The 72,089-nt window shown below is 38.0% G+C and overlaps 1 protein-coding gene, 1 non-coding gene and 1 pseudogene across 2 annotated transcripts; 1 reads left to right on the top strand and 2 right to left on the bottom strand.

Moving 5' to 3' along the window:
- Positions 1-25,359: 25,359 nt before the first annotated feature.
- LOC133737121 (sister chromatid cohesion 1 protein 2-like) lies at positions 25,360-41,273 on the bottom strand (annotated as a pseudogene).
- On the top strand, positions 36,565-36,638 carry TRNAF-GAA (transfer RNA phenylalanine (anticodon GAA)). Its single transcript has one exon. It is a non-coding gene; the product is annotated as a tRNA-Phe (tRNA).
- A 7,018-nt stretch (positions 41,274-48,291) lies between the features above and the next one.
- Positions 48,292-50,673, bottom strand: LOC133737120 (receptor-like protein 3). The gene has a single exon (XM_062164742.1). It carries the CDS (start codon positions 50,671-50,673, stop codon positions 48,433-48,435), a length of 2,241 nt encoding a protein of 746 aa, XP_062020726.1. The 3' UTR covers positions 48,292-48,432.
- Between the last annotated feature and the right edge of the window lie 21,416 nt (positions 50,674-72,089).

The raw sequence follows: 72,089 nt of genomic DNA, 5'->3' as shown, positions 1-72,089 counted from the left end.
ATTTATATCCGAAATTCACAACTGGAATAAATCATAATCACTTCATGAAAATCATCATTGAAAGTAATTCCACGAGATAAATCGAAACCAAAATCCGGAAACAATCATATGCTCGAAAAGTAATATGATAATTAAATAAAGCACTAGTTTAAGAATTAAATGCATGCATCATTCTTTAAGAAATAAAAGTCCACTCACAATAAACGGCTAATCTTGCCGTCGGTCGGAATCCTCCTCAAATGGGGCCTCCTCTCATCATGTACAAAATAATCGTTCGTGAATAATCAACGACGGAAAAATAATTTTCTGATAATTGAAATCGAATTTCTAATTGTTTCCTTAATTTCAACTCCTTAAATCTTCTCCGATAACCATCCAAACTTCACCAAACTTCATATATAAACTCTACAACATTTATAGGATTTTATGGGCTAAAAATCAGAGTCGGAAGGCAGCCCCACGCGCCTCCGCGCGTCACCAACAGTGGCGGCGCGTGGGGTTCACGCACCACTTGCCACCACCTCCGATGGCCACCAAATTTTGGCAGCAACATCTACTCATCAAGCTAGCCCAACACTTATCTCAACTACAACAAATTCCAATTTTACCTTGAAGTGCTTGATTGACTTCCCGTTACCGTTCAAAAGTTTTGGATTTCGGTGTTTACTATTTATGTGCTTAAACCCGTACCGACTTTGAAATGTGTTTTGTCGGAAAGACGCTATTTTCCGAAAAATGGAAGTTTTAGCAGAAAATGTTGTTTAACTTTATCATGGGTTTTTACATTTGAGGTTTTTGAACCAAAACCTTACACTGATTTAAACAGTTTTTCGAAGTTCATCTAGAGTCTTGATTTCCCATTACGTGGAAGATTTTAGGAATTTCTTTACCATGAAATTCTGGTTCACTCCTTGGTTGTGAGAGTTTACTTGAAAGGACTGTTGCTAGTATGTGTTCATATAGTTACAACTCTTCACACGGTTTAGGGCCGACTGGCCACCGGATCCCCCTAATGTATACCGAGGTTGAAAGTTGTTAATTACTGAATACAACTTGCGACAAATAAATGACTCTAAAGTTATTCTCTGAAACTTCGACTTCTTGTTAGTCGAAACTATTGTTTTTTTCCCTTTGGATTCCTTAATCTGAAAATCGTTATCCCTTCTTCGAAAGGTTGACTTATGTTCCAACTTGTCTTTGTAATTGCACTTGTGTTTGCGTGATTTTCTATCCTTTTGAATGTTGATATATTTGTGGATTCACTTACCGATTCGGTTGTTTGCTATCGCTCTATTCAGTGAATCCAGTTTGTTAAATGTTGGACTTGGTAATTGATTCTTCTTTGGATACCTTGTCGAGTCTAGTTCACTTGATTGCGTCCACAGACTCGATTGTTGTGATTTGTCTTAAATTCTTTTCAGGTCCAACTGTTATATGTTTATACATTATGTTGAATTGGTTTATGGATTCACTTCCAAATTGTGCATATTCACTTGAATCCTGTTCATTGAAATATTGTTGGTGGGACTCGATGTTGCATCTGTCTTATAATCTTTATCGTGTCCAGTTATTGTTCATCCTTTTATTTGTTTTTTTTTTTTTTTTGAATTTGAATGAGTATCGCCACCCAAAGCTCCTCCACAGTGCACAGACGACGGCAAAGATGTGGGCCCAGTATGAGGTAAAAATAAAAGGAGCAAGGTATGTGAACGACAAACTTGGGTTTATGTAAATGTGATTAATGTGGGAACTTGTAGAAGTGATACTGTGAATTTGGTTGGTTGTTTGAGTGGTGATGTTTATTTTGGAAATGAAATCAAATCTCGGATAGTTCGAATCGTTATTCCGGGAAGATCTTGTCGAGCACAACTTGTTGACATTACCCGTGCCTTGGGTATGAGTCACGGAAAAGTGGATCTTCAGCTATTTAATCCACTGAATAACGGAATGAAATTCCTCGCTTGGACGTGTTGACTTCAAAATGAAGTTAGAGGAGTTTACTGTGCTTTAGTGCTCGCCAATCGACGTTGCTTGTGGAATCTTAGGATGTAAAATCTGAAGGCACGGAGAAGAGAGCAAATCTCTACTTGATCGGCCTCCGTCCCAACATTTAATCTTGGATTCGACGAGTGGTACCATAAGAAGGCATTGCTCTGGGGAAGCCGAGGAAGCTACGTGATTAGCAAATTTATAGGTTTGACTAAAGTCACCTTATGATACACCAGGCAGTGCGTGGACCTCCTCGAGAATGCATTAGCAAGTTAATGCGTGTTCAGCATAGGCCAAAAGTTTATCATAAGGGAAGAAGGAGAAGAGGTGTGCGTCCGCCTTGCGACCTCTATGGCGGCTTCATGAATTATGTTTCTTCAACTCACACCTATGTGAAGTGGGAACTCTGTGTCAGTTATGGCTATAACTGACTCGAGTTTCTAGATGTCGGGATTCGCGTACGTATGAGGAAACAAGGCTACTTTGTTTCGTGGACCAAACGGCTCAATTCTGGGTGAAAGGTCATCAAGTAAAACATATTTCAAGGAAGGGCATGTGACTCTCTGGGATTCTGGCCATTTACAACAACACGTGTTACCGGTAAGGATCCTAAAAGTACTGCGAGTATTTCTGTAAGACCTCGGAAATTTGTTATTAATTCCTAAATGTTTCCTGGGATTAATAAAGTGTTCGTTTGTACGATTTCGTGGTTCGAGGGTGGAGTGGAATTATTTTCGGACGAATAATTATTCGAAGTGCACGTTTTAGGGGGTTACGAAGTTTGACTTTTTATATGTTAGGATTCTGTAAAAACTGCCTTCACCGATATTGTAGAGCGCATCGATACGAGTTCGTGGACATGTGGAACGCAAAAATCGGAGTTCGTATGAAGAAGTTATGGCCGTTGGAAAAAGTTTCCATTTTGGTTAAAGAGGAAAAAAATCCGAAAATATCAGAAAATGCCTACTTTCCATTTTCGGAAAGTATTCTCTCTCCTCTCTCCCGACCTCAGTTCCGCCCAGCCAACTTCGGCGGCTTCGTTCTTCGCCATCCGGCCACCATCAGCCGTGATTTTTGTCCCTAGCTATCTCTTCGCCTCACTCCCATGCATCTAGCACCCTGTGAAGTTTCACTGTGTGGGTAGACCTGTGCATGACGCAGCAACTCCGGGAAGTTTGGCACCCGAACTGCAAATCGCCCAGATCGGAACTTCTGATTCCGGCCACCTCAGGCGGTGATTCTTGGGGTCTTTTGAAGCCCAGAGGACGTAGATGCTTCCCTACAAGCGGCTTGCAACGATTCAACCTGTGGAGCTCGAATTTGGAAGATTGGGAATCTAGGGTTCATCGGTTTTCAAAACTTGCGAGGTAAATTCCGGCCAAATGGCTTTGATTCTGACTTTGTGCTACTCATGAAAGTTTCAATTGGAGTTGAGATGAAGAACTTTGGTGTTGGAAGTTTTGTCAAATTTTGACTTTGGGTGGGCGGCGGTGCCGCCACTGTGGTGGTGTTTTCCGGCGGCTTCCGGCCACCCCAGGGACAGTTTCTGTTCCTGATTTCGATCTACTCGTCGATACGAGCATTTCGATATATAGTTTGTAATTTTTGGAAATCGTATGAGCATGTTATGAATTTTCCAAGTTTTAGGATTTTCGGTTCGATCGGTTTTCTATCCGTGAGGATTCGGCTGTCCGATCGACTTGTAGTTTTGATATAGTGATCGTAGAAGTGTTCCAAAGGCGTTGGATGGTCTCGGATGAGGATCCGACTGTTGGATCGTCGTATAATTGTGTGTTGTGAATTGTGTGCTTTGTGTTGTATTGAGTGTGACCTTGATGTGATTAGGTGATTGACGGAATTGTGTGAGCGGAGTATGGATGATTTTGTGCTTGTCTTGGTTTTATGTGAAGACGCAGCAGGATTTGGAGGTGAGTAAATCTCACGTGGTTCATTTACGAACGGATTTATTTATTACTCGGAATTACTTATTTAATTGTTAAATCATTTTCGAAGCAAATTATTTGTTTTAAAATATATGAACTTGATCGACAACGGTTCACGGGTAGGTTAAAACAATGTTTTGATATAAAATGATTTTCGAGAAGTATAAATTATAAAACTATAGTTAGTATTAGTGGTCATTCCTGCGTGAATGATTACGTGTGTGTGTGTATATATATATATATATATATATATATATATATTTATTTATTTACGTGAAATATATATATATATATATATATGGATGGCGTGACATTGGGATATGTGTATGATTTGGGAATTATTCGCATTATTAATTGTGCATTTACTCTTTTCGGGAATGCAGTATATCATGTGATTGATTGATGTGATTGTGTTAAAGAGTATCTTGTGTTGAGTATGATGTGTTGAGTTGTGTGGGACTTTATAAATATTTTCGGATCTACGGATCTGGTGTCACAGTGGTGACTGAGGCAAGTATATCGAGAACCACACCTTTGGCCGGGTTAGTGGTTACGATCAGTTAGAGCTCTAGTTTGTCTGCCTTTGTACTACATGGGAGTGATGCGTTGGGTCACTTGAGGCCCATGAGTACACATGTTTTTAAAAGAGAGTTCGGATGGGTTCTTTCTTTTATTGTCCAAGAGGGACTTGATTTTCATATTATGAGTGAGTAGGGATAGTATGATTTTTTTTATCACTTTTGTGATGTATGTTACCTAGAGGGGGTAAGGATGTCGAATTTTGAAAACGAGTCATGTTGTGAGATGATTTATTTGAAGTTGATGGGTGATCATCGACTTTAGTGTTAATGGGTGATCATCGACTCTAGTGTGAGTTGTTAACCTGTGTGGTGACCTGTGTGGTGATTTGTGTGATGACTGTGTGATGACCTGTGTGGTGACCTGTGTGGTGATCTGTGTGATGAGCTGTGTGGTGGTTGACGTTATTATATAATGGATGTTTTTAGTAAATGTTTCTATTTATTTCTATTATTGAATTGTTTGTTTTCTTGGTAATCTCCTGAACTAAGTTATATGCAGGGATTACTGCCTTTTGTATTGTTTGTTTTAAATGTAATTTCCTGAACTAAGTTATATGCAGGGATTACTGCCTTTTGTATTGTTTGTTTTAATGTAATCTCCTGAACTAAACTATATGCAGGGATTACTATGAATTCTTTTGTTTGTTTTCATGTGATCTCCTGAACTAAGTTTCTATGCAGGGATTACTGATTTTGCTTAATTATTATTGTGGGTACAGTTGTGGGTTGTGATCTGTAGTGATTGGAAAATGAGTTGGATGGCATGATTTTGGCAACCGCGTTATGTTGTGGGAAATGAGTATGATTTCCTGGTTGTGCCGTTGAAGCAAAGGAATAGTGATCTGATAGATTGTGGGGATGTAAAATGTTTAAAATATTGGGAATTATTTGTATGATTGGAGATTGTGGGAAATAAGATAAAATGAATTGAGAGACAGAGCATGTGGGTTTTTAGTTGGGTTGAAATTATTGAGCATGTTATTGTTTAATTTGAACTTGACGTTTTTGTTGTGATAATTGCATATTGTTTTGTTAGGCTAAGACGGTGAAAACATGTATTTTGTGGAATTAAATATTGTTTTGTTAGGCTAAGATGGTGAAAACATGTATTTTGTGGAATTAAATATTGTTGTTTTAATTCTTCTCACGAGTTGAGAAATTATAAGCATGCGTGACGTGAGTCACTTTAATTGAGTTTACTCATAAGGGCTTAAAAAACTTACCGAGTTTGTTTTGTTCAATCCCGGTGCACTATTCTATGGTGTAGGGTTTATTGTGCAGGTTTGAATATCGAGTGATCATTATCAAAGCTGAGGTGTACGTTCGATGGCGTGGACGTGGAAGGGTGCTCTTAGTTTTAAGTCTTCCGCTGGGTAGTGAGTTGTGGTGGGTGTGTTTACTTATTGAATTGTCATTCAGTTTGATTTGTAAACTATCTGTAATGTAATATGTGACTCTAAAGATCGAGTCGGTATTGACATTGTGAGCTCAGTTTGTTTGTTGCTTAGTTTAAATGAAAAAATTTCTATGTGTGTTTTCTTGTGTTTGTTCTCGCGTTTCGAATTTGAATTTTCTTTATTCAAAATTCGGGGCGTGACAATTTCTTCCTTGTTAATAGCTACGTTGACTTTTATTTTCTTCCTTTGGTTGATTTTGTTTTTCAATTCTCTGACATCATTAAAATTCTAGTTGTAGTTGAAATCATTCTAGTTCAACGTTGAAACCTCTCCATTTGAGTTGTTTCCAAGTTTTAGAAAATCTTGTGTTTTGAAAAGGCTTTTCGGGTTGCAAAAGTATTTTGAGTAAAATGATTTCAAAGTAATTTTAGAAATTGTTTTCAATTCCAACAAATTTTACCCAAAGGTGAGAAATTTTAACCCTCCAAATCAGTCTCAAAGCTGAGATTTTTAATCTCAAAGTTTTGCTAATTTTCCGTTGCAGCAACTTTGGAATCAATTTCTAATGACCTCCAGAGCTTCGAAATTTTGAAATTTTAACACAACAATGTTCGGCATCTTGGTCAATGATCTGGAAAATTTCACTTCGTTTCGACTGGACATGAAATCGTGGCAATTTTTTTTCCAAATCTGCTTTACGAGAAAGGAAAATTTGAAAACTTCTCTACAAGTTGTTTTGGAAAAAAATTTCACTTCCTTTCTCTTCCCTTCTTGGAAGTTTACGGATTTGGTATTGAAAATCATTTGAAATTTTCTAGAGCTCAAATTCCTCTTCTTAGGAAATTTGCAAAGCAAAGTTTTGGCATTGTTTTCGGTTGCTTATCCATATAAGTCAAGTTCAACGTAAACTGTAGTAAGGGAGGATATTCTCTACACTACTAGACGATTGGCAACCGAAGGTCGAGAAAGAGATGTGCGAAGAACGAATGGCAGAAAGCTTGCATCGTCACCATCAGGAACGCGACTTGCGACTTCAGCCACTTGGCTTGACATGGTCTGAACGATGTGTAACCTGAAAAAGTGTTTTGACGTCAAGGACGTTACGAATGTTGTTCATGGTTGCTTTAACCATCAGCTCCTCTAGTTTTGGTGAAGCTTTCAAGATTGACGCTCTGCTATATTGGGAAGCGTGTGGGTCTTTAGTCTTTAAGAGGTACATCTTAAACGGTGATCCTCGAATTTCATCGAATCGTGACAGAAGCGCTTGTTGAAGCTTGTTATCAAGATTGATCGTCGGATCGACCGAACTAGTGTTCTAAGAAACTCGTTGGCACGTAGTTGTTGCTGGAAGGGCAGCATGATTAGATGTTGCTAACATGGCGTATATCGTCCGTGTGGTTGGTTGGAAGGAGTACTTCGCCCTCGAGTTCGTGGAGTGGATGCATTAGCCAAGATGGCGGTCATTAACGAATACGTAACGAACTCAGGTGCACCACCAGAAAATTCGTAAAGTGTCGTCACGTGGGAAATCTGTGGACTAACCTTTAGAAATCAGTAACTTGGCCCCATCGTGTATTCTCCGTAAAGCGTGACTAGGGGAGACGGATACTCGGCCAGTTTCGCGTATGCTTGTCCTTCTGAGGACCGATATGTCTTCCACTATGAATTGCAAATTTCTTGTTAGTGACGACAACGTCTACTTGTTGTTCATAGTCGATGGGAGTTCCACTAGGGGAACATAATTATACCTACAGGTAGTTGCGTATGCCTCTAGTCAAGTTCAAATTCCCGGGTAATGTTGTACTTGCAATAAGCGGGAATTGGATGGAGATGTGAATCGTCTACAAGTTGCCAGCTGTGGCAGTATTGTGTTGGGGTAACATGGTTAGTAGTTACCCAGTCTTATTTGGATTAGACACTAATTGTCAATGAAAATGACTAGTATGGTATTGTTATGAGGAGAGTAATGAGATTGTTAATTACTCAGTCCGGTTGTTCTAACAAAAGTCCTGTGGTTACAGAAAAGTGAAAACTAGCAGAGCAAAGTGTATCCTGTTGGTAATAAATAAGGAACACTTGGTAAAGAGAAATGCTCGCTCCGGTCCGGTGTTGATATGTATGACTAGAAATAGTCGCGTTGTACCACAAGAAGTCAAAAATTAGAAATGCTATGGGTACTGGAGTCGGACATGAGAAGTGAAGTATTGTTGACCGTTTGACCAATCATGAAATTTCGAGGACGAAATTTATTTAAGGGGGGTGGAACTGTGAGCCCCGGAAAAGCTTATCGAGCTTAAGTGAAATAGTTCGATAATTTACTTATCGATCGATCTCGATCAACGTTGAAGTACTAGAGAATATTTTCAGAAATTCTCATGAAGTGAAATCCTCGATTTGAGAGTTCGATGATAAAGTACACGAAACAACGAGTTCGTGAAAATTTTCGGAGAATTTTCCGGACACCTGAGCTATTTATAGTGATTTTTCGAAGTTATGGGATCTTAGAAAATAATTTAGAGAAATAGAATTTTCTGCTGTGCGATCGTGGCCGTCCATCCAACCACCGCTTCATCTCAGCCATCCATAATTCCACCGATTGATCACAACCATTAGATATTAAGAAGAGAGAGAGAGAGAGAGAGAGCTGGGACGTCGTCTGGCCACCCCACGACGGCGAGAGGCCACCAACAGCTTCGTCTCGTCGTCGTCGTCACGCCTGTGGCCTTTGATCGCCCATGCACCGGACGAGGAGGGAGACTCGAAGGTGAGAAGCAGCGACTGCTCCGGCGAGTTTCTGCAATTTCCTGCCACCGCTTGGGCCGCATTCGGTATGGAAATTCCTCATCTCACCTTCCTCTACACGTTTATGTAACTAGTTTTCAAATTGGATCACGTTTTGACGATTTCGTTTCTGGGTTCATCTCGGTTCTGCCGTGTTTTTCGTTACCGGCGACTTTTCCGACTCTTCTTGGCTTCGTCCTGGTTTCCTTGCATCGGTAGAAGAAAGCTGACCACGAGTTGTTGGGTTGATTGCGTCGAAACCATCAGCTTCTCACTAGTCGAGTTCCGGCAGTGAGTTTGGCTCGATTTATAGTCGATTTCCGAAGGTATAATTCAACCTTTGAATCGAGTATTTGCTTGTGTTATGATTGGAAGCTATGCTCCTGAGATTGGTCTGATTTTTCTTGAAATTTAAATCCTGTTTTCCTGCACACTCCGTTAGTTTGAGTGATTGTGGTGTTGTGATGAATCGAAATTCCCGGGTACTTGTTTGATTTTACTAAGTGTTACAATGGTTGATTAAGGGTATAATTGAGTTCGTGAAGTTTTGGAAAAGGTCACGTTGATATTTGTCAGTGTTGCTTTGGCTGTTGGTTGAACGGAAAGGTTGATGCATTTTTGTTCAAGACTAGTATTTGGTAATAGTTGAATTGAAATTATGTGGTGGAAGTGGCCTAAAGTAATATATGGTTGCCCAGAATTAGGTACACCCATTGTGATTTTGAATTGAGTATATGGGATATGTGAAAATGGCTTGATTTAAGGATGGGTGTAATTTGAGAGGAATTACTATGAGATGTGATTATTAAGTGAATTGGAAATGTTTGTGAAAAGTTGAAAATTTGGTGTTCTGTCAGATTTCCGGAATGGTATAGATATGTGTAAATCGAGCAAATGGTATATGAGGTTTATGAGGTTAGTCGTGATTGGTCAACATCGGTCAATCCTGGTCGAACCATTCGTCGAGATAATCGTCGAGATTTTAGATAAGTGGTTAACGAATTATTAACGATCATTATGTCGGAATCTAGGACTCCAGTTACCCGAGGAACAGAAGGTTTGTGACTCTCGAAGTAAGTGAGAGAAAGCATCAGAATCCAGGTAGGGATTTAGGACTCTCCTCGGTTAGTGATTTTCTTCTTATATATTGTTATTAGAATAATGCATGTTATGTGGTATGGTTTGGTTACGTTAAAATGCAATGCATACTAACCAAATCATGAGAGATGTGATGGCTTGAGAGCGAAAGGGGCACTGACTTCCTTGGGTTCGATTCCCTAAACCTCCAGAGGGTTAGCTACACCGGTCGGACAGTGAGCGATCGTAAAGACGACCTGATTCCGTGTGTGTAGCTAGGTAGCGGACGCACTCGCTACGCTTACCTGGTGATGAAGTAAATTGAGGTAAGGTCATGTAGTGGGTCTATGGGACCGGCCATCGGGTAAGATTCAACGCGCGTATTCAATTGAGAAACATGCATCGATTCTAGAAAACATTTTAAGAAAAGTTTGTCGTTCTTTTAAATACTTGGTTTAAACATGTTTTCATACTGGAGCTCCAAATATTTATCTGTTGGTTTTCAAACCTAGTCGAGGTAGAGTTTCTGTTGAGCAGCGAAGACGAAAGCTCACCCCTACAACAGTATGGATTGAGGTATTGTGCACTGGTGACGGGACAGTAGCGGACGGAGCTGGGTGTGCGGGACAAGTTCGGTAAATCCTCTTTTGCAGTTTGTTTTGAATTCTACTTCTCAAAATTCATGTTCCGGAACTTGTTGATATCTAGCCTCGTGCCAAATTTAGTTGAATTCCCTTTCATTGAAATTCATGCCTCGTGTGAGCCTTTGTCCAAGTTATGGACGAACAAAATAGTTTCTAGTGATTTAAAGAGTTACATCTCAAAAGTATTTGTAGTTCCGTTGTGTTTTAACAAAAGGTTTTCAAACGAATTGCCTAGCGATCCTCTAGGATGTAAACCGAGTTTCCGGTTTATGTTTTAGAGCCTCGCGGCACTGTGACGTGCTCAAACTGGTGAGGTGCAGTTTGGGGCGTTACAGAAAACAAAAGAAGAGGCATTGACATTACTTTTCAAAGTCTTCATACTTTTTGGTGTCACAAAAATCTTAGGGGATTTTTTGTAACAAAAGTGTTGCCCATGACGTTTGTGAGAATTTTGAAGTAAAGGTGCCTCATTAGTGCTACCTTCAGACTTTTTTGGATCTTGGCTTGTTGGTGTGAAAAGGATTAGTGGAGAGTTATTCTTTAAAAATGGTTGGATGAAATTTGTAGATGGAAGTTTTTTGAAACTAGGTGAATATGTGGTCTTGCAGCATATTGGACTTGCAAAGTTCAATGTTGAAATGTACAGATTTAAAGGCAAGGAAAAATGACATGTTTTTTGATTGATTCAACTTTTAAAACAAAAGAAGAGGCATTGACATTACTTTTCAAAGTTTTCATACTTTTTGGTGTCACAAAAATACAAAGTTTTCAAAGTTTTTATGTGCTTGATTCAATATGTTTTCCACCAGATATTCTATGGGATATATGGTTATGGATATACTTTCTGGGGCGGGGAGAGAAAGCTTGTGAGGGGGGATGACATAACCCAGCAGATATACAGTCTTGACGGACACAAGACGAAGTACGAATCCGAGCAGGTAAGTGTCATTGTGGACGAATATAAGTCCACATTCACCCTAGAAAAAAAAATACGATCGTTTGCAGAAAAAAAAATGATAAAACAACAGAAATTCCCAAAATTAAAATAGAACACATACAGAGACATAGTAGAGTAGCCGCCAAATATTATAATGACATGCATTAGACACAGCAGCAAGGCCAAGCATAGTCCGAATAGTTTTGTTTCTTACCATAATAACTCTCCCTCTACCAATCTCTCATTAACAACATTCCGGATAACGTGAACGCCACCCTTATCCACATTATAAGGATTGAACAACACCACAGAAGCTAAGCGATCCAGGAAATTTTGAACGATATACTGCTCATCCCTCTCATCCAGCCGGTGATAAAAAGAAAAATGTTCAAACTGCACAACAGTGAAAATATCAGCAGTAATAGGGGATTTTTTGTAACAAAAGTGTTGCCCATGACGTTTGTGAGAATTTTGAAGTAAAGGTGCCTCATTAGTGCTACCTTCAGACTTTTTTGGATCTTGGCTTGTTGGTGTGAAAAGGATTAGTGGAGAGTTATTCTTTAAAAATGGTTGGATGAAATTTGTAGATGGAAGTTTTTTGAAACTAGGTGAATATGTGGTCTTGCAGCATATTGGACTTGCAAAGTTCAATGTTGAAATGTACAGATTTAAAGGCAAGGAAAAATGACATGTTTTTTGATTGATTCAACTTTTAAAACAAAAGAAGAGGCATTGACATTACTTTTCAAAGTTTTCATACTTTTTGGTGTCACAAAAATACAAAGTTTTCAAAGTTTTTATGTGCTTGATTCAATATGTTTTCCACCAGATATTCTATGGGATATATGGTTATGGATATACTTTCTGGGGCGGGGAGAGAAAGCTTGTGAGGGGGGATGACATAACCCAGCAGATATACAGTCTTGACGGACACAAGACGAAGTACGAATCCGAGCAGGTAAGTGTCATTGTGGACGAATATAAGTCCACATTCACCCTAGAAAAAAAAATACGATCGTTTGCAGAAAAAAAAATGATAAAACAACAGAAATTCCCAAAATTAAAATAGAACACATACAGAGACATAGTAGAGTAGCCGCCAAATATTATAATGACATGCATTAGACACAGCAGCAAGGCCAAGCATAGTCCGAATAGTTTTGTTTCTTACCATAATAACTCTCCCTCTACCAATCTCTCATTAACAACATTCCGGATAACGTGAACGCCACCCTTATCCACATTATAAGGATTGAACAACACCACAGAAGCTAAGCGATCCAGGAAATTTTGAACGATATACTGCTCATCCCTCTCATCCAGCCGGTGATAAAAAGAAAAATGTTCAAACTGCACAACAGTGAAAATATCAGCAGTAATAGGGGATTTTTTGTAACAAAAGTGTTGCCCATGACGTTTGTGAGAATTTTGAAGTAAAGGTGCCTCATTAGTGCTACCTTCAGACTTTTTTGGATCTTGGCTTGTTGGTGTGAAAAGGATTAGTGGAGAGTTATTCTTTAAAAATGGTTGGATGAAATTTGTAGATGGAAATTTTTTGAAACTAGGTGAATATGTGGTCTTGCAGCATATTGGACTTGCAAAGTTCAATGTTGAAATGTACAGATTTAAAGGCAAGGAAAAATGACATGTTTTTTGATTGATTCAACTTTTAAAACAAAAGAAGAGGCATTGACATTACTTTTCAAAGTTTTCATACTTTTTGGTGTCACAAAAATACAAAGTTTTCAAAGTTTTTATGTGCTTGATTCAATATGTTTTCCACCAGATATTCTATGGGATATATGGTTATGGATATACTTTCTGGGGCGGGGAGAGAAAGCTTGTGAGGGGGGATGACATAACCCAGCAGATATACAGTCTTGACGGACACAAGACGAAGTACGAATCCGAGCAGGTAAGTGTCATTGTGGACGAATATAAGTCCACATTCACCCTAGAAAAAAAAATACGATCGTTTGCAGAAAAAAAAATGATAAAACAACAGAAATTCCCAAAATTAAAATAGAACACATACAGAGACATAGTAGAGTAGCCGCCAAATATTATAATGACATGCACTAGACACAGCAGCAAGGCCAAGCATAGTCCGAATAGTTTTGTTTCTTACCATAATAACTCTCCCTCTACCAATCTCTCATTAACAACATTCCGGATAACTTGAACGCCACCCTTATCCACCTTATAAGGATTGAACAACACCACAGAAGCTAAGCGATCCAGGAAATTTTGAACGATATACTGCTCATCCCTCTCATCCAGCCGGTGATAAAAAGAAAAATGTTCAAACTGCACAACAGTGAAAATATCAGCAGTAATAGGGGATTTTTTGTAACAAAAGTGTTGCCCATGACGTTTGTGAGAATTTTGAAGTAAAGGTGCCTCATTAGTGCTACCTTCAGACTTTTTTGGATCTTGGCTTGTTGGTGTGAAAAGGATTAGTGGAGAGTTATTCTTTAAAAATGGTTGGATGAAATTTGTAGATGGAAGTTTTTTGAAACTAGGTGAATATGTGGTCTTGCAGCATATTGGACTTGCAAAGTTCAATGTTGAAATGTACAGATTTAAAGGCAAGGAAAAATGACATGTTTTTTGATTGATTCAACTTTTAAAACAAAAGAAGAGGCATTGACATTACTTTTCAAAGTTTTCATACTTTTTGGTGTCACAAAAATACAAAGTTTTCAAAGTTTTTATGTGCTTGATTCAATATGTTTTCCACCAGATATTCTATGGGATATATGGTTATGGATATACTTTCTGGGGCGGGGAGAGAAAGCTTGTGAGGGGGGATGACATAACCCAGCAGATATACAGTCTTGACGGACACAAGACGAAGTACGAATCCGAGCAGGTAAGTGTCATTGTGGACGAATATAAGTCCACATTCACCCTAGAAAAAAAAATACGATCGTTTGCAGAAAAAAAAATGATAAAACAACAGAAATTCCCAAAATTAAAATAGAACACATACAGAGACATAGTAGAGTAGCCGCCAAATATTATAATGACATGCATTAGACACAGCAGCAAGGCCAAGCATAGTCCGAATAGTTTTGTTTCTTACCATAATAACTCTCCCTCTACCAATCTCTCATTAACAACATTCCGGATAACGTGAACGCCACCCTTATCCACATTATAAGGATTGAACAACACCACAGAAGCTAAGCGATCCAGGAAATTTTGAACGATATACTGCTCATCCCTCTCATCCAGCCGGTGATAAAAAGAAAAATGTTCAAACTGCACAACAGTGAAAATATCAGCAGTAATAGGGGATTTTTTGTAACAAAAGTGTTGCCCATGACGTTTGTGAGAATTTTGAAGTAAAGGTGCCTCATTAGTGCTACCTTCAGACTTTTTTGGATCTTGGCTTGTTGGTGTGAAAAGGATTAGTGGAGAGTTATTCTTTAAAAATGGTTGGATGAAATTTGTAGATGGAAATTTTTTGAAACTAGGTGAATATGTGGTCTTGCAGCATATTGGACTTGCAAAGTTCAATGTTGAAATGTACAGATTTAAAGGCAAGGAAAAATGACATGTTTTTTGATTGATTCAACTTTTAAAACAAAAGAAGAGGCATTGACATTACTTTTCAAAGTTTTCATACTTTTTGGTGTCACAAAAATACAAAGTTTTCAAAGTTTTTATGTGCTTGATTCAATATGTTTTCCACCAGATATTCTATGGGATATATGGTTATGGATATACTTTCTGGGGCGGGGAGAGAAAGCTTGTGAGGGGGGATGACATAACCCAGCAGATATACAGTCTTGACGGACACAAGACGAAGTACGAATCCGAGCAGGTAAGTGTCATTGTGGACGAATATAAGTCCACATTCACCCTAGAAAAAAAAATACGATCGTTTGCAGAAAAAAAAATGATAAAACAACAGAAATTCCCAAAATTAAAATAGAACACATACAGAGACATAGTAGAGTAGCCGCCAAATATTATAATGACATGCACTAGACACAGCAGCAAGGCCAAGCATAGTCCGAATAGTTTTGTTTCTTACCATAATAACTCTCCCTCTACCAATCTCTCATTAACAACATTCCGGATAACTTGAACGCCACCCTTATCCACCTTATAAGGATTGAACAACACCACAGAAGCTAAGCGATCCAGGAAATTTTGAACGATATACTGCTCATCCCTCTCATCCAGCCGGTGATAAAAAGAAAAATGTTCAAACTGCACAACAGTGAAAATATCAGCAGTAATAGGGGATTTTTTGTAACAAAAGTGTTGCCCATGACGTTTGTGAGAATTTTGAAGTAAAGGTGCCTCATTAGTGCTACCTTCAGACTTTTTTGGATCTTGGCTTGTTGGTGTGAAAAGGATTAGTGGAGAGTTATTCTTTAAAAATGGTTGGATGAAATTTGTAGATGGAAGTTTTTTGAAACTAGGTGAATATGTGGTCTTGCAGCATATTGGACTTGCAAAGTTCAATGTTGAAATGTACAGATTTAAAGGCAAGGAAAAATGACATGTTTTTTGATTGATTCAACTTTTAAAACAAAAGAAGAGGCATTGACATTACTTTTCAAAGTTTTCATACTTTTTGGTGTCACAAAAATACAAAGTTTTCAAAGTTTTTATGTGCTTGATTCAATATGTTTTCCACCAGATATTCTATGGGATATATGGTTATGGATATACTTTCTGGGGCGGGGAGAGAAAGCTTGTGAGGGGGGATGACATAACCCAGCAGATATACAGTCTTGACGGACACAAGACGAAGTACGAATCCGAGCAGGTAAGTGTCATTGTGGACGAATATAAGTCCACATTCACCCTAGAAAAAAAAATACGATCGTTTGCAGAAAAAAAAATGATAAAACAACAGAAATTCCCAAAATTAAAATAGAACACATACAGAGACATAGTAGAGTAGCCGCCAAATATTATAATGACATGCATTAGACACAGCAGCAAGGCCAAGCATAGTCCGAATAGTTTTGTTTCTTACCATAATAACTCTCCCTCTACCAATCTCTCATTAACAACATTCCGGATAACGTGAACGCCACCCTTATCCACATTATAAGGATTGAACAACACCACAGAAGCTAAGCGATCCAGGAAATTTTGAACGATATACTGCTCATCCCTCTCATCCAGCCGGTGATAAAAAGAAAAATGTTCAAACTGCACAACAGTGAAAATATCAGCAGTAATAGGGGATTTTTTGTAACAAAAGTGTTGCCCATGACGTTTGTGAGAATTTTGAAGTAAAGGTGCCTCATTAGTGCTACCTTCAGACTTTTTTGGATCTTGGCTTGTTGGTGTGAAAAGGATTAGTGGAGAGTTATTCTTTAAAAATGGTTGGATGAAATTTGTAGATGGAAGTTTTTTGAAACTAGGTGAATATGTGGTCTTGCAGCATATTGGACTTGCAAAGTTCAATGTTGAAATGTACAGATTTAAAGGCAAGGAAAAATGACATGTTTTTTGATTGATTCAACTTTTAAAACAAAAGAAGAGGCATTGACATTACTTTTCAAAGTTTTCATACTTTTTGGTGTCACAAAAATACAAAGTTTTCAAAGTTTTTATGTGCTTGATTCAATATGTTTTCCACCAGATATTCTATGGGATATATGGTTATGGATATACTTTCTGGGGCGGGGAGAGAAAGCTTGTGAGGGGGGATGACATAACCCAGCAGATATACAGTCTTGACGGACACAAGACGAAGTACGAATCCGAGCAGGTAAGTGTCATTGTGGACGAATATAAGTCCACATTCACCCTAGAAAAAAAAATACGATCGTTTGCAGAAAAAAAAATGATAAAACAACAGAAATTCCCAAAATTAAAATAGAACACATACAGAGACATAGTAGAGTAGCCGCCAAATATTATAATGACATGCATTAGACACAGCAGCAAGGCCAAGCATAGTCCGAATAGTTTTGTTTCTTACCATAATAACTCTCCCTCTACCAATCTCTCATTAACAACATTCCGGATAACGTGAACGCCACCCTTATCCACATTATAAGGATTGAACAACACCACAGAAGCTAAGCGATCCAGGAAATTTTGAACGATATACTGCTCATCCCTCTCATCCAGCCGGTGATAAAAAGAAAAATGTTCAAACTGCACAACAGTGAAAATATCAGCAGTAATAGGGGATTTTTTGTAACAAAAGTGTTGCCCATGACGTTTGTGAGAATTTTGAAGTAAAGGTGCCTCATTAGTGCTACCTTCAGACTTTTTTGGATCTTGGCTTGTTGGTGTGAAAAGGATTAGTGGAGAGTTATTCTTTAAAAATGGTTGGATGAAATTTGTAGATGGAAGTTTTTTGAAACTAGGTGAATATGTGGTCTTGCAGCATATTGGACTTGCAAAGTTCAATGTTGAAATGTACAGATTTAAAGGCAAGGAAAAATGACATGTTTTTTGATTGATTCAACTTTTAAAACAAAAGAAGAGGCATTGACATTACTTTTCAAAGTTTTCATACTTTTTGGTGTCACAAAAATACAAAGTTTTCAAAGTTTTTATGTGCTTGATTCAATATGTTTTCCACCAGATATTCTATGGGATATATGGTTATGGATATACTTTCTGGGGCGGGGAGAGAAAGCTTGTGAGGGGGGATGACATAACCCAGCAGATATACAGTCTTGACGGACACAAGACGAAGTACGAATCCGAGCAGGTAAGTGTCATTGTGGACGAATATAAGTCCACATTCACCCTAGAAAAAAAAATACGATCGTTTGCAGAAAAAAAAATGATAAAACAACAGAAATTCCCAAAATTAAAATAGAACACATACAGAGACATAGTAGAGTAGCCGCCAAATATTATAATGACATGCACTAGACACAGCAGCAAGGCCAAGCATAGTCCGAATAGTTTTGTTTCTTACCATAATAACTCTCCCTCTACCAATCTCTCATTAACAACATTCCGGATAACTTGAACGCCACCCTTATCCACCTTATAAGGATTGAACAACACCACAGAAGCTAAGCGATCCAGGAAATTTTGAACGATATACTGCTCATCCCTCTCATCCAGCCGGTGATAAAAAGAAAAATGTTCAAACTGCACAACAGTGAAAATATCAGCAGTAATAGGGGATTTTTTGTAACAAAAGTGTTGCCCATGACGTTTGTGAGAATTTTGAAGTAAAGGTGCCTCATTAGTGCTTCCTTCAGACTTTTTTGGATCTTGGCTTGTTGGTGTGAAAAGGATTAGTGGAGAGTTATTCTTTAAAAATGGTTGGATGAAATTTGTAGATGGAAATTTTTTGAAACTTGGTGAATATGTGGTCCTGCAGCATATTGGACTTGCAAAGTTCAATGTTGAAATGTACAGATTTAAAGGCAAGGAAAAATGACATGTTTTTTGATTGATTCTGTTTAAGGAAAAAGAGATTTGAGAGAAATTGTAGAGAGAATTGTAATCATATTATTGAGAATAGGAGCCCTATATATAGGGATTACAAAGTACTAGTTCTAATGTTACAAGGAATACCAATCCGTGTAGGATTGGGAAATCTAGAACCTTCTCTCCTATTGCTACTCCTTGTTTGATAAGGCACACTAAGTCGATTTTCCTTCAACACTCCCCCTTGTGCCGCTCAAACTTGGTGGTGACGCTTCATCCGTTGCCTCGTTAAAAACCTTGCCAGGTAACAAAAACCCTGTGGGATAAAAATAACCCTGGTCGAAGGACAAAAAGAGCACAACACGTCCTTCACTCTTCGAGATCGAACATGTAGACATCATAACTCCCCCTGATGTCGATATCTCCCCCTGATTGCTACAATCGTGGGAGTTCGGATAACTTTCTCAATCCGATGCTCTTCACATGTTTCTCGAAGGTGGATTTAGGTAACGACTTAGTGAATAAGTCCGCTACATTATCCTCTGATCGGATTTGATTCACTTCGATCTTTAGAAGTGATTGTTGTTGCTGATTATAAAAGAACTTAGGCGATATATGCTTGGTGTTGTCGCCCTTGATGAAACCTAACTTCATTTGCTCAATACAAGCTGCATTATCCTCATAAATGCATGTAGGTTCATCTGTGGTAGACTTCAAACCACAACTTCCTTGAATGTGTCGAATTACAGACCTTAGCCATACACATTCACGTACAGCTTCATGTAGAGTAATAATCTCTGCATGATTCGAGGAAGTAGCGACAAGGGTCTGCTTTGTAGACCTCTAAGATATCGCAGTGCTTCCCATGGTAAAGACATAACCCGTTTGGGAGCGACATTTGTGAGGGTCAGAGAGGTACCCTGCATCAGCAAAACCCATCAATACATCACTGTCGTTTTGATGGAGGGAGATAGGGTGAGGCCGGCCACCCTTGGTGGTGGTGGCGGCGTTGGCGGCAACATGGCCGACCAAGTTGTCATGGTGGACGGTGGCTCTTTGCCTAATGGGATCCGATCCCATTCTTCCGTCATTCCTCTTCTCTCTGTAGGGATAAAATAGGCCCATATCAATCGTACCTCTTAGGTATCGAAAGATTGTCTTTACACCAATCCAATGGCGGCGTGTTGGCGCAAAGCTATGTCGAGCTAACAAGTTCACTGCGAATGAGATATCGGGTCTTGTGCATTGAGCTAAGTACAATAATGCGCCTATTGCACTTAAATAGGGCACTTCGGCCTCTAATGGTTCTTCGTCCTCATCCCTTGGACGAAACGGATCTTTTCCGGGCTCAAGACTACGACCAATCATGGGAGTACTCACAGGCTTTGCTTTATCTTCATTAAAGCGCCTTAGGATTTTCTGAGTATATGCAGACTGATGGATCAAAATCCCATCACTACGGTGCTCGAGTTCTAAACCGAGACAAAACCGTGTTTTCCCAAGATCTTTCATCTCAAATTCGGATTTCAAGTATTTAGCAGTTTCCTTCAACTCATCTAGAGTTCCAATTAGGTTCATGTCATCGACATAAACTGCTACGATTGCAAATCCGGAACTTGTTCTTTTAATGAACACGCATGGGCATATTTCATTGTTAATATATCCCTTCCCAATCAAGTAGTCACTTAGACGGTTATACCACATCCGTCCGGATTGTTTTAATCCATATAGTGAGCGTTTTAATCTTATTGAAAACGCGCTCCGTGGTTTAGAGCCACTTGATTTGGGTAATTGAAGTCCATCTGGGACCTTCATATATATCTCTGAATCTAGATCCCCATAGAGATATGCTGTAACCACATCCATAAGCTGCATGTCAAGTTTTTCGGAAACTACCAAACTGACAAGGTAGCGGAACGTTATAACGTCCATTACGGGAGAATATGTCTCCTCGTAGTCGATTCCAGGGCGTTGTGAGAAACCTTGCGCCACAAGGCGGGCTTTATATCTTACCACCTCATTTTTCTCATTACGCTTTCTAACAAAGACCCATTTATGGCCAACAGGCTTTACACTTGGGGGTGTCTGCGTTACAGGCCCAAATACCTGTCTTTTTGTTAGTGAATCCAATTCAACCTGGATCACATCTTTCCATTTAGGCCAATCTGCTCTTCGTTGACATTCTTCAACAGAGCGAGGTTCGATATCATCATATTCTATAATTCCTTTTGCAATATGATATGCAAATGCATCATCAATCGCCATAGAATTTCTATCCATCATCTCATGTACACTAGTGTAATTTATGGAGATCTCTCTATTCTCTGGAGTTGGTTATGACATTGGAGCGTCCCCCAATGATGTCTCTTGGACATAACCATAATCCGGAATATTCTCATGAGATGGATTATTCACATCGATGATTAATGGATTATTTTGTGCCAAACTCGCTTTCTTTCTTGGGCGAGAATCCATCGAACCTATGGGCCTCCCGCGCTTCCTGGCAGGAGCCGTGGGCCTAGCCACAACGTCACCATCACTAGGGACGTTGGCGCCATGCTCAAATGCCCTTAAGATGGCGTCATGTCCTCTGATTTTAGGGACATCAATCCTTGCAGGCATGTTTGCAGCAGGTATGTGTGATCTCGTCACTTTAGCGATATCAGAAAACGCATCAGGCATCGATTCTGCTACGTTCTGAAGATCGAGAATTCTCCGCACTTCAATTTCGGACTGTGCGGTTCGGGGATCAAGATGAGACAGAGTGGGGACAGACCACGACAATTCCTGTCGTTCCTGTTGAACATTGATGTTCTTATCTCCCCCTAACGATGGGAAGACTGTCTCATCGAAGTGACAATCCGCAAATCTAGCGGTAAAGAGATCGCCTGTCAAGGGTTCTATATAGCGGATAATCGTTGGAGAATCATATCCAACGTAGACGCCTAATCGTCGTTGAGGACCCATTTTGGTGCGCTGTGGCGGCGCAATAGGCACATATACTGCACACCCAAATATGCGTAAGTGTGAGACATTAGGCTCATACCCAGTCACCATCTGGGACGCAGAAAATGGTTGAGTGGCAGTGGGCCTTAGACGAATAAGCACAGCTGCATGCAATATTGCATAGCCCCAAGCAGAAATAGGGAGATTGGTGCGCATTACCAATGCCCTAGCGACCATTTGTAGTCGTTTAATGGCGGCTTCTGCGAGACCAGTTTGGGTGTGAACATGAGGAACAGGATGTTCAACATCAATCCCAATGGACATGCAATAATCATCAAAAGTCTTTGATGTAAACTCTCCAGCATTGTCTAATCTGATAGACTTAATAGGATGATCAGGGTGGTGAGCCCTTAACTTAATTATTTGTGCTAGGAGTTTAGCGAATGCAGCGTTCCTTAGTGGACAATAGCATGACATGTGACCAGCGTGTCGATGCATCAACCAACACCATAAAATATCTAAATGGTCCGCATGGTGGTTGAATAGGTCCACAAATATCACCTTGGATTCTTTGCAAGAATGGTATATATTGTCTTTAGTGTCCTTTGCATAGGATGGTCTCGATCCTAATTTTGCTAAAGAGCAGGCTTTGCAGAACGAATGATGGACTTTAGAGACAACCAATGAGGATTTTGGTTTAGCCATGAAGTCACAATTGACTTTAGAAGTAGAAGGAGGAGTCAAACAATGATCCATGGCGTCAATGCCATGTTGTTGCCGTAGGGGGTAGACGGCGCCGGCCCTAAGTGGCCGGTCTTGCACAGTCTTGGCGCCGTGAGGCGCAGGTGCATCTCCTCGAACCAATTTTTGGTTTTTACTTCTCTTCGTTCTGAAGAATGGATGTCCGTGTGAAGTCTTTAATATACGGATCATCATATCACGACCTGGGTGTCCCAGACGGTCATGCCAAAGCCTATATGTGTCAGAATCCCATAAATCATATAACATGATTGGATTCAATTACTCGAATAGTGGTTGCATACAACCCACTAGATCGACACATAAGTTTCTCTAATACTCGTTTATGTCCGTAGTCATTAGAGGTGATGCAAAGGAACTCTTGTCCATTCTCACAATGCGTTTCCACTGAAAACCATTGGCTCTTATATCTTTTAAGTAATAAAGTTCGAAAAATATGTCCATGACATGAGATAAAATAAATCGATACTTTATTAATAATAGCCAATGATTACATCAAAGTTTCGTGACCATAATCTAATCCAAAGTAAAATCAAACATTAGACAAATTGTAGTCACTCAATTCGTTCGGTAATTCCAATTAAATATGACCAGGGAAGTAGAGAGATGTCGGTGGAGCGAAGCTCTCTTAAGTACCACTAATCTCAATTACTTTCCTAGACATCATACTTAATTGAGTACGCCTAGAGGAAAAGAGATAATCCAATAAGTCATTTTATTGATTAAGGCATAATTGCCATTACATAATTCTTGGAAATTAAAAGACTATTCTAAATAAAAATCTGCGGCATTCTATCTTCATTGCCAGATTTAAAGTCTTTTATAGCTCGATATATTACCATTGATCAGGTACTCCATAAAATACCATGAAGAGGATGCTCTCTTGATTGAGGTGTATTGATACAATACATATGGTCCCTAGGACCAATGGCGTTGGAACAGTGCAATCATGGCCAAAAGTGGCGCCATGGTGTCCAACCCTATACCCTCAACGTCATGACTCCTACAGTCATGTTAGGGTTTTCTCAATCAATTTGTTCTTTTGTGTTTTCCACAATCATGCATAAATAATATAATGCAGAGAGCCTCCGAACAATATTTCATAACTCTTTCAAAGTTATAGTGAAGCAGATATTATTCCATCGTGCTTCTATGTTCGGAAAGTTGTGAATGTTACTAAAACGTTCACTAGGCGCAACCCAAAGGTTGTTAGCGTTATCCTCATTCATGTACTCAAACTGGAGGGCCATCTTCATGTGGCGCTTCATCAGGGTAAATGCCCTGGAATTTTCTATCTCAGTTTGTGAGTCTTGAGCGGTTCCTTTAGAACAGGGCTCTTGGATTGTAGGCAAATAAATATCCCGTGCCCGTAGAATCCAATGGAGTAAAATCGAGCTCGTTCAAGTCTTACATCCTGAAAAGGAAAGCAAGAACGTATTAGTTTCGGAGTCAATGCTTCCACGAAAACTAATATAAATAAGATTTCCGAGCTATGCTACCAAGAAATCGATTTCCAAGAATAATTGGATTAGACCGAAACAATGATGTTTAAATGGTCAAAATCTATGCTCACGAACGCTCTTAGTCCGTAGCTTACGAACACTCTTAGTTCGTTAAATCGATGCTTACGGACGCTCTTAGTCCGAAGTCTTACGAACGCTCTTAGTTCGTTAATTGCGTGAATCCCCACGATTCCGCTTTTCAAGAATCGAACCCACGTTATAAGAAAGGTGGGATGTAGAAGAAGGGAGGTTGCAAGTCCCCGAAGAAAAAGAAGGAGAATTTAAACTTCGGAAAACAGGAACTTTAATTTAAAAACTTACTTGTTGAAAATTCGGAGCAGATTCTGTTCTGAACAGCTTGTACTTCGATTGGTGTACAGATCTCAATATAACTCCGATAAGGCTGAAATTCGGAGGTTAGATGGAAGAGACAGAGACGAACAACTTTTATGAAGAAAGTTTTTCGATCTGAGCTTCCGAACTAGATGTTTAGAGGCTTGCAGGAGGGCGGATGTGCACAGGAACGGGAAAAAGATACAGTGGGTGTGCGTTGGCTTGTTTGCGCAGCAGGGATGCTTCGGTGGCAGCAGGCTGGAACGCAGGGGGCTGCAGGGAGGGGACAGCAGGAGCTGCTGTGCAAGGTTGCAAACGCACGGGCGCGCGGGCTGCAGCGAAGGCTCGGCTAGCTCGGGCTAGGGGCTGCTTTGTGAATGAGTTTTGGTTTTCTGTTTTGGGGTTAGAGTCGTGCTGATAACGTGTTTAAGGAAAAAGAGATTTGAGAGAAATTGTAGAGAGAATTGTAATCATATTATTGAGAATAGGAGCCCTATATATAGGGATTACAAAGTACTAGTTCTAATGTTACAAGGAATACCAATCCGTGTAGGATTGGGAAATCTAGAACCTTCTCTCCTATTGCTACTCCTAGTTTGATAAGGCACACTAAGTCGATTTTCCTTCAACAGATTCAACTTTTAAAACAAAAGAAGAGGCATTGACATTACTTTTCAAAGTTTTCATACTTTTTGGTGTCACAAAAATACAAAGTTTTCAAAGTTTTTATGTGCTTGATTCAATATGTTTTCCACCAGATATTCTATGGGATATATGGTTATGGATATACTTTCTGGGGCGGGGAGAGAGCTTGTGAGGGGGGATGGCATAACCCAGCAGATATACAGTCTTGACGGACACAAGACGAAGTACGAATCCGAGCAGGTAAGTGTCATTGTGGACGAATATAAGTCCACATTCACCCTAGAAAAAAAAATACAATCGTTTGCAGAAAAAAAATGATAAAACAACAGAAATTCCCAAAATTAAAATAGAACACATATAGAGACATAGTAGAGTAGCCGCCAAATATTATAATGACATGCACTAGACACAGCAGCAAGGCCAAGCATAGTCCGAATAGTTTTGTTTCTTACCATAATAACTCTCCCTCTACCAATCTCTCATTAACAACATTCCGGATAACTTGAACGCCACCCTTATCCACCTTATAAGGATTGAACAACACCACAGAAGCTAAGCGATCCAGGAAATTTTGAACGATATACTGCTCATCCCTCTCATCCAGCCGATGATAAAAAGAAAAATGTTCAAACTGCACAACAGTGAAAATATCAGCAGTAATATTTCAAAGTAATTGAAAGACCAAATATCCTATATAGAAGCAACTTACCAAATACATTGCTCGGGGCACAAGAACATAATCAGAACCCGGGTCCGAAACAGCTACAACTCCTCTGAAGTAGAAAGCTTTACAAAAAATCTGCCAAGATTTTTGTGAGAATTTTGAAGTAAAGGTGCCTCATTAGTGCCACCTTCAGACTTTTTTGGATCTTGGCTTGTTGGTGTGAAAAGGATTAGTGGAGAGTTATTATGAAAAAATGGTTGGATGAAATTTGTAGATGGAAATTGTTTGAAACTAGCTGAATATGTGGTCTTGCAGCATATTGGACATATAAAGTTCAATGTTGAAATTTATAGATTTAATCGCTGCAATAAGATGTCAAAGGCAAGGAAAAATGACATGTTTCTTGATTGATTCAACTATGAAAACAAAAGAAGAGACATGACATTACTTTTCAAAGTTTTTATGTGCTTGATTCAGTATGTTTTCCACCAGATATTCTATGGGATATATGGTTCTGGATATACTTTCTGGGGCGGGGAGAGAAAGCTTGTGAGGGGGGATGGCATAACCCAGCAGATATACAGCCTTGACAGACACAAGACGAAGTACGAATCCGAGCAGGTAAGTGTCATATAGTGTGGACGAATATAAGTCCACATTCACCCTAGAAAAAAAATATACAATCGTTCGCAGAAAAAAATGATAAAACAACAAAAATTCCCAAAATTAAAATAGACTACATACATAGACATAGTAGAGTAGTCGCCAAATATTATAATGACATGCACTAGACACAGCAGCAATGCCAAGCATAGTCCGAATAGTTTTATTTCTTACCATAATAACTCTCCCTCTACCAATCTCTCATTAACAACATTCCAGATAACTTGAACGCTACCCTTATCCACCTTATAAGGATTGAACAGAACCACAGAAGCTAAGTGATCTCGGAAATTTTGAATGATATACTGCTCATCCCTCTCATCCAGTTGGTGATAAAAAGAAAAATGTTCAAACTGCACAACAGTAAAAATATCAGCCGTAATATTTTAAAGTAATTGAAATACCAAATATCCTATATAGAAGCAGCTTACCAAATACATCGCTCGGGGCACAAGAACATAATCAGAACCCGGGTCCGGAACAGCTACAACTCCTCTGAAGTAGAAAGCTTTACAAAAAATCCCCCAAGATTTTTGTGAGAATTTTGAAGTAAAGGTGCCTCATTAGTGCCACCTTCAGACTTTTTTGGATCTTGGTTTGTTGGTGTGAAAAGGATTAGTGGAGAGTTATTCTGAACAAATGGTTGGATGAAATTTGTATATGGAAATTTAGGTCTGGCAATGTGCGGGTATAGTGCGGGTACCGTGCGGGGTCTTAACGGGCCGACCCGATAAGAACCCGTTAGCTTAACGGGTTTTGCGGGCTAAACCTGGCGGGTTTGCGGGTTATCCGTTGGAACCCGTTAAGACCCGTAAACATTTTTTTTTTTTTTTTACTTTTTATCAAAGCAACTAGAACCAGTTAAGACTTATGTATATAATTTTTTTGACAACAACGTTACTATATCACAAGGCACTGCAAGTAGCTTTTTTGACATTGAAAGGCAATTAAGTTGCCTATAAGAACGAAACAAGAATATACAATTAATTACCATTCAAACAGAAAAGGGAGATTCCAACATTCAAAAGATAACTATTGGCTCTGCAATAACTATTTGTCATAGTCAAAGTAGTATTAGATCTGAAGCCATAGTCATAAGGTGCTATATATAAAGCAGTCCTCCAAGAAGATTACTAATTCAAAGTTGAAGATCTACATACATACACACGCGGGAGTAGACCATAGCATCGCGTATTTTTACAATTAATGCCTCGTTTGGTAATGCTTGCTAGAATAAGATAAAATTTGAGAGTAAATCAAATTTTAAAAAAATAAAAATCCTAAAAGTTTGCTAGAAATGGGTTTTTGGGAAGGTTTTTAAGTTAACGGGTTCCAACGGGTTTAGCACGCAAAACCCGTTAATTTGCTGGTTTTTTGCGTGCGGGCTTTTTTTAGTCTGGATTAATAAACGGGCGGGTTTGTGCGGGTTTTTAGCGTGCGGGTTTGCGGGTTACGAGTTTAAATGCCAGGCCTATGGAAATTGTTTGAAACTAGCTGAATATGTGGTCTTGCAGCATATTGGACATGATTTGGTTCGTTCATTGATTTATTATAGTGTGATACCTTAACGATCACCGATTTGGCTGAAAATTTGCATAAATGATCTACACATTAGGACCTAAAAACTGAACGGTTGAGATGCAAAAATGTGATCGAAAAGTTGGTCTAATGCTCTATCCCTATAAAAGACCAAAAAAGGGATCCCTTAGTGGAAGGGCCATATATATATATATATATATATTATTGTGAAGACACTCAAAACTTAGCGGTTAACATGTTTGGAGTGCAAGGTTAGATAAAAGTTGCTGGATGCATTTCTGCTTAATATTGAAAAAACTAGGAAGCAGCTAGTCCATGAATATGCACAAGTTTATACGTTTCAACGATACACTACAATTCTACAAGTGATAGGAATATATAAAAGAAGAGACGAGTTAATTATGCAAAAGGTACAGAGAGATTCATAGATCATACCAATGTCTCATAGAATAGCCTTGCACTTTCTTTCCTGGTTCTTCGTTTTGCAACCTCCAACAAGTTCACTTCGTCCTCTCCACGACTTTTGCAAATTGTAAAGTGCCTATGCACAGGAGTGGAGCCACGTTGGGGCACGGTGGGTCCCGTGCCCCAGTGAGATTTTAAGTATATATATATACAGTTTGGTTCAATGTAAGAACTGAGTGTTGGTCTGTTGTAGAGGTGGCAAACGGGTCACTAAGCACGAGCACGGCACTGGCCCGGCACGCTTAAAAGCGGCCCCGCACGGCCCAAGCCCGTTAGTGGCCCGACACGACCCGAGCACGTTAGAATTACGGGTCGGGCTGGGCCTAAGAATATTGGCCCATTGGCCCGGCCCGGCCCGAGCACGACATATTGTGGCCCGGCCCGTTATAAACACAAAATTTCATTTTGTTTTTAAAAATATTAAAAAACTACAATGATGAGATTTGAATATGTGACCTTTTTATTTAAAATCTCATGACAATTCCACCAATGCTTTCTTTTATATTGTCAAAATAATGAAACAAAACATTATATCCTTGTTTTGACTTTTGACATAAGTATTTTTTCTAAATATTAAATATATGTTTATTAATAAAGACTAATCTCATAATAATACAACTATAGAATGAAGGAAAGAATAATATATACTAAATCTTCAATATATTAATAAAGATTAATCTCACAATAATATACAAAAAACAATATATTTTGAGTTTTTTTTTTCTTTCTTTCTTATAGTGGAATATAAAAAATTATTAGAAATCTAATCTTAAAAAGCTAAGATTAAGAAAAACGTTGTAGAACTTAATTTATTTTAATTTTCTAAATAGTTAAATAAAATTAATTTTTATTTGTTCAAATTAAGATTTTAAAATTGTGCTTTATAGTGGGTAGGCACGAGCACGGCCCGTTATTGACCCGGCACGAGCACGGCCCGGCACAATATGGGCTCGGGCCATGGGCCGGGCCGGGCTTAATGTTTAAGTAAATGGGCCGGCACGAGCCCGGCACGATAATAAATGGGCCGGCCCAAGCACGGCACGAAGCACGACTAGGCCCGCTTAAAATGGGCCGGGCCGGCCCGTTTGCCACCTCTAGAGTCTGTTGCAGTGGTTGAAGCACATACATATAATAGGCTGGTCCTTGGTTCGATTTCTGGTACTAGCAAATGTGCTAAATTTTTTTACTTTTTTTTCTGTTTATATAGTTTCAAAGTTTAAATATAAATTATATTTCCATTATGAAAAATTGTCTAAAATCTAAAAACTATAAATTTTATTAATAAAATATGTAATTTAAAAAAATTATTGATCTTTTTTAGTATAAAAATAGATATTGATCTTTCCTTAACCTTGTTATAATTATTATTTTTATTACAATTTTGATATATTTTAAGTTTTTTTTTTTTTTTTTTAACTTTTAAGTGCCCCAGTTGAGATCATTTTCTGACTCCGCCACTGCCTATGCAAGTACCTGGCCACCTTTCTGTATGCACAGAAGTTTAACACGATAAAGATGGGGCTTTCAAGAAAAAAATTACGAATGTACATATGCCAAAAGAATCTCAGGAGGCGAATCCCCCTTACCTGGTTCTCACAGAACACCCATCTATGACAAGGACAAGTTTCAGAGTTCACGCATAAGAACCGCATAAAGAAAAATACAAAAATCAAACAAAAAAGTTAGCTAATAAAGAACCTTGAGTTCTTACTGAGTTCAGGATTAACTCCTTCACAAATTTCAAACATATAAAAGATATAAATTAAAAAAAAAAAGACATGCTAACTATATGATTCCAGAAATAAATGAGCCTTAAGCAGCATAACATATAGCAACATCGATATTATTCATATTAGCACACCCCTATGATGCACGGAAATGCGAAAATGCCCGCGTATCCCGTATCGAAACAGGAAACGGGTACGAAACGCCTCGGAAACGCGTATCCTGATTTGGATACGGATTGGATACGTGCGTATCCTATTCGGATACGTGAGAATGTAAATAAATCAGATACGTGGGGGTAATCCCGACTTTTTACCCCCAAAAATAGAGAAAAAAAAAAAAAAACTAAACTCAGATCGAGAGAGAGCTTCGGCACAAATCGCAGAAGAAGCAGAGTAGCAGACAGACCCAGATCGAGAGAGAGAGAGAAGAAAAATCGCAATCGGATTGACCCAGATCACAGTCGCCGCTTCGGTTGCTGGTCTTCTTCGGTTCCTTTGATTCTCGTCTGGTCTTCTTCGCAAGTCGGACCGACCCAGATCGAGAGAGAGAGAAGACAAATCGCAGAAGCAGACAGACCCTAGATGAAAGATGGATGGTTATTGTAAGTGATTTGACAGGGATTTGAATTCTTCTAGTAATTTAGAAACTGATTGAGGAAGAAAAGCTTCCCAGTTGCCCCTTTTCAGTTTAGAACACGTAGACACTAGGAAATTTTCTGTAAAAATGAATTGTTGTTTATGTGGCTATTCGTAACCATTGCTAGATGTCAGGTTGTGAAGGAATGTGTGGTTACTCTAAATTCAATTGATCTCTTCTTGCTATGTTTGAAGGCCAATTAAGGTTGACTAGTAATTCGATAACTTCTCAAAACCTGAAGCTCCTCTACTGATTTATACATGCAAACCTGAAAAAAATTCACTAGCTGCTTGAATGTGCCCTCCTATCTTTTTTTATTTATTATTGAATATGCCCTATTAGGATCCTAAGAAAGTAAACAAGACAAGTAAATGGGTTTGGTGATATTTGTTATTTGTTATTCTGCTGGGTCGGGTATGATTTGTTATTCATATTTGATATTTGATATTGTGATAATGTATATATATATATATATATATATATATATATATATATATATATATATATATATATATATATATTTAATTGGCGTTTCCTTCACGTGCCCGTTTCCTATTACATTTAAGATTTGCCGTTTGCACGTTTCCGATCGTATCGTATCCGGAAACTCGTACCCGTTTCGGTGCTTCTTAGGCACACCCTCACATGTCCACCAATAAGCAGTAGCCAAGTCATCTTAGCTTCCAAATGAGGAAACTCTATTCAATACTTTACCTCACTCAAAAAATTGAAGTCATGCTCTTGATCCATATTTAGAGGTGGTGGTACTTCTACTACTCTTACTTGATTAATACTGTGCTACATTCCTTTCTGCTGCTCTCCCCAGTTGAGAATTCAGATGTAAGACACAAAATCCATGCATTTCCTGCATATTCATTTGGTACTTGTGTAGTTGTGCTTAAGCTCCAGACTTAGCTTTCAAATGAGGAAACTCTACTCAGTACTTCACCTCACTCAAAAATTGAAGTCATGCTACTTCTTCTAACACTTCCAGAAGGGAAAGTTTGCTCTGCTCCCAAAAATGGTTCTTTTTCTATCCTTCCAGATGTCTCAGGTCTTACTAGATCCATATCAGGAACTTCAGGACTCCTTGGACTATGAAATGATTTGATTGATTTTGAGCGAAGAACAGGTGTGTCTGGTGCAATTTCTGCATGTTCTAATCCAACAGTACATGGATATTCCAACACATTTAAGTCTTCTGGAGGCTCAACAGTTTCCGTATCTACAACCTCTATTTGCTCCGATATACCAGTCCTTCGACAGTCCAACAAATCTAACTTTACTTCCTAAACCCTAAAAGGAATTCCTTTTGCATAAGAGGGACCTAAGCTCTTGTGAAACATCTGATAGAATCATAGAAATAGGCTTATGAATGGTTTCACAACTAATGAACCAGAAAGGAAATAATGACAGTAAACTTACTAGATATCAGTGGCTCCAAGAAATTCTCGGCAAGATATCCAATTCGATGGCACGTTTACTAACTTGGAATCGGAATAAATCATGAATCGGAGACAGCTGGAATGGGAGAAGAGAGGAATCGGTATGAGAATAATTTAATTCCATTACGCTGTTTACTTACCATGTGGAATCGGAATAAGAATGAAACTGATTATGATTGATGTTATTTACTTACATTTAGGAATGAGAATTAAACTACTTCGATTACTAAAATACCCCTAGAAAATGAAAAGGGAAAAAATTGATGTTATTGAAATTATGTTAGGGTATTTTTGGTATAAAAAATTGATTCCGGGTGGTTGATTCCTAAACCCATCTCCCCCCTAGGTTATCGAATTCCTGAGTATTCAGGAATTGATTCCTGATAAGGATGCGGGACCCACATTCATTCCGATTCCCTTACATGTAAGTAAACGACGGAATTCTCTTATTCTGGAATCATTCCATCCATTCCCATTCCGATTTCAAGTTAGTAAACATGCCACGACAGTTTTCCAAACAGCATGGGCATTTTTGGGAACTTTTTTTCTTTTAGCAACCAAGTCACTAGCATCATGTATGCTTTGCCTGATTGCCCTGTAACAAATCTATGGTTTTTCATTCCTTGCTCAACTAATAATCCATTGTAATACAAAAATTTCTAAGTGTTCCATCAACTATAATGGTGGAGGGACCAAATATTTATTTGAATTTTTAGGCAAAACAGGGACACTTCAACTCAACATATCTAAAGGAGCAGTAAACCATCACTTACACATTAGGCAGCACTACTATATCATCAAACACACATTTTCTTTCCTGAGAATCCGAGCCGACTTCTTGGAAGCTGGTCTTGGAACAGCCATCAATTTTGGTGTAGTAACATCTGCATTAGGAGAAAAAAATTAGTAAAAATTACGAGGGAAGGTCTGAAATCAGATATGTATAACAAAGCATAAAACAGAAACCATAATAGGAATTGAAAGACTAAGAGGTTGAATAAAAGACATTATTGAGAAATTTTCACCTCGAGCATCTGGCTGCTTGGCGTCAGGACTGCCTATCATATGCAACTGAGAGGGGATCTGGATCTTCTTCCAGAATACTTTTCACGGTATCTAGTGCAATCATGTCTTGTAACTTAGTCGGCTCTTCATCATTGTGATTCTCTTCTCCATAGAAACAAACAAGTTGTTTGGCTCCAAAACCAGTTGGCGTACAAACTGTCTCTTTTGAGCGTGTGCGCAGGCGTGCCAGCACCGTGGGGTGCAGTCGTCGGGATGTCCCTTGACCTGACTTCTAAAATCAAACGATGTGGACGAGGAGAGCACCAACCTCGTCACAAAGTTCTTCTCTATGCCTTCCGGGAAAGGACTTCTTGCCTTACGGGTAAGGGTTTCAGTTGTGATCTCTTCGCGTCACCGAATCGATACTCAACGTTGTAGGTTGAGCAGAGCAATCACTGGGAAGTTTGGAGAAAGCACGGGTTTTGCTAAAGTGTGACTTTAGCTTCGCTGGGTTGCGAGGGTGTTACCCTTGCTTCGCTGGTAGTATCGGTGGCAGTGATACTGGCAGTCGGCTCCTGGAGAGACTAGGACTGGAAGTACAGTCGCTGGGTTTCAACTAGGTTGAAGGTTTGCTCCGGGGAGGCTTGATAATCTGAGAGATTAGTTGATTTGAGAGAGCGTCTGCTGTATCGCTTTAGCCTCTATATATAGGCTGCTCGTAGATTCTCCTTCCTAATAAGAATGAAATACTATATTTTAGGCCACAGTTATTGGCCTTGAATCAAATCAAAACTCTTAATAGTCTTGATATCTATCGTAGTCAATAAAAGATTAACTCTGTCGTAGCAATTTTTTAAGCAAGGTTAATTACTTTTTAGAGTCCTAGACGCAATCTTCCTCTTGGATGTGGTAGGATATGCACATATCTTAATTGCAAATATATCTTCGCGACGACTCTCGTAGCTCGCGGCATGCAATCAGAAAGGATATATATATATATATCCGCACCTTGTTCCACGTCCACCTTAATTGCTTGATTGCATGGGAAACCATAATTGCCATAATTGAGTCCTTAATGAATTGGTCCATCAGTCCATGTCCATGCTACCTTTAATTGCAATATGTGTGGCTTTAATAACTACCATGCATGCATCACGTCCTTACTCCTTCCTTAACTGATCAACCATGCCAAAAGCAATTATAGGAATATATATTCTTGACGCCAGCTTGCATAGTATTCGCTATCCTTTCGCGAACGTATCAATTGTATGAGAATATTCACTATTCGCATGGCTCACATAGTTCCCTCTGGCACTAGACTCGGGATCAAGCAAATCAATTATCTTTAATTATCAAATATTCAATAATTAATAATAAATCAAGGAGTATCCAGATTTGCCTCAAGATTGCTTGATCTCCAAGTATAGCGCTATATTTAACCTCTAAACAATATATTTCGAACTTGTCGAAAATATATCGCTTGGGCCACGGATATTGGCCCGGTTTTCTTCGAGTCCCCCTTATCGGGAAAAATATTCATTTTGGGTTCAAACACAAGTTCTTGGGGTTTCTTGGTCCCACAAAGCATATCAAGGCCCAGGGACTCTTCTTGAGAAAATGTAATATTTTTCAGATTCTCCATGTCAGCTTCTAAGTTTCTTAGACTATGCTCTTCTCTTGTAATCCGAAAGCTCTGATTTTCTGGTTGCACCAAGTCTATTTCCATCATCTCCTCTCGTTCACTTTGATGATCCTCACCAGTTATCACATGGCAGGAAGGTTTTCTATTATTCCCATAAAAGATCTCATGGTTCTGAGTCTTCTGCCTTCTTCCTGAATTCCATCTTCAGGCATTGCTATATCTGGAGTCTTTATCTGCTCTCCATTGGTTTCATTATCTTCACCATATTGCTTAACTTGGTTTTGAGGCTCTTTCTCAATGCCAACAAATGTATCAATGTCGGCACATTCTTCTTGAGAGAACCTATGCCATTGAAGCTGCTATACGATTTCTTCCGAGTTAGCTCCATTATTCGATGTTATTAACTCCATACCAAAGTCCATCAGGTGAGATGAAAGTACACTGGAGATAAAACTTACTTGTCAAAAAAGATCAAAAGGAAGATATTGCAAAAAGAATACATGAGTCAAAAATTTATTAAACTTTGAGCATAATCAAATGGTTTTACATACCTTCTGACTGGGGCGTAATAAGTTGACAAAATACTGTGCCAGGCACCAAATTCCACATGATCATACTGCATAAACACAAACTGACATCTCAGACATATCACTGATAAAACTTAATCATAACAATGAAAATGCTAATAAGGAACTTTGGATATTATTAATAACTAGTGTCTCTTCAGTCCTTGAAAGGAGAAAAGTAAATTATATGAAAAAGATTTCATGACAAGTGAAATAGAAGTAGAATGAAATTATATTAAGCTCCTTTAAGCTGACCCTCCATTGTGACTTCTCTTCTTCTCTAATAAATATTTTGGGGTGTCAGGGACTCTTCCCTCACCCTGCTTCAGCCAAAAAAAAAAATGAAGAAGGAGCTGACAATATAGTTGAGCATGAACATGAGTATGTGACTTGCCATTTCTGATGGAAGTCGTCCTATTCCATTCCACTCTGCACATTCTGTTCCATATCATGCTGAAATTGTGTGAAATTGTACAACCTAAAATAAAGCATGATTTCTTTGTGAGACGCCAAATGTTCACTGAAATGTAATGAAACATATATGTTAAGTATGATTACAACATACAGGGAAATTGCTGATTACACGTTACCCACTGACATCTTCAAGGCTCCCCATATCATATGCATCAAGTTCAAACCTATCCGGTATGATAACAGAGTGATAAGCCGCACACAGCATTTCTGCAGGTACATTGTCTTTTGTGCTAAACACAAATTTCTTGATGTCTAGTAGCACTTCATTGCAGTCATCAAAAAGCTCGAGTATATTCGAACAACACCCAGAAGTAGGTAGGCTAGTACTCTATATGCGACACCAACCCATTCATCCTTTAAAATTTTATCTGCACAACAGAATAAGAATTTAGGATATTCAAGGTTAAGTCAATGTCATCAAACATCCCACTTGCCAACCCCAATTGTTTTCACTTTCAATAAGATACAAACATCATCGAGGACCTCATCCATATAAAACTTTTGATTTCACTTGTTATAGTCTTCAAAGTTTTAGTTCCCATTTTCAAATATGACATCCACTTCCCAGCCATATAGAACTTCGTTATCAGAGACAGCCAATGATCCTAAGTAATCTTTGCCAGCCTACATCATAATAGCAAAGGTCAATTACAGAGCGACTAAGAAACGCAGCTAGATGATGGATAACAGTCCTAATGCCAAACACAGAAACAAGGTCTCCAAATTAATGTACTTCTTTGTTAGACTAGATATAGGGCTTTTCCCTTACTAGTAAAGTAGTAAGTTAGGGCGCTATTCGATGAAGAAAACATACTTTAGGAAAGTTGTTTAGGTAGCTCAGCTGGTTAGAGCAAAGGACTGAAAATCCTTGTGTCAGTGGTTCGAATCCACTTCTAAACGGGCGAAGGCTCTGAAAGAGGAGCGGAGCCGGATTCTAAAAAAAAAAGTGAAAGAGGAAGCCAAAAAGCCCTATTTAAATATCACCAAAATAAAAAAGATTAAGGCACCAAATCAGGAATATCCATGAAGACAAAACACCCTGTCCAGAAAATTTTCCTCTTCCTAACACTCATAAGCATTGCATTTCAACACTTACAATTAAGAAACTTTCTATAACAAAATGACAACTAGGAAATCATACACCAGTGATGATGAGCTTGATGAACTGAATTCACCTCTGGCCTCTATCTTCATAGGTTCTTCCGGGTCTTCACCAGTTGCATCAAAGCTCAACTGGGTTCCGAAGGGAAACATCAATCAAAATGCTGTCAGATATGAACTCCTTCGGGATGTTTAGATGAATAGCTAGTAGCTAGTGAGTAGTGACGAAGGGAAATCAGAGTGTAATATAGATAAATAATTTGTTTCTCTGTTCCTTTTTGGAGTTGTAAATCTGCGCTCCGTTGTTGACTGGTCACTGTTCTGATGATGTACAAAAAGGGTTGATAATCTTGTAGCATATCCAGATGGTTGAAATATTTTATAATGGAGTGCCTATTGGATGACTTCCGAAGAGAAATTATGGTAAAATGGTTCCTAAAGGAATCAAGAACTCGTTTCATGTGTTTCTCAAAGGATATAAACTAATAAGAGCTTTGATTTCGCCTCGCAAAATATCACATTTTAGGATGACATAAATTTGCTTCATTCACACTTTAGGATGACACTTGTACTCGACAGTAGCTTAAGTTGCAGCATTCACATTTTACATCAATTATTCAAAGAGAACATATAAAACCAGAGGTAGTAAAGAACTGCTTTCTTTATGTAATACAATCGATTTCAACAGGCCAGAAACAGACTAGTTTCTTCTCAGTTCATCTTTCACTACATTACAAACTTGCACCCTCATGTCGCAAGCCATACACTAAAAGACCACTCACAAGACTAAAAATTTTCAAAACTGAGTCGGAAGATTCAACACTTGAAACTCCCAATCAACTCTAAATCTCACTCGCATATCATATCTATAGTTCTATACTATATCGCCAGAATGCTAAAGAATAATGAGGTCAAAAGAAGAGCCAGATGCAACCTAATCATGCAGTTAGCTTCTGGAAAGAACTGACAGCATTTATATGCTGGAGATGCAATGCAGCCAGCAGCCCCTTCCAGGTTTCTCCGGGGGCACCTTTCACATGAAAATCGATGAGTTTGTTCTGTTTTCTGTAGTAATCCTCCAACAACTTGCTCTGAAAGCAGAGACGATTATCAATTAGCTAGCCACAGTCTTATGTAAACATAACAAAGTAGAAATCATCAAGCAACTATAACAGAGAATAACGCGATACCTGCTCAACAGTTGTTCTTCCTGCAGAGTTACATCTACTCATCCTCAGAGATAGTCTTGACTAAGAGCCAAGCTTCCGGTTCCTAGATTCTTCTTCACCAAGTCGTCATCAGTAGATTTGAAATTCACTACTAGATGAATTTCCGCAATTTGGTCAACTAACTCCTGTAACAAACAAATCAAATCCAAACATTTAGAGAACTTCAAAGCACTTCTAGCATTCAAAACTCACACAAAAGACACAATCTATAATAGTTTTAACCAAAGGAGCTGATCAGAATTCACTCATGTGTTATTAATCAAAGTGAGAACCCTAGCTTTAACCTCTAGCTGTAGGCATAACAATTTTCGTATTTGTCGTTTCTTAAATTTTGATCATTTTGTGTAAGTCCATAATCTGCTGCTGCTGCTGCTGTTGCTATATCTTCAACTGTTGATAACTTGATATTTAACAAGGATTTATTTGGGTTGTGAACATGCATGTGATTGTTGGTATAACTTTCAAGTCCCCTTAATATGATTGATACTCTTTTTTTGTCAGTCTTCTAGAGTAATGTGACTAATGTCTGTTTCCTTTTTATGTCTTGGGAGTCAGTAACTGACTGTGTCTAGTTTCTATACAGTTTTCCGTGAATGATCATCATGCCAAAGGAAAACGAGTTTTTCGATCAAATGACAGCTTCCAAAAAGCTTATGAGTGACATTCTTCATTAAAGACCGAGGCAAAGGCTCAGAAAATTGTGGCAAGAGCTAAACTTTTTCAGTGGTGAATCTTAGGAATGATGGCTTTTTCTTCTGCACTGATGTTAACTTGAACGCTTTACGTAGAGGAACAAATACTTGCTTCCTTAAACGATCACGGACCATTTTATAAAACTGGACTAGTCGTGGGTCTTACTGAATTAAAAACTGGTTGGTGTTATAAAACACCATTTTTTGTGCGTTCGGGTGTTTGGGTTATGTTGTCCCACATTGGAAAATGTGTTTCCATTCGCAGCAAACCCAAATGCAATTCCCCCTAAGATTTCGTCTTAATCAAAATCTCATAGCTACAGAAAAAACCCAGATCAACATAGACTGTGAAAGTTTTAATCGACTTACAAGACCCGTCAATGTCATCGGCCAGTTTCTGACTTGGGAAATCAAGGGGTACTGTAATTAACCTGTAGAGGGAGTGAAGCAGCGGGTTCCGACCAAAGAAGCAGAGTGCAGGCGTGCAGCACAGCCTGAGCCATCTTTCTTCTCCTCCGATGGGGTTATTATCTATAATACCCCAGTTTTTGCATTAAATTAGTAGTAAACAGATCCCACATCGGAGAATGCTCTCGCTGAAGGGTTAGTTAGCAACCATCACATGAAGACTGACGGCATCTATTTTGCAGTGCTATTTTGCGGTGGTTGTCAGTGGTCGAGTTCTGGTTGGATGCTAGCTAGAAGAGGTGGCCGGTAATGCTATTGTTCTGTTTTGGAGTCGCCGGAGACTGCAAATGATGGGAATTCTATCGATAAAGAAGAGGCATAGTCACGCCTGCACTAATCTCGTAACTATATGTCCCACATCGAAAATTGCAATAGCTTAAGAGGCATTTAAATATGTTCGCTAATATCGCGAGTGTGCCCTTCGTGGCAACATGATACCGATGCAATGACTGACCTTGCAGTCAACTTTGGACTGGAATTCGATTATTGGACTCGGACCCCGAAGGTCAAACTAATAAAATTGGTTGGTCTTCTATAACGCCATTTTCTGTATTTAGTACTAAACAGATCCCACATCGGAGAATGCCTTCGGGGAAAGGGTGTTTAAATATGTTCTCTAATCACAGGAGGTCGCCCTAAGGGGCACCAAGACACGTATGAAACGGAAGGCCTGAACCTGGACTTTGGAACTATGGACACTTAATAAAAAAAACTTGACTAAAGGGTTAAAAACTAATTAAAACTGGTTGGTGTTACAAAACACCATTTTTTTTTTTCTCCGATGACACCATTTTTTGTTTTTAATAATTTGGATCATATTCAATTCAACTGGAAGTCCACTCAATATTTTCAATTTTGCTACAACGCTACAGTATGACTATATACTCCAACCAGGCTGGCTATGGTGTTGTTTATGGAGATTACAAAGGCTTGATTATAGGTGTTTTCTCTTCTACTCTTGATATCCCTAATTCAGTGGCTGCAGAGGTCATGGCGGTCATTAAAGCTATTGAACTAACTTGGGTTAGAGATTGAAAGTATGTATGGTTGGACGTGAATTTTTCCCTTATATTTATTTTTCTCTGTTCTCCTCATCTGGTGCCTTGGAGGCTTCGTGTGCAGTGGAAAAATTGCTTGCATCCTATCTCTCAAATGCATTTCAAATCTAGCCATATCTTTCGTGAAGGCAATCAAGCTGCTGATGCCCTTGCTAACTATGGTGCTTCATCAGTTGGCTTTACTTGGTGGAATTCAACTCCAGATTTTATGGTGAGTCATTGTAATAGGGATTGTTCAAGTCTTCCTAATTTTCGGTTTCGTTAATTTGTGTTTTTTTTTTCATAGGAAGTTAGCTGCGTTTCTTATGCCTGTCATACCTCCTTTCTCTTGTATAACTTTCTTTTCATTAAATAAATTTCACTCGCTTGGTTGAGTTTTCAAAAAATATATATATATAAAAAATGTGATACCTAGACTTAAAATTTACTATCAACGACATACTTTTGTTAAATTTCCGTAATGGTTCCGCCGGAAGTCCATTCATATTTTCAATTTTCTATACAATTTTCCGTGAATGTTCATCATGCCAAAGGAAACTGAGTTTCTCAATCAAATGACAGCTTCCACAATAAAGCTTACGAGTGACATTCTTCATTAAAGACCGAGGCAAAGGCTCAAAAAATTGTGGCAAGAGGGAAACTTTTTCAGTGGTGAATCTTATGAAAAGCACATCCTGAGCTAGGGGACAAGTTCCTTGATTGGAAACTTCCTGTTTAATAGTTTTATGGGGATGGGGCATGCATTGTTTCTCGTAAAGCTAGATGACTTTGGAGATCTGCAAGTTTTTCTATCGATGCCATGAGATTCACTTTGGCTTATGTTTGTGGTGGTGCAGTTAATGATCACTACAATGACTAATTTGCTATATGAAAGTACAATTTGTATTTGTTACTGCAAACTCTGCCATCCTAAAGCTCAGTAAAGAGATGTCATGGAATGAAGAAGTTTCAGGAGCACAGTGCAGATGAACTGATATTAGAGCTCATATCCACCTACCCTGTTTCAAGAAACCTTCATTTCGGGCTGAGCGCTCTGTCATCCTAAATCCTAAACCCTAAACATCTGCAGATAATTTTTGTTGTATAAGTGAGATACATGTTTCTCTTAACAGGACTGTTTGGCTGCAGTAATACTAGCTTAGCCTGCAGTAATACTAGCTTAGCCTGTTTGGCTGTTTCTTGAAGAACCCCTCATTTCTGGCTTTCTTAAACTTCAAGACACCAGGGATTTGTACATGATTTTAATAAGATCTGTTACACTTACACATTATTATTCCAGTCTGTCCACACTATGCAGAATATGTCTAGGAATCTTGGATGTGGAAAGCCTGTGGCTGGTACTTTGGGTGATGCAATCTTCCAGAGTGCCAATATGTCTTTGAAAGATAATTTATTACTGGGATACAGATCAATTGAAAAGATTTTTCACCATTCAACTAAAGGAAACAAGAAGGGTACTGCTCCAGTTAACTTCTACTCCTACTGAGGAAGACTATAAGCAAGTAGTTTTAATATAAGCTTATGATGAATGCATGGATGGCAGAGTACATGAAGCATACTTAAACAGTCTGACATTTTTGCTCAGGATGACATGGTGATATTACAGGAAATTAATAAAGCAATTGAACTCACAGGCGATCTTAGACTTGAAGCTACCAATTGGAGAGATTGAGGTCCTTCAAGAGAACTTGTACTTGATTAAGAGACAAGTCCTCATGTTAAATTGATATTAGAGCTGAATCCTCAATCCTCAATCCTCCATCTCACCATCTTTAACTTTCAGATTATTGATGAGGAGATGAAATATCCTGCTCCTAGAGATGCAGATTTGGACATATAGATACAAAACAGATGACAAGTCTTGAGATTTGCTTCTTTGTGCTGCCCTTTCTTTGAGCTATTTTTAAGGGCTCTTATGAAAAGGTATGGTTATTTTTGATGTCTTCATTGCTTAATTGACAGTTAGTATACTATACAAGTCGAATGGTTATATTAATCAGTATATTTTAGACTCTTCCGTCAAACTTAAATGGAGGCTGAAGACTTCCATAAAACGGATATGAACATTAAGTTAGCTTCTGTATTCATTATTCAAATGAAGACCTTTCTGGTTTGTTCTACCAAAACATGACCATATATACTGGATGAAATCTGTGATAATAAAATGCAGAAATAAAGGAATCCTAGTCAATCAATTGACATGTTGATTTGCGATAAAAGCATGAACTAAGTGACACAATTAAATTGAGATGGCCGGTTTGTTAACTATAATGCAGGCAATAGATGCTGCAAGCTTGTAACCAGAACATATGGCGCGCACCTTGTGAATTAGCATTTCATTTTCTGTGCAGTCCTATATATTATTCTTGCAGGAGTATATCTATGAGCTTAATCGAGAGTTCGAGACACATTGACAAATGAAGATGTCTCTCACATAATCAAGTTATTTTATCTTCTGGCAGGTTATTATTTCTCTTGAATTAGAATCATATCCATGCTTGCAGTGGTGTATTATTATAGATTATATGTCGATTAATTTGGTTTGATATATAAAATGCTTTGCATATATAGATGTATTAGAGGTGTATGACAATACAGATGAAGGCATTTTGGTCACATACAACCAGTTCGAATCTATACCTGCAGACTCAAACATGAACCCCATCACTGTCCAATTAAAGTGCTTATTGTATAGAATGGCTGGACTGAAGGATAACGATAACTTCTTAGTTCTTACTGCTAGCTTGCGATTTAGTGCATCACATTGTTTTGCAATTTATGCATCTTGATCATTGATATCTATCAACTGGATGAAGTTAGCAGCTTAAGATGTTGCTTATTCGTCCTTAATCGTGATCAGTCTACTCATATCCTGCTTTATGCTAGTGTTGATAGTGAGGGTGTGCATTATTTGTATTGTATGCAATTTTTCAGTTTTCATAAAATGCTTACAAATAATAACTTTTTTTTTTATGGTTAATTTTTCAATTCTCTTTTGATTTGGGATTCAGACGCATTGTATTGGAAAGTGATGCTATAGTAGTGGTGGAGGCTCTTATAGAGTCTGTTGTCAGTCTGAGTGATGAAGGAATGATGAAATCAGAGAGTTTGCAAAATCATTTAAGTCTTGTAGTTGGAATTATGTTCCCGAAGTTGCAATTGTGCTGCGCACAGGGTGGCTAAGGTTGCTCTAGCTAGTCCCCCAGTTCCAAGGTTGTGAACATGCATGTGATTGTTGGTATAACTTTCAAGTCCCCTTAATATGATTGATACTCTTTTTTTGTCAGTCTTCTAGCGTAATGTGACTAATGTCTGTTTCTTTTTTATGTCTTGGGAGTCAGTAACTGACTGTGTCTAGTTTCTATACAATTTTCCGTGAATGATCATCATGGCAAAGGAAAACGAGTTTTTCGATCAAATGACAGCTTCCAAAAAGCTTATGAGTGACATTCTTCATTAAAGACCGAGGCAAAGGCTCAGAAAATTGTGGCAAGAGCTAAACTTTTTCAGTGGTGAATCTTATGAAAAGCACATCCTGAGCTAGGGGAGAAGTTCCTTGATGTATAATAGTTTTATGGGGATGGGGCTTGCATTCTTTCTCGTAAAGCTAGATGACTTTGGAGATCTGCAAGTTTTTCTATCGATGCCATGAACTTCACTTTGGCTTATGTTTGTGGTGGGGCAGTTAATGATCACTGCAATAACTAATTTGCTATTGTTACTGCAAACTCTGCCATCCTAAAGCTCAGTAAAGAGTATTTAAAAAAAAAAAAAAAAAAAGCTCAGTAAAGAGATGTCATGGAATGAAGAAGTTTCAGGAGCACAGTGCAGATAAACTGACATTACAGCTCATTTCCACCTACCCTGTTTCAAAAAGCCTTCATTTCGGCTGAGCACTCTGTCATCCTAAACCCTAAACCCTAAACTTCTGCAGATAAGGTGTTTGTATAGTGAGATACATGTCTCTTAACAGGACGTACTGAGCATGCAGTAGCGTAGCCTGTTTCATGAACCCCTCATTTCTGGCTTTCTTAAACTTCAAGACGCCAGGGATTTGTACATGATTTTAATATGATCTGTTACACATTATTATTCCATTCTGTCCACACTATGCAGAACATGTCCAGGAATCTTGGATGAGGAAAGCCTCTGGCTGGTGCTTTGAGTGATGCAACCTTCCAGAGTGCCAATATGTCTTTTGGGTTTAGGAAACAAGAAGGGTACTGCTCCATTTAACATATATTCCTACTGAAGAAGACTATAAGCAAGAAGTTTTAATATAAGTTTATGATGGATGCATGGAAGGCAGAGTACATGAAACATACTTCAACAGTCTGTCAGTTTTGCTCTGGATGACATGGTGATATTACAGGAAATTAATAAAGCAATTGAACTCGCAGGGGATCTTAGACTTGAAGCTACCAGTTGGAGAGATTGAGGTCCTACAAGAGAACTTGTACTTGATTAAGAGACAAGTCCTCATGTTAAATTGATATTAGAGCTGAATCCTCAATCGTCCATCTCACCATCTTTAATTTTCAGATTATTGATGAGGAGATGAAATATCCTGCTCCTAGAGATGCAGATTTGGACATATAGATACAAAACAGATGACAAGTCTTGAGATTTGCTTCTTTGTGCTGCCCTTTCTATGAGCTGTTTTTAAGGGCTCGATCTTTTGAAAAGGTATGGTCATTGATGTTCTTCATTTCTTAATTCACAGTTAGTATACTATACGTACAAGTCGAATGGTTATATTAAATTATTAATCAGTATATTTTAGACTTGCCTCAAACTTAAATGGAGACTGAAGACTTCCATAAAAAAGATATGAACACTAAGCTAGCTTCTGTATTCATTATTCAAATGAAAACCTTTCTGGTTTGTTCTACCAAAAACATGAGCATATATACAAGATGAAATCTGTGATAATAAAATGCAGAAATAAAGGAATCCTAGTCAATCAAGTGACATGTTGAGTAGCGATAAAAGCATGAAGTAGTCTTATTAAGTGACGCAATTAAATTGACATGGTTTGTTAACTATAACGCAGGCAATAGATGCTGCATGCTTGTAACCAGAACATATGGCACCTTGTGAATTTGCAATCCACTGAGGAGTTGAGCTCCCACATGGTACTAGTATTTCATTTTCTGCGCGGTCCTTTATATTATTTTTTGCAGGAGTATATCTATGAGCTTAATCGAGACACATGGACAAATGAAGATGTCTCTCACATAATCAAGTTATTTTTTCTTCTGGCAGGTTATTATTTCTCTTGAATTAGAATCATATCCATTCCTGCAGTGGTGTATTATTATACGTTATATTGTCGATTAATTTGGTTTGATATATAAAATGCTTTGCATATATAGATGTATTAGAGGTGTATGACAATACAGATGAGGGCATTTTGGTCACATACTACCAGTTCGCATCTATACCTGCAGACTCAAACATGAATCCCATCACTGTCCAATTAAAATGCTAATTGTATGGAATGGCTGGACCGAAGGATAACAATAACTTCTTATTGCTAGCTTGTCATGATTTAGTGCATCACATTGTTTTGCGATTTATGCATAATCTTGATCAGCCTGTGTGGCTCTCCCCATCCTTGCAGTAGATGGTAGTTCCCAGATTTAAGTTTGCGTGTGGTTTTTCCTCTATGTGTTTGGCAAGTTGGTTGAAACCACTTTATGTCTTTATGTACCCATTCATCTGTTTTGTTGATTTGTAAGTTTTCTCATGTTATCAATAAAGTTCTTTCACTTTGGATAACAAAAAAAAAATAATAATAATAATAATAAATCACACAAAACAGTTCATTTCACTTCTTCTATCGAAGTCATACTCGTTCCTTGGGGGTAGTAACACATGCAAACAGAATAAATACTGGATGCCGGACACTCAAGGCTTAGTAATGGGCAATATTAATGTAACAAATATAACTAAAGAAAAGAAAAGCTGGGAAAACATTCAAGAAATTTTGAACCAGGTCCTGATTTGAAATTTGTCAAAAACCAATATTAGAGGAGAAAAAAAATTGACCACATTGATAATGCTGGAAAACCCATTACATTCTCATTGTATGCATCAACATCAATCAAACACAAGCAGGTTCTTGAATTCATTTCCTGAAACTGCAGATTGCATCAACTCTTCTGCTTTAGGAAAGTGTTTTAATATTGAAGTGGCAATCGGCAGAACTTGGTTGTAAATATTGTGGATATCCACCATCTCTACACACTATGTGCTGCCTCATGAACTCACATTTTGATCTGAGACGATCTCCTTCAACATTGTGCATCTTGAACATCCTTCCTGCCGATGAGAATACTTTTCCTTTCCACGGATTTGCACACAGTTCTGAACCTGGACCCACGAACAATTTGAACAAGCCCAAATTTAAAACTGGTTGGTGTTATATAAAACACCATTTTGGCATTTTTTGTGCGTTCGGGAGTTTGGGTTATGCTGTCCCACATCCGGAAATGTGTTTCCATTCACAGCAAAAACCAGATGCAATTCCCCCCTAAAGATTCCGTCTTTTTCAAAATCTCATAGCTACAGAAAAAACCCAGATCAACATAGACTGTGAAAGTTTAATCGACTTACAAGACCCGTCAATGTCATCGGCCAGTTTCTGAGTTGGGAAAACGAACGTGTTCCAGCCTCTCTCCCCAGCTTGCTCTCCGTTCAAACCCACACCATTATGGACTATTGCTCCCATACGACGTTTGTAGAAGAGTAAGTGATGAACACTGGGTGGCCTTAGCTTCCATCCATTGGGTGTCTATTTTGTGAAGAAATCAATCTGCAAATGTCACTCTGCAAGCATTAATCCTTTAATCAACAAACAAAAAAAGGTTAAAATTTTTTACTTTTTGGTTTTGGAGGGGAAAATCAAGGGAACCCGTAGGGGTAATTATCTATAATACCCCAGTTTTTGTATTAAATTATTACTAAACAGATCCCACATCAGACAATGCTCTCGCTCAAGGGTCGGGGAGGTTGAGCTTTGAAGCTTAGGTAGCAACCATCACAGGAAGACTGACGGAATCTATTTTGCGGTGGTTGTCAGTGGTCGAGTTCTGGTTGGGAGTTAGCTAGAAGAGGTAGCCGGCAATGGCATTGTTTTGTTTTGGGGTCGCCCGAGACTGCATATGATGGGAACGCTATCGATAAAGAAGAGGCATAGTTGCACTATCCCGTAATTATAGGTCCCGCATCGAAAAGTGCCTTAGCTTAAGAGGCATTTAAATATGTTCGCTAAGCACGTGATCGTACCCTACGGGGCAACAAGGTACAGGTACAAATAACTGACCTTACACTCAACTTAAAATTGGTTGGTGTTCTATGAACAACATTTTTCGTATTAAATTAGTACAAAACCGATCCCACATCGAAGAGTAGCTATGCCGAATGGCGTTTAAATATGTTCGCTAATCACATGAGGTCGCCCACGTGGCAACAAGACAAGTCTGAACTAAACTGTTAGACCGAATACCTAACCTATGCAACGGAACTGGACTGTACTGAACCTAGACTATTGGACTGTGGAGGACACCTAATTAACAAGCCCAATTAAAGGATTAACAACTAATTAAAACGGGTTGGTGTTATAAAACACCATTTTTTGTTCTTTTTTTATTTTATTTTTTTCCACCATTTTTTTTCCCCGATAAAAAATGGTGTCGTTTTTGATAATTTGGATCATATTAATGACTATATACTTCAATCCACTACTACAATTATGCGAAGGAAACCTGGACATTGATAAGATAAAAAGAAAAAGACCCAAAAGTGCGTTAGCTAATCTTTTAAAAGACCCTAAAGTGTGTTAGCTTAAGAGGCATTTAAATATGTTCGCTAATCACAGGAAGGTACCCCAGGGCCTAGGGTAAACAAAGATCAAGCAAGATACATGTGCAATGACCGACTTTACACTCAACTTTGGACATGATTAGACTCGACTTATTGGAGTTGGACCCGAACTTTGAACTGGACTGTACTAAATTACTAATGGACTGAGTCAAAGATGACAACTAAAAATTATTCGTGGGGTAGAACTGTAGAAGAAGACTATAAATGTGGACATAGAACAACTCTCAAAATACATATATTGCAAAAGAACTTTGGCAGTCTAGCTTCCGTTAAACCTTCTCTTCATCCTTTTGATCCCCACAGCTATCATCACATAGAGGCTATCGTATGCATTATCGAGGAATCGGAAATAAGCATATCTCCACGTCTTGATAAATATCAAAGAACCACATACTGCCCAAAATCCTACAACAAACCCAGGCACAGCAGAAACTAAAAACCATGGAACTTCATGCTCACTGTTGACATCTATACTGTTGTTATCATCTCCATCAATGCCATCATTTGGAAGTGGTTGACAATTATTTGGAAGTGGAGAACCACAAAGGTTGGGATTCCCCTCAAATGCAGATGCACCGAAGCCTTGTAACTGAGTGCCTGTTGGTATTTGGCCTTCTAGATTATTGTATGAGACATTAAATTTTGCCAAGAAATTAAGGCTTGTTAATGATGCTGGTATATTTCCAGAGAAATGATTTAAGGAGAGATCCAATTCTGCCAAGTGTTTGAGGTTGGATGTTTGGTCTGGAATCTTGCCGAAGAAGAAATTGTTTTTAAGGGACAACTGATGGAGAAGCTGCAATTGGCCAATTTCAATCGGTATATTTCCAGTTATGCTATTGCTGGCTAGGAGTATTGACGGTGGATAGTACAACAAAGAATTGTATTGTCCAGCTGTCTTGCCGCCATCATTCGTGGTGTAGATAGGCAATTCAAGATCATCAGTGGACAAGTTGTTGTTTTGAGATACCACCATTGGCAGGCTACAAAGTTCCTTTGGAAATTCACCAGAAATGAGGTTGAATGCCAAGTTTACGTAAAAGAACCTAGGAAGAGTCCCAAGCTGACTTGGAATTGGCCCTGTGAATTTATTTGAATTTAGATTTAAGACCTCTAACTTCTTGAGCTTAGATAACCATATAGGTATTTGACCGGTGACCTCGTTGTTACTCAAATCCAACAATCGAAGATTTTGGAATCCATCAAAATCAGTCATGCCAAGATCAGCTGGAACTTCCTCCTCTTCAAAACTAGATGCTAAGGATAGGAATATGAGACTGTTGCAATGCATGAGTATCTTGATTGCCCCTGTGATATTGGTCAATCTATTGAAAGAAAGTGAGAGATAGGACAAGGATTTCAATGATAGAATTTCAGGTTGTATTTGTCCCTCAATATCATTTGCACTAAGTCGAATTGCTTTGAGAGACTTGCATGAGTATAGGCTTGTGGGGAACGTACCTGTGAACTGATTCTTCAACAGGTCCAGTTTACGAAGCCTACTAAGTCTGGAGAAATTATACATGGACAAATCCCCTTCAAAGTGATTGACTCCTACATTTAGTTGCATAAGTCTTGTGCAATTCATTAAAGATGGGGGCAGAGAACCTTTTAGATTGTTGAAATGAAGGAGCAACAGTTCCAACTTGGAAAGCTTCCCAAAATGGAGAGGAAGAACACCGCTGAATTGATTGAAATGGAGGTCAAGTATTGCAAGGTTTGTGAGGTTGAGAATGCCATCACTAAGGACTCCGTAAAGTGAATTGAGAGGTAATGAAATTTGTTCAAGAGTGGTAACATTATACATGTCTTCTGGAAGTGTTCCTGAGAGGTTATTATTCCCAGCACAAAACACCTTGAGCTTGGAACACATCCCTACTCCGGGATATATACTTCCGTTGAATTTATTGAAAGAAAAATCCAACACTTTGATCAATGGAGAAGAAGTGAAACAAATGGAAGTTGGTATAGATCCTTTGAAGGTATTGTTGCTGACATTGAAACTAGTCAAATTCCAAGCTTGTTGGAAGAATGAAGATAGAATCTCACCTTGGAAAGAATTGCTGGACAGATCCAGCATCTGGATACTCCCAGATAGTGGAGAAATTGGTAGTTCTCCAGATAGAAAGTTATAGCTCAAATCAAGAATCTCAAGAGGATTCAATGACAAGAACAATCCAGTTTGACCTAGTGAACCGTGAAGTGAATTGCGAGAGAGATTGAGGTAAGTGAGATGTGTGAGATTTTGCAGAGATGATAAGGGAGAGATACCTCCATTGAGTTTGAGGCCTTTGGAAGGTAAGCTCAAATGGGTGACCAAACCATCTTGGTTGCAAGTGATGCCTTCCCAACGACAACAATTACCGGAAGTCCAATTCAAGGAAGGAGAAGAGAGAGTGAGGGCAAAGGCCAAGAGAGAAGTGCGTTCTGTTTGGGTGCATGCATGAATATGTGTAGGGAAGAAGATTAGAATGAGAAGGACGCTTAAGCATTGAGCCATTGGATGATTTTCTCATAGCTTTGTGTACGTATATAGTTATATACACATTCTATCAGATTGGAGAGAAGGTCTAGCTTAATTAAATATGAGAAACGTTTGTTGAATTAGATAATATTTCTTTTACTTCTTCCTACTTTCGTTTGGTTACATTCTACTCATATTTCTTTTTACTTCTTCTCATTTTCTTCCACTCACACGTATCATTTTTTTTTTAATGAGTAGCACTCATACGTACCATTCTTTCTTTCTTTTGGTCATATTCCACTCATATTTGTTTTACTCTTCCTATTTTCTTCAACTCATACCATATTTTCTTTCTTTTGGTCACATTCCACTCATATTTGTTTTACTTCTTCCTATTTTCTTCCACTCATACTTGTTTTACTTCTTCCTATTTTATTCCACTCATACCATATTTTCTTTCTTTTGGTCACATTTCACTCATATTTGTTTTACTTCTTCCTATTTTCTTCAACTCATACCATATTTTCTTTCTTTTGGTCATATTCCACTCATATTTTCTTTCGTTTAGTTACATTCTAATCATATTTCTTTTACTTCTTCCTATTTTCACTTCTAGAATTATGCTTAGTAGGACACCCTCCAATAAGGATGCTCATTGTTCACAAAGGCCACCAAAATCTTCACTCGCCACTATGCAGCCACCCAATGCATAACAGTGGTGAACTGGTGCTTGCTGGAGTTTCCTTTGCAGCATAGAGCACCAAAATTGAAACGGCGCCTAGGTTTTCAACATAGACAAAATGTTGTCATGTCAGCTGTCATATCAGCTACCAACTACAGGTCTACAGTTATACACCAATTACTAGCCAACTATTAGAACGGTGTCTTCAAATACACCTAATAATAATAATAATAATAATAATCAACAACAACAACTAGCATTTCTCCACACATGCTCTGCATATGCAAGTTATTTTTTACAACAACAACAACAACTAGCATTTCTCCACACATGCTCTGCATGTGCAAGTTATTTTTTTTTCTTTCAGAAAATAAAAAAGAAAAGAGTTGGTTATTGCAGAGAAAACAAAATGAGAGAGAGAAAAGTGGGTTGTGAGTACTTTTTTTAAAATTTGTTTAATAAAAATACATTTTGTAAATGTCTTAATTATCCACGTGATTTAATTAATTCTCAAAGTTTATTAATCTTCTAGGGTCAATTCTGTCAAAATTTTAGATTTTGGCTAACAAAACCTCTTCTCATAATAATAATAAGGGAAAATTTCACAAACAATACACCAAATAAAGGCCACTAATAATTTTTATACATAAACTTCTAAACCGATCATTTTGGTACACGAAATCTGAAACCCGACCCACTATCCATACACGACGTTAATGACGCCGTGAGAACCTCTGCCACCTGGCATAATTTGAGGGGTAAATTGGTCTCTCCCTCTCTCTTGGTCTGGCCACCTCTCTCTCTCTCTCTTACTCTGGCCACCTCTCTCTCTCTCTCTCTCTCTCTCTCTCTCTTTCACTCACCCATATCTTACGCTGTCCGCCTTCTCCTCCACCTACCACGACTACGTCTCCACCATTTGCTCTACCGTCGACGTCATCGCGGCCTCTTCCTGACCCTGCCCATACCCACTTGCTACGAGGACTCCTGGGCCTCTCTCCAATGGATCGCCACCCATGCGAACGGAACCAGGCCGGATCAATGGCTAAACGAGTACGCCGACTTGAACCGCATCTTCGTCGGTGACGACAGCATGGGAGGGACCGACAATGAGATGTGGCTTTACATAGGGGTGGCCAAACGAAACCGAAAACAGAAAAAAACCGCACTGAAAATCGAACCGTAGCAGAAAAAACCGAACCGAAACAAAAAAAACCGAACCGAACCGAACCGAACCAAAATATTGTGAAATTTTATGACCACGGTTTACCAATCCGATCGGGTTCGAAACTATTGTGAAATTTGCTAAATTTTTTACCACACGCATAATTTATTGTAATCATCGCATCCAACGGTCAGTTTTTTTATTTTCTTTGAATTTATAGAGGTTTCTCTTTGGAGTGTATGATATATAAATATAAGTTTATAAGAGTAACTAAGTTTGACCTAGTTGATCGAATTCGAAACGAGAACCAAATTGGCCGGATTTTTTACAACCACCATAAAACATTACAATCTCTCCATCGAGTGGTTGGTTTCTCCAAATTCATTTTTCTCTTCATGGTTGCTATAGAATGAACCTCAATAATTTAAATACAATATATAAGTCATACTACTTTAGGAGACAAATTGGTATAGGCCAATGTATTGGTAATTAAAATTGAAATTTTTATTTTATGTCAACGCACATCCATCAATGAAATATTTACAAACATGATGTAAAAAAATAAGCACGTTTCGCGGTCGTCACTTCATTGGTCAACCAAGAAAACATACAAGTGACTACGGTTGACTAATCCGATCGGGTTCGAAACTATTGTGAAATTTGCTAAATTTTTAACCACACGCATAATTTATTGTAGGGCAAATTACTGGTCCCCCCCTGTACTTTCAGGGCGTCGACAGTTTAGTCCTTAATATTTCAATTTTAACAAATAACTCCCCAGACATTCAAATTTCACACAGTTTGATCCAAAATGACCATTTTACCCCTCTTTTTTTTTTTTTTTTTAAATTCTTCTCGCTTTTCTTTTTGTTATTTTTTTTTCCTGCTTCCGTCTCACTCTCTCTCTTGGCTCAGAACCAACAACACACACACTCTCTCTCTCTCTCTCTCTCTCTCTCTCTCTCTTTTTCTTCTTCTTCTTCTTGTCGCAATTATTGGCTTGGAATACAATACCCTCTTGTCCCCCAAATCCCCATTTATCATACATAAAGACAAAGAGTAATAAATACTCAAAATCCACCCAATGCAACCATACAATATTGCAGACTGGCAAATCCAGAACAACCAAATATAGAAGAAGCATGATTGATCCCCTTGAGCAGAAAATGAAAAAAAAAAAAAAAACAATAATATAAAAAGAAGAAGAAGCAAGAAGAAGAAGACAGAGACCCGCCCCCACAAGTCACCAAACTGGCTGTGCAAAAAAGAAAGAAAGAAAGGGAGAGCAGTTTAATTCAAGTCTACGAAACACCAAACTCCAACCACAACTCCTCACCATACCATACCATACCCCCCAAACTGTCGGCACCACCAAACCCCAGATCACCCTCAACGTCACCTCCCCCTCTCCTCTTTTCGACATCCCTGGTTCAATGTCTGCCCATTTCCGAAGAGCTAAAGCTCCATTAGTCAAGTCATTGTAAACTCGGGAAGATATTATTTGAGGCATTTGGGTAGTGTACTAGTACTACTAGTAGAGAATTTAGTTCAATGTTGGTCCAAGAGCGCAGCAGACCCAAGTCCCCTAAATTCTCTAACACCAGAGCCAACCTCGATTTCTCCACATGGTTTTCCGAAAATCTATACAAGATCGTCACGGTGGTCGCCCTCATCGCCAACGTCGCGGCCCTCTTCGTGCTCCGGAACATCGGCGACACGGCGGCGCTGCTCTGCTTCCAAACCCAGGCCGAAGCCATAGAGAGGATCCAAATGCCGCAGCTGGAGGAGAAGAGCATAAAGCGCGTCTTCGACAAGGCGTCGCCGTACGCGGCTTTCCGATCTGAGAAGTCGGTGTCGGTGTCGGAGTACCCGTCGCAACGGGGGTGATCCTCTGGTTCGTGCCGACTCCTGTCGACGTCACCAAAAACACGTGGCAGCTTCTGGCGATTTTCCTCGCCACCATCGTCGGAATCATCACTCAGCCTCTGCTTCGATCTCATTTCCGCCGTCGACGAAGAGCCCAAGGTCCCTCTACATATGCTATTAAGATTGAGCGGAGGATCATGGAGATTGGGATGGAGGCGAGGATGATGGCCATGGTGGAGTAGATCGAGATGGCGTGCCAGCGGGTGCAGTAGGAAGAAGAAGAAGAAAGAGAGAGAGAGAGAGAGAGAGTGTTGTTGGTTCTGAGAGCCGAGAAAGAGAATGAGAAGGAAGCAGAAAAAAAAATAACAAAAAAAAAAAAAGCGAGAAGAATTAAAAAAAAAAAGTGAGGGGTAAAATGGTCATTTTGGATCAAACTGTGTGAAATTTGAATGTCTGGGGAGTTATTTGTTAAAATTGAAATGTTAAGGACTAAACTGTCGACGCCCTGAAAGTACAGGGGGGGACCAGTAATTTGCCCTTTATTGTAATAATCGCATCCAACGGTCGGTTTTTTTATTTTCTTTGAATTTATAGAGGTTTCTCTTTGGAGTGTATGATATATAAATATAGGTTTATAAGAGTAACTAAGTTTGACCTAGTTGATCGAATTCGAAACGAGAACCAAATTGGCCGGATTTTTTACAACCACCATAAAACATTACAATCTCTCCATCGAGTGGTTGGTTTCTCCAAATTCATTTTTCTCTTCATGGTTGCTTTAGAATGAACCTCAATAATTTAATTATAATATATAAGTCATACTACTTTAGGAGACAAATTGGTATAGGCCAATGTATTAGTAATTAAAATTGAAATTTTTATCTTATGTCAACGCACATCCATCAATGAAATATTTACAAACATGATGTAAAAAAATAAGCACGTTTCGCGGTCGTCACTTCATTGGTCAACCAAGAAAACATACAAGTGACTACGGTTGACCAATCCGATCGGGTTCGAAACTATTGTGAAATTTGCTAAATTTTTAACCACACGCATAATTTATTGTAATAATCGCATCCAACGGTCGGTTTTTTTATTTTCTTTGAATTTATAGAGGTTTCTCTTTGGAGTATATGATATATAAATATAGGTTTATAAGAGTAACTAAGTTTGACCTAGTTGATCGAATTCGAAACAAGAACCAAAGCCAACCATTTCATATAATGAAGCTTTGAAATTTGATTATGAACTACGAAGCAAGATTATTGTCTTGCCAAAAAACAAAAAAAAATTGTTTTATTGAAAGAAAAAAAACTGTTTTATTGAAAGAAAAAAAAAACCGAAAAAAAACCGAACCGAACCAAACCAAAAAATACACAAACCGAACCGAAAATTCGGTTCGGTTTTCGGTTTCGGCCTAAAACCGAACCGATCGGAACCGAACCCACCCCTAGCTTTAGAGGAGGCTGGTTCAGGTGTGAGAAGGTGTTGGTGTTTGGTGGTGGAGAAAGACCATTTGAATGGAGTGGGGAGGAGATATGTGGAGGAGCTGAAGAAGAGTGGTGGAAGAGTCAGGAATTGGGGGCTTAGGGTTGTGAGGAGCGGAAGAGGCGGTGGTTTGGGGGTTTTGAGAGTTCTGGGTGTACTGAACTTGGAAGGCTGAGGCTGAGCTTTCAAGTTCGATTTCTGAGACGAAGCGATGGAAGAAGAAGAATTGGGTTTCTTTCTAGGAGCCATGAATTGGAAGCAGGATTTGAAAGGTGGAAACCCTAATTAACCCCCAAATTTGAAGTGGATTAGAAGAGATGAGATTGGGGAAAGAAGGAGAGAGATTGATGAGTCTTGTTCGAATGAAGTGGAATGGGTTGTGGTGGAATTAGAAGTGGGATTGAGTTTGATGGGTGTGGATTTGGAAGGTGGAGGAGATGCGGTGGTCGCCGGAGAGTTTTCTGGGTTTGGGTGTGTGGAGAGAGAGAGAGTCAGAGAGAGAAGATCCTTTTTTTTTTTTTGACCAAAACGAAGAGTTAGAGTGAGAGAGTACTAAATTACCCCTTGATAGATGAAAATTTACATAAAGTTAACGGCGTCATTAACGTTGTGTATGGATAGTGGGTCGGGTTTCAAATTTCGTGTACCAAAATGATCGGTTTAGAAGTTTATGTATAAAAATTATTAGTGACCTTTATTTGATGTACTGTTTGTGAATAATTATTATTATTATTATTAACAACCATTAAATAATTAAATACATGAATGATGTCTACAAATGTATTCATATACATCATCGCATTCAATCAAAAATCTACAGTTGTTACAAATGTAACTACAACTTATTACACTACCTAAGAAAGAAACACCTATTATTTCAAAAAAAAAAAAGAAAAAAAGAAACACCTATTGCAACTTACAAGCCTATAGCTGCCGTTCTTTCATTAGTATCAACTCAATAAGGAAATACTGCATGATATTGTTGTTTCAAGGTTTTGAGCAGGTTAATTCGTACAACATCTTAACTTTTTCACAGTTTCATTCGATAGTCATTAAGCTTTAGTTCGTCCCTTGCCACTTCAAGGACTTCATACTCAAAACAGAATCCATTAATTCCCTTCTGATAAGGCCATCTGATCATTACCTGAAATGAACAAACCACAAAACATGCCATGACATTCCTACAACATATTCTTCAAGCAAACTATTCTGTACTCAGTTCAATTGTCATAGAAACCACATATTTGGGACAGGGAGGGCAGTACACAAGTCAAAAATTATCTTATGTATGTATAGAGTAAGTATGGATAGACCTTGTTATGAGCGGATGAATCAAACTCACTGGGAGCAAGGGCAACCCAACACTGTGAGCATAACCTAGACTCAACCCTCCCAGCAACGGCTCTGAACACAATAACACTTGAAATCAATCAAGTTCGACTACCATTTGAAAATAATTCACAAATGCATATTTGTTAGAAAATCACAGGCTTACAAGTTCAGCTGAATGATCTCACTCATTATTAACATCAATGAACTGGCTTTAAATAGCCACTAGAAATACAGGGAATTCAAAAGTGCAAAACCATGTCTCAACAACCCTGAGATTGTGGTGAACCAGCTGAGGACTCAGTCTAACCAGAAACAAACTCAACAACCTTGACTGACTCTCTAACTCTCCTAAAACATAGGAGTTTATTTGACTGAATAAAACAAACCTTGACTAACAAGAACTTCTAACTACTTCAAACATATCTCAACAATCCTTCCCCTAAACTGAAACTGCTGAGAGCAGTTCAGTTTACTTCCTTTTTGGCCACGACTCCAAGCATTTTCCGAAGCCTTTCAAATGCTTCTAGCTTCACAGGTTTTGTGAATATGTCCGCGAGCTGCTCACTACTCCCACAAAATTCAAGTTTCACAACACCATCCTTTGTAAGAACTCGAATGAAATGAAATCTCACATTGATGTGTTTGCTCCTTCCATGAAACACAGGATTCTTGGCTAATTTAATTGTAGAAGTACTGTCACAAAATAAAGTAACACACTTACAATGATCATAGCCAAGATTATTAAGAACTCTCTGCATCCATACACACTGGCAAGCGCAAGCTGCAGCAGCAACATACTCCGCTTCCGTAGTCGACAATGTTACAATAGGCTGTTTTCGTGAAGACCAAGATACTGCCCCAACACTCAACATGAACACGAAACCAGTTGTACTTCGAGAATCATCAACATTGCCAACATAATCACTATAACAATATCCCACCAAATCATCAAGCACTTCTCTTCTATAGTATACTCCCATATCAACAGTTCCTCTGAGATAACGTAGAACCCTTTTAGCTGCTGCCCAATGTGCTTCTTTTGGATGAGCCATAAACCGACTGATGAGACAAACTACATACATAAGATCTGGTCTAGTAGCAGTCAAATACATAAGGCTGCCAACAAGTTGCTTATACCGAGTTCCATCTACCTCAGCTCCACCTCCTTCTTTTGACAATTTTGAACCAGGCACAATTGGATTCCTCACGGATTACTCTCTGTCATTCCGAATCTGTCGAGCACTTCCTTAGCATATTTACTCTGACACAAATGTATCCCTCATGCTCCTTGCTTAACTTCAACTCCCAGAAAGTATTTCATTTCTCCCAAATCCGTCATTTCAAACTTATGCATCACCGACTTCTTAAAATTCTCAATCATAACACAATCATTTCCAGTAAAAATAAGATCGTCAACATAAAGACTTACGATCAAAATTTTACCTTTTTCAACTTTCACAAATAGTGTGTGCTCATAGCTGCATTTCTCAAAGCCTGACTCAGCAAAGTATCCTTCAATCTTGATATACCATGCCCTTGGTGCCTGTCGTAAGCCATAAAGTGCCTTTTTGAGCTTATAAACTTTGTTTTCCTCACCTTCTTTTATGTAACCAGGAGGCTGATCCACATAAACATCTTCACTTAACTCACCATGCAAGAAGGCGCTTTTAACATCAAGCTGAAACACAATCCATCCTCTTTGAGCCGCCAATGCTAGCACCATTCTGATTGTGTCCCAACGAGCCACTGGAGCAAACACCTCACTGAAATCTATCCCGTGCTCTTGTGAATAGCCCTTTGCCACCAACCGTGCTTTACACTTTTGAAACTTCCCATTCTCATCAAGCTTTGTTTTATATACCCATTTCACACCAATCTTCTTTGCTCCCATAGGTAAGTTCACTAGCTCCCACGTTTTGTTTTTCACTATGGCTGCAATTTCCACATCCATTGCTTTTCTCCATTTAAGATTCAATGCAGCCTCTTCATAACTTGTAGGATCCTCATTAGAAACAAACATAGCAAAGTTCTGTAAATCTCCTTCTTCAGACAAACCTTCCCCGCTTTCATAGTCTCTCATCCATGTTGGAAGCCTTGTAACTCTTCTTTCTTCAGCTGCTTCTTCTGGTGAACTTTCACGAGTATTGCTGCTATTAGAACTTGCTTCATTACTGTCGGCTTCAGCTTCATTTTGTTCTTCATCTACTTCACTGTCACCTTCATCTTCTACTGCACTTTCTTGCTCTTCATTCTCCCCCCAAGTAAGCACTTCCAGATCAGTTTCTTTTTCACTCCAATCCCAACAACTGTTCATCAAACACGACATCTCTACTGGTCACTACCTTCTTTGCAATAGGATCGAAGATCCTATAAGCCTTGGACTCTTCACTGACACCGAGCAAAATGGCTTTGAAGCTTTTGTCTTCAAGTTTTGTTCTCTTGACATCCGAGACATGCACATGGCCTATGCATCCGAACACTATGAAATAATCAACATTGGGCTTCACACCACTCCAGCTCTCTTCCGGTGTCTTGTTCTTCACGGCTACTATAGGACTTCTGTTAAGAACATGGACTGTCCATCTCACAGCTTCCGACCAAAAAGACTTTGGTATCTTCTTCTCTGTAAGTAAGCATCGTACCATATTCATTATAGTACGATTCTTACGCTCTGCTACTCCATTTTGCTGAGGTGTATAGCTGCTGTAAGTTGTCTTTTGATGCCATGAGTAGTACAAAACTCTTTGAAATCTTTTGAGGTGAACTCACCACCTCTATCTGTTCTCAAGCAACAAATATACAATCCTATCTCCTTTTCAACAAAGTTTTTAAATACTTTAAACATCGCAAAGGCCTCATTCTTTTCAACAAGAAAATACACCCATATCCTCCTACTATAGTCATCAATAAAGCTTAACATGTACCTCTTTCTACTGTTTGAAGCTGGAGTTATGGGACCACACAAATCAGCATGTATAAGCTGAAGCCTCTTCGAAGCTCTCCATTTGCTTTTCTTAGGTATGGCATCTCTGTGTTGTTTTCCAACCATGCATCTTGTACATACTTTGTTTGTAGGTTTAAGTTGAGGCAGTCCCTTCACTAAATTCTTGTGTTGCAAGGTACAGAGATTCTTATGACTCAAGTGGCCGTACCTTTGATGCCATAGCTCAGTGATGTCCTCTATGGTAGTGTTGAGACAATTTGATTGTTGGGCAGCTACATGTGCAAGCACCACAAACTTACGATTTGTTGTCATCTCTGTCTGCATGATAAGACCCCTTGTCTTGTGATAGACTTTGCAAACTCCATCTTGAATTAGAATAGCTAGGCCTTTCTCTTGCAATTGACCTATGCTGAGCAGATTATTTTTCAATTCAGGAATATAATAGACGTCAGACACTACCTGCTTGACATCTCCAACTTGTAGCTTGACACAGCCCTTGCCCATCACAGCCATTCTCATGTTGTTTCTAAGCTTCACAGAGTGCCTGTAATCTTCATCGAATTCAGTGAACCATTGTTTGTTCCCTGTGATCATATGATTGCTGCAGCCTGAATCAAGGAACCACACCCCTTCTCTACTTGATTTGTTCTCTTCCACAAAAGCCATTAGAAGTAGTTCTTCCTCCTCATCTATCTCGGCATAATTGGCAGCCTTTTCCCACTTTGGACACTCATACTGAAAGTGCCCCAACTGATGGCACTTAAAACACTCAATGGTTGCTCTAGTCAGACCTCTACCTCTGCCTCTGCCTCTCATAACTCCACTGCCTCTAAAGCCTCCTCGTGCTCTCCCTCGTCCTCCTGTTCTGTCTTCATATGACACCTTCAATGCTTGCTCATCTCCTCCAGCCTTTCTGAATTTTTGCTCATGTACAAGCAAGGAACTTTGCAATTGATCAATAGTGAGACGATCAATATCCTTTGATTATTCGATTGAGCACACGATGTAGTTGAATCTTTCTGTGAGTGTACGCAAAATCTTCTCAACAATATTTACATCTGGCATGTCTTCTCCACAGTTTCTCATATCATTAGCTACAACCATCACTTTACCAAAGTAGTCGGTTACTGATTCTCCGAGCTTCATCTCCAGTAATTCAAAATCTCTGCGAAGAATTTGGAGTTGAGCCCTTTGAACCCTTTCATTACCTTGATATTTGATCTTCATCGAGTCCCACAGTTGCTTGGCAGTTTCTTTCTGAGTAATGGTCTTCAGAATGGACTTGTTGATGGACTGTAGAAGATAGTTCTTAGCCTTCAAGTCTTTCAATCGCTATTCTTCTAGAGTTTTGGTCTGGCTGGCTGTCAACACGGCTATGGAGGAAGGCTCTGTGTATCCAGGATCTATGATGCTCCAATACTCTTTTGATCTGAGGAGGTTCTCCATGAGCATACTCCAGTAATCATAGTCACCGTCAAACTTCGGAATGCTTAGCAAATTTTGTCCATCATTGGCCATCTTCTCGGAGTTGTCTTCTTCACACACACTCTCTCTGTTTTCACTTTCACACTCTTCTTCTCACACACACAATGTTTAATCCCTCTCACACTTAGGCCCCTTTCGGGCTCTGATACCACAATGTTAGAAAATCACAGGCTTACAAGTTCAGCTGAATGATCTCACTCATTATTAACATCAATGAACTGGCTTTAAATAGCCACTGGAAATACAGGGAATTCGAAAGTGCAAAACCACGTCTCAACAACCCTGAGATTGTGGTGAACCAGCTAAGGACTCGGTCTAACCAGAAACAAACTAAACAACCTTGACTGACTCTCTAACTCTCCTAAAACATAGGAGTTTATTTGACTGAACAAAACAAACCTTGACTAACAAGAACTTCTAACTACTTCAAACATATCTCAACAATATTAATCAATAAGGTTAAATTAAGAGATTAAATTCAAAAGCTTTACCATGAGAAAAATTGATTTGGATTCTGAGAATGAACAATAAACCCTTCTTATAAAAAAAAAAACAAAAGTAAAAAAGTAAGTATCATCAGTTTCACTACTGAAAGTAACAAATAAACCAAATGTTTGCACCTAAATATCGATGGTGCATGTACCTTCAGTGACTTGCCATGACACTCCAACTACATTACTTCAACATTTTCAATTACAAGAATCAACTTGCTATTCTGATTCCCCTACAAATAGGGGGATAGGGAGACGAATGTCATTTTAGTAGTACTACTAGCAATGCAAAAATCAATAAATAATAAAATGGCAGATATTAATTGCACTCGCAACTTTTTGCCTTAGACTCTCTACGAAAGAACAAAATACTGCAAGCTTTAGCCAACACAGTTCGGCATGCAAGCTTAGAAACTTTAAAACCCTTCAAATCCTCTACTAAAGGATAAAGTGGGAGGAGTAATACCCTCAAAATAAACCAATGGCAAATCTCCTCCTTCATTGGTCTCTTACCCTGTAACAAGTACAATGAACCAATAACTTCATACACAATTTTTTCTATAGTTCATAACTGGAGAATTTGAGAAAGGAATGAATTTTATTCATCGTATGTTGAATATATATTACATATAGTACTAGATACAATCAAATTTAAAGTCTATCTATATAACTGATCAACTCTATCTATACAATTAAGTAAAGTTGACGTATAATATATTGTTATCAGCTAAGACTTATCACTTAAAGCTTGTGCACTTGCATTAGAAGAAGAACTCTGCACGGCAAGAGTCGTGGAGCTAACATTAACACATAAAGGAGAATATAATACAGACTTATGTAAATCAAATATAAATATAGATATATATAACAATAGGACTAATTTCAGTTTACCCCCCTGAGGTTAGGGGTCGTCATCATGTTAGTCCCTCTAGTTTCAATTTAATCATGTTAGTCCCTATACTCTCAAATTTCATCATCCGTGTCCAATTTCTACTATTCCGTCCAATTTGGACCGTTAAGTCTGACTTTTGAGGGCTAAAATGGTCATTTCAAGACAAAAAAAAACTAAAAAAAAAAAGATTTTTTTTTTCCTTTTTTCGTTTTTTTTTTTTTTTTTTTTTTGCATTTTTTTTATTTTCTTGTTTTTTTTTCTTTTTCTTCGCTTATTATTATTATTATTATTTTTTTATTATTTTGTCTTCACCTATACACCACAAGTTATAATAGGTTTATAAAAACAAAACAAAATACTCTAGGTAGTTAAAAAGCCGCTCGCTGGTCTACGATATTTGTGATATATCTCCGATAAAGCGAAGAATTTTAGGATATATCTGTAAAATATAATAGGTTTATAAAGTGAAGAATTTTAAGATATCCTCAATAAAGTGAAGAAATATCTATAAAATATGATTAAAAAAATAAATACAGATATTTCTTCACTTTATTGGGGATATATCCTAAAATTCTTCGCTTTATCGGAGATGTTCCACAAATATTGTAGACCAGCGAGTGAAGAATTTTAGGATATATCCCCAATAAAGTGAAGAAATATCTGTATTTATTTTTTTAATCATATTTTACAAATATTTCTTCACTTTATTGGGGACATATCCTATTATTCTTCACTTTATAAACCTATTATATTTTATAGATATATTTTACAAATATATCCTAAAATTTTTCACTTTATCGGAGATATATCACAAATATCGTAGACCAGCGAGCGACTTTTTAACCACCTAGAGTATTTTTTTTTTTTTTTTTTATAAACCTATTGTACATACCTCCAATAATATGGAGTATTTGCTATCTCACCAAGCATAAGTAACGCCCACTTTGGGACATCCACAAGACATGGCAAGGCCCAACCGAGACATGCATCGTGTAGCCCTATGTTCAGGCTACGCGGCGGTATCCGGAAGTCGCAAAACCGCCACCGGGAAGCCACGTTCCCGCCCTTGCCAACATGCCCTCACAACATGGCTTTTCTTTACTAGAATAGTGATAATCTCATCCCACATCGAAAACAATGTAAAGGAAGAGCATTCCTTCATCTATAAAAGGAATGCCTCCTCCCACAACTCAACACATTCATTCATACATCCCATTACATACTTTGTAATCTTGTTAGGCCGCAAGGCTCGACACACTAGTATAGCTTTCAAGTGGATGTAGTCTCCCGCTCATGCGGAGGCGAACCACTATACATCTTGTGTCAATCTCTCTCTCTCTGCCTCTCTCTCTTTATTTATAGCTAACTAGAGATCCCACGGATCACTAACGTTAACACCTATTATAACTTGTGGTGTATAGGTTGAAGAAAAAATTTATAAAAATAAAAAATAAAAAAATAAAAAAGAAACACCTAGAGTATTTTTTGTTTTTGTTTTTATAAACCTATTATAACTTGTGGTATATCTCTGATAAAGCGAAGAATTTTAGGATATATCCCCAATAAAGTGAAGAAATATCTGTATTTATTTTTTTAATCATATTTTACAGATATTTCTTCACTTTGTTGGGGATATATCCTATTATTCTTCACTTTATAAACCTATTATATTTTATAAATATATTTTACAGATATATCCTAAAATTTTTCGCTTTATCGGAGATATATCACAAATATCGTAGACCAGCGAGCGGCTTTTTAACCACCTAGAGTATTTTTTTTTTGTTTTTATAAACCTATTATAACTTGTGGTGTATAGGTTGAAGATAAAATTATAAAAAAAAATAATAATAATAAGCGAAGAAAAAGAAAAAAAAAAAAAAAAACGAAAAAAAGAAAAAAAAATCTTTTTTGTTTTTAGTTTTTTTTTTTTGTCTTGAAAAGACCATTTTAGCCCTCAAAAGTCAGACTTAACGGTCCAAATTGGACGGAATAGTAGAAATTGGACACGGATGATGAAATTTGAGAGTACAGGGACTAACATGATTAAATTGAAACTAGAGGGACTAACATGATGACGACCCCTAACCTCAGGGGGTAAACTGAAATTAGTCCATAACAATAACACAGAAAGGAGTGCCGGCCATGCCAATCCTTGTATATGCAACATAAATATAGTTAATCAACTCAAAAAGAATCCTACTTGCACGTTTTTTTTCTGTTGCTTAAATCAACTAGAACCGTAAGCTAAGCATGTAATAAACAGAAATGTGCTTCTCCACAACTTCACAGTGACACAAAGACAATTAAATTGTTTCCTCCCTTTCATATCAATGCAACTTTAAACTCCAGGAAAAAATATAAATCCCTAGCTACAAAATCCGTAAAAAAGGGTTTAAAACATGATTGAATGATCCGTGCTTTTTCCAACAAATCAAAAGCGTAACTCATTGGGTACATATCGAAGCTTTCAAGTGAATTGGGTTTTAATTTGCTAACATGAGACATAGTGATATGGGTTGGCTTTACCTGGGATATAAATGTATCCAGCTAATTGAAACAATATAAAGCTTCAATTTGACTAAGATCTAATTGAGGGCAGGCAGATGTCAATAGTAGGGTTAGGGTTTCAAACTTACCAAAATCTCTGTGTGATTGGTTGAAGAACACTAACCTGAGGCCGAGGCAAACATTGACTGTACACACTGCCATGGTAGTAGGAAGATCCTTGCTCAATTGAAGGAGAGGATGACGATGAGAATGAAGGGCGTGGTCACAGTTATATCTCTCTAAATCTGAAATCGATGATGAACAAGGCAGAGAGAGGTAGACCTGTAAATGGACCGGATTTGGATCGGATCGACCTAAATCCAAATCCGTTTACTTAAAAAAAAATTTGATCCAAACCCGCTCCGTTAACCCGGCGGATCGTTGATAGCTCGATCCAAATCCGTATCCGCCGGGTTAACGGATACCCGATCCGCTAATCCGACCCGTTATAATTTCAAATATTTTAAAATTTTAAATATGTTATAAACTAGAGAATTAGAGAGAGATAGAATAGAGAAACAGAATATAGGAGGAGGTAGAAGTGTATATTTCATTCTCATTAGACCCCTTTATATAGGAGTAATGTTTACATCATAAGGACATAACTAATGAGTATTTACAGTGGACAACCACATATATATAATATTTATAACACTCCCCCTTGGATGTTCACCACTAAATGATATGGTGTTGGACGCGCTTAATGTTGCCTCGTCAAAAACCTTGCCAGGTAACAAAAACCCAGTGGGACAAAAACAACCCTGGTCGAAGGAGAAAAAGAGTACAACGCGCATATGTCCTAGGTAGCATGATTTTGAATGCTCCCCCTGATGAGAATCTCCCCCTGATTTTTGCAAGCTTCAATCATGTATGTAATAAAATACATGCACCATGTATATTAGATATGGTGTGTCGATTACATAGGTGAGACCATGTGTGCTTTGCATAAAGGGGACTCATCATGAATTGCAATTCCTGCGAAGGTTAGGGTAATACCAATAAAACTATGATAATAAATCTTACCTCAAGTAGAACCAATTTCATATGCTCAAATTATAGATAAAGATATTAGCAAAGAATAACAATATAAAGGAACAACAATTGACACATTTACCTTTATACAATATTCCGAGCATTGAAATTTATGTATGACATACTTAGCCATAAATATCAATTAGTGTAATTGATAATTTCATATAGGCTCAATATGAGCTCTAAATAAATTCATAACTTCGTGGAAGTTAGAATATGTTGCAACATTATGAGTATGATTTGAATTCGATTTCTTAGTCTTGTCATAGTACTCATTGAGGCAATAAGTCACTTTGACCATAATTGAATGAGTATGTATGAGCTTTAGACTTTTGATTCCATGAGTGAGCTTTAAGCTCTTTCACTCATTCATGGACTTGCCTTTGGCAATATGAATCCATTAAGGATTTGGTTAAGCAATATGCTTATAATGACACATAGGATTTGGGGATTTGCTTTTAGCAATTTTCCTTTAAGATCTTCATATTAGCCAAGACAACATGCCATAAGTCTCTCGTCAATATAACACTGTACTTATAGAAAAGTTGTCGCTTGGAGAAGAATGATAAGCCCATGTCTCTATAAAGAGACTTGTGTCATAGTGATTTTAATTCACTTTAGTACACCCTTTGTAATTTTTTAGGGTAGATAAAGTCCAAGTATATCATCACGTTTACAATATTTAAAATCATTGGAATTGCCTCTTTCCAATTTGGCCAATAGTATGATTTGTCGACACAATGAAACGTGGTAGTATATAGCCCTTGATGATATTTAGTTGCAACTACAGATGAGATATCATCAATGATCATCAATTAGAGATCTATCACACATTCAAAATATATGCATGCATTAGCTATAATAAGCTTATTCATATCAGGTACCCATGCCTCTTTTAGGGCATTTGTTGTCTCTCAAGGACAAATTAATTAAAGAATGTGGATCTTTGTATAACCTCATAACGAGTGTTATAGGGCTTGTATAATCTTCCCTTATAGGGAGATTAAAACATTGGACTTGGTGGATATATCCCACATAATGCACGCCGTTACAATAGTGTTTCCTCCCCCTAACGGCGGGAAGACCATCTAGTTTGACCATTCGCAAAATATGCGGGCAAAAAAATTTGGATTGGAAATCCATTGGTGGGTGGCGAGCCCAAACCAATTTTTAGGTCAAAAACTTATCGTTAATAAGTGTCACTTTCTCAATTTCTCATAATTGATTGAGACTTTTTCTTAAGATAATAATAAGACATGGTGGATAAATATCACACACCAATTCATATCGTTTTTCATAATATTTCTCCCCCTAATGACGGGAGAATTGTCTTATTAAAGTGACAACTCGCAGATATGCGATAAATTATAATATCCTCGTTAGGAAAGTTTGCAATTATTGTTGTATTATACAACAATGTAAAGTATGTAGATAAGTCTACATGACATAGTAGATAAAATAATGACACATTGGTCACGCCAAAATAATTTTATTTGGCTCAATGAAATTTTTAATTCATGATATAGTATACAGTAGTATACTTATAGTTGATTAATACAACTTAATGTAGGTGAAACTTTCATCACCAAATAATGGTATTCCACATAGGTAACATAATACGAGCTCAGTTGGAGCCGGCCATCAATCAAGATCTGCAGCTCTTGAGATGATTGTTACCTTAGCTTTTGGAAGCATCAATTGTGAAAAATTATCAACAATTGCAATGGATCATGTCCATAGTTGCATTATATGCATGCAAGACAACTATGTTTGTCATTATATTTATCATGAACATTCATGGTTCAAAATGAATTTATTAATGAACACGTGGTTCATATTATTGTTTGACACTAAAAACAAATGTCAAAATTATATACTCAAATTTCGAGTATGGGACAGTAGTCCATATGGGTATAAGCATATACTCCAATAATAATAGATTTAGGGATCATAGCCCTCATACTCAAAACATTTGGTTTGAGTCTTCACAATTAGAAGCATGTTCTAAAAGTGGAGTGAACATAGGTTCACATGTACTCATAAAGAGAATGGACAAAGGTCCTGACATAATTGGAGATCAGGAAACAAGAGGTTTCAATCTATTTGATTGTATAACAATCAGCGGAGGAATTTTAAGTCCACATGTAATTGGATCAAGAAACATGTAGTTTATATCTCATTATAAATTGACAATTTTATATCAAATTATTAGATAAGATAATAAGATGAGATCAAATTGAAGTCGTCAAACTCATGAAAAATACATACCTCGATTCTGTAGGAAATATAATTAATATTTTTGATACCAATATGTGAGTACCATATGTCAAAATAGAGGCAGATTCATTTAGAGTCGGTAATTGAAATATGCATTAATATAACATTATAACAAAATAATCATAAATTTGGTGTAGTCTAGTTGGTTAATATATTTTGTTTGCATCCAAAAAGACCTGGGTTCAAGTCCCAGCTATGGAAAATAATTTTGTTATTTTTTCACAAACGACATAATCATATGAGGTAGATATGACAAAAATAATCATAAGACATTAATATAAATAACTATGGTAAGTATCAAATAATGGTAATAGAATGAGTTACTTATAACAATAATTACCGGAGAATGGTAATAAAATTGATAATAAAATGAGTTATTAATAACCATAACTACCAGATAATGGTAATTGAAAACGTTATCATGATAATTGTAGCTCTTGCAACAAATACTCATGACAAATTCAGTTATGAAAGAATTGTAATAAATGTAATTTAAACATAATAAATGTGATTAAACAGATAAAGATAATGAAACATAATTATGTTTAATCTGTGCCAGAACATAGGCTTAAAATGACTAAAAAAATAAATAGAGACAAAAAAAACGCCTAAACATAGGCTTAAAATTTATCGGTGTCAAGAAAACCGCCGCTGATCATGTAATCAATATGTTTTCCATTGTCCACAAAAAAATCAGGACTTTGAGCTTGTTATCTTCACTGACAGATTCTCCTCATAATTTTAGTTGGGAGGTAATCATATGTTTAGCGGAATTGAAAATCAGTGACAGATTTAAAGTTCTGAAGGCGCAAAATGCGTCCATTCATATCGTGCTATGGATAGAACAATGGTTTTCTGGTGAGCAAATTGATCAGCCAATGCTTGCCAAATCTCAAGTGGATCTTTCACCGTAAGGTAATCATCTTTTAGGATCTTATCAAGATGATAACGCAAGAAAATCATAGGCTTGGCGGGATCTTGCACAGATGACTTATCGTCAACTTTGATGGCATTTCCAAAGTTTTTAGCCATAAGGTGAATTTCAGCATCAAATAGTTCTTGCCAGAAATTTTAAGAGGATCATAGTCCAATTTTGTTAGATGCGTCATCTTTCTACAAAGAGAAAAGATGAGATATATTATGATCCATAATTATTAGAACAATATGTTCTATGAAAAATTCATATACGAAACAAAGGTTTCGAAGAGTTCATAAATATGAACAATGGATCCCATAGGGAACACACGAGAAAAACATTCGTGTGATGTCTATAGAACCATAGGTTCTAAGACTACTCGGTCAGAGGACTCGAGTCTTGAGCAATGGAACATGTAGTTCTCATTGTCGTATATGAAATATAAATTTTCAACAATTATATTATATAAAAGATACATACAAATACATGTAAATGATCGCATAAAGAAAATTGATATTCATCTAGGAGAGAAAGAAGAAAAACTCATAGATCATTAGCCTTGGTCATAAGCAACTATGTTGCACCATAAGGCTTGCGGATCATCATGGAGTTCAAAGAAGAAGAAGAAGAAAAATAAGAGCAAATTCGTGCTGATAACGTGTTATAAACTAGAGAATTAGAGAGAGATAGAATAGAGAAACAGAATATAGGAGGAGGTAGAAGTGTATATTTCATTCTCATTAGACCCCTTTATATAGGAGTAATGTTTACATCATAAGGACATAACTAATGAGTATTTACAGTGGACAGCCACATATATATAATATTTATAACAAAATAGTAATATTAAATTTATATCATGATACCTCATAAGATATTAATAAAATATTAAAACAACATGAAAAGTATCACCAAAAGTAGAATTACATTATCAAAATTCTTAATGCTTCTTGGAATCTTCGGTGATAGATTGTCCCTTAGATTTCTGCAAAAAAATTGTATTAGAAATTCTTCATATTTTATATTTTATATTTTTAAAAAATAATAATATATTAATATAAAAAAAATATTTTATTATTACAAAAACGGGCCGGATCATTAACGGATCGGATCGACCTAGATCCGTATTTGATCCGTTAAATAAACGGGTTAACGGATTCGGATCATTAACGGATCAACGGATCAAAACTTTCGATCCAAACCCGTCCAATAGTCACGGATATGGAGCGGGTCCGGATCAAAATCCGGTCCATTTACAGGTCTAAGAGAGAGGGAAGCGAAATTCATTTCAAGTCTAGTGTGAAATGAGATTAAGGCCACCATATTTTCTTTCATTTTTGGTCACATTCCACTCATATATTTTTTTTTCGTTTGGTTACATTCCACTCATACTTCTTTTCCTTCTTCCTATTTCTTTTTTTCTTTTGTGTCTTACCCTCTACCTGTTTTCTTCCAATCATACCATAGGATAGGTTTAATTTTTTTTTAATACTATTTATCCCGGTATAAGTTCTTGTGTAAAGTTTTCCATATATCAGCAAGGAAAATGTACTACGAAAGAAAAACTTAAACCTAGAGAGTACTACGAAAGAAAAATGTATAGACTAGAAAATGACTGGGGTGTTTGGGTTAGGCTGCAGTACTTATCTGTACTTAGAGATCCCACATCGGCAAATGTTCGCTGATCACAGGAGGGTACCGTAGGGGACAGCAAGATCAAACAAGATACATGTACAATGACTGACTTTACACTCAACTTTGGACATGACTAGACTGGACTTATCGGAGTTGGACCCGAACTTTGAACCGGACTGAACTAAATTACTAATGGACTAAGTCAAAGATGACAACTAAAAATTGGTTTGGTGTTGTATAACACCACCCACATCGGATAATGTCGTCGCTCAAGAGGTGTCTAAATATGTTCACCATTTTTGACAGCTCTGCCTTCTTCTTCTTTCTTAATTAATCCTCTTTCTTGCGAGCCGCATCTTCTTTCAACCATGCTCTCCGTCTTCTACTACTTTTCACAACCCATCTCGATTATCCTCAATTCATCATACGTTTTTTTTTTTCTTTTTGGTTTCTGGGTATATACTCCAGAGGCACTTAAATTCATCAATTATCTTCAATTCCTGTGAAAATACGATCAACTGTGTTTATGTGGTTTCTGGGTATTTCGATTATCATCAATTCATCAAAAATTTCAAAGCTTCGAAAACAAATACAAACTGGAATGACGTAGGAAGACCACAAATTCGGGAAATCCATAAAGAGAAAGAACATATTAGCAATCATAGTTTCTTCAAGGTCATATTACCAAAGACTC

This window comes from Rosa rugosa, chromosome 3 (genome assembly GCF_958449725.1).
Source record: "Rosa rugosa chromosome 3, drRosRugo1.1, whole genome shotgun sequence".
Lineage (NCBI taxonomy): Eukaryota > Viridiplantae > Streptophyta > Magnoliopsida > Rosales > Rosaceae > Rosa > Rosa rugosa.
The sequence above is the reverse complement of the archived record's forward strand: the minus strand, read 5'-3'. Positions and strand labels throughout refer to the sequence as shown.

What these genes read in the sequence shown, in the direction of transcription:
- LOC133737120 (XM_062164742.1), bottom strand. Translation starts at nt 50,673, where the DNA reads ATGGCTCAATGCTTAAGCGTCCTTCTCATTCTAATCTTCTTCCCTACA.